This window comes from Citrus sinensis, chromosome 6, assembly GCF_022201045.2.
Source record: "Citrus sinensis cultivar Valencia sweet orange chromosome 6, DVS_A1.0, whole genome shotgun sequence".
Taxonomy (NCBI): domain Eukaryota; kingdom Viridiplantae; phylum Streptophyta; class Magnoliopsida; order Sapindales; family Rutaceae; genus Citrus; species Citrus sinensis.
Window position 1 is genome coordinate 25,199,608 of NC_068561.1, and position 67,092 is coordinate 25,266,699.

Sequence of the window (67,092 nt, forward strand, 5' to 3'; positions counted from 1 at the left end):
TTAAATTTACTTAGTACTGACAAAACCATGCAACAAAATTGAAAATCTGTATGCGCATCAACTGAAGCAAAGATATATATACAGCCTCTAAATAAATGCGACATGAACATAAATATTAAATAACAGTAGAGCTAAAATCTCTCTAATGGCTTTTTATTTATTTACTTTGTTGTTCTTATTGTTCATTCACAACTCTTGCGCTGAACTGATAAAAGCTTTACCAGGGCAACCCTCAAATGTTTCATTTAATCAATATTCAGGGTACATTGTAACAGATGCTGAACATGGCAGAGCTTTGTTTTATTACTTTGCCGAAGCTCAATCACCTGATCATCTTTCACTTCCCCTGACCTTGTGGCTAAACGGAGGTTCATATTCACATATATTTCCAATTAATAAACTTTTTTTCTTATATGTATCATAAGATATTTAATTATTATATGGTATACAAGTTTTGATTATGTTATATATAAAATTGTAATTTGCAAGTAACACTTTGCTTGCTAGGTCCCGGATGTTCCTCAATTGGTTTTGGTGTATTCATGGAGCATGGTCCTTTCCAGCCAAGAGAAAATGGAAAGCTTCTCAAGAATGAATATTCATGGAACTTGGGTAACATTTTTTTTATTTGGTTGCTTTATTTTATAATATTTATTTACAAATATGTTGATTGGTTTGAATATTTTTAATTTGTAGAATCCAATATGTTATATGTTGATTCACCGATTGGAGTTGGATATTCATACTCAAACACAAGCTCAGATTACAAATTATGGAATGATGCTGCAACCGGTAATTAAGATCTTTAATTCTTTATTAATTAACAATGGATTAATGTTTAATTAATATAACCAATTAATTTATTAGTTTCCATGCATAACGGAGTTTATTTTTGACTGTTTCATGCAGCTGAGGATAATTTGAGATTTATTGTGAATTGGTTTAAAGAATTTCCCCAGTACAAAGATTCTGAATTCTTTCTTGCTGGAGACAGCTATGCAGGTGGATTACTCTTTAAGTTGACTAATTTTTATTCATCTGATATAACTTGATGTACATGTTCGATAAGAAAGACATTTAAGTTCAGTATTGATTTATTTCAGGCCATTATGTTCCGCAGCTAGCAACACTGATAATGAAGTACAACAAGCAGCCTAATATTAGACCAATTAAGCTCAGAGGCATAGCTGTAATGTTACTAGCTAATTGGTTAAACTTATGCAGATTATATTTCTTTCCTACTAATTAATTTCCACATTTTTTACAAATGTTATTGCTTGTTGCTTCAATTCGATTTAATTTGTATATATATGATCTGTGAATTTGTAGCTTGGGAATCCACTACTAGACCTTGACATAAGTGTGCTGGGAGGAGAGTATTTGTGGTCACATGGTGCAATATCTGATGAAACACTGATGCTGGAGAGGACTGTATGCAATGACTCAAAGTATCTTAGGGAATTCGTTCATGGTAACAATCACTCTCAGGGATGCAACCAAGTGTTTGATCGAATTTCAGAAGAAGTTGGCGCTGATATTGATCGCCAAGACTTGCTCTCGCCCTTCTGCGTACCAATATCAACCTCCACAGAGCAGTTTAAACCCATAGACAAGCATGGCAAGATACATAAAACGGTACATAAATTAAAATTAATATATGCATATCATGTGCAGAATGTAACGGTAGTCAATTGCTAATTGAATCTAGATGACATTTATCATAGCGTAGTTAATTATATTAATTTCTGATTATTGTAGATGGCTAGGAGAGGAGCTAGCACAGGTGATCCTTGCATTTATGGGAGAATATTTACTTATCTCAATAAGCCAAAAGTTCAAAAGGCACTTCATGCCAACACAACTCATTTGCCTTTCCACTGGGACTTTTGTGATGGGTTTGAAACTAAACTCCTCTCTGTTTCTCATCTAATCAGGATTTTCTTTTTAATTGGTTAATTTATCCTTTCTGATGGCATATAACACTTTTGCAGACCTCTTGTGTATCAATTTGAAGATTTTGAATTGAACATCATACCCCTAGTTTCAGAGCTTCTCAAAGAAGGCATTCCCATTCTGCTTTACAGGTTTTTCAATTGTCATATTGATCAGGATTTTTTTTTTTTTTTTTGGTTATTACATCTATATATTAAATTTCTGGCGTTACAATTTTGAACCAATTATGCATGTGTTGTATATTTGCAACTCTAAATTCTTCTTGTAAAATCAAACAGTGGAGATCAAGATACAAAAATCCCTCTCACTCAAACAAGGCTAATTGCTAACAGTTTAGCCAAGGACTTGAAGCTGCTCCCAGTTACAATTTATGGTCCCTGGTATAATGATAAGCAGGTATGCCAAACACTAGGCAGTTTTATGTTTCTAGTGAGAACGTTCCGCTTCATAATTCAATAAATGCATGGGTTTTTCTAGATGATCGTTAATTAATCCGAACGTCAACTACAGACTATTACTGTATTTTTGGCTCAGCACAAAATTATATCAGTACTATATATGCATGTTTTAATATAAGAAAAGAGGTCTTGATTGACACTCGAATTGCAGGTGGGCGGCTGGTCACAGTCATTCGGTGCATTTAGAGATGGAAAGAACGTGACAAATTTGACATTTGCAACTGTCAGAGGTGGTGCTCATGAGGTTCCCTTCACATCTCCTTCAGAGGCTCTCACATTGTTCCGATCATTGCTTACCAGATCCCCTCTACCTAGACCTCATAATTGATTAATTAATCTCGTTTCTAATAAGAGTCTATATATATATATATATTTTTAAAAAAAAACTTGTCTCTAAATTGTAAAATTTCCAAATAATGAGCCTTTCATGGACTGATGATCATGAGAGAGTCATATATATAATTTGAATTTGTGTGTTCCAATATATTCAAATGATCAAAGCAGAAGTTTCGTATACTTGACCATCCTTAATTAATTTTATTTAGACTTTGTAAAGAAATTGAACCGTGTGGCCGACGTTTCATGTCTTAATCAAGAGCAAAAAATTTAAATTAATTGTAATCATCCAAAAAAAAAAGTGATCCTAATTACTTTGAACAGCAAATACCTTCTTAACTAATTTGCGTAGGCGTATTCTTCAATGAAATTTGGAAAATATTGCTCTTGATTGGCCACTTATATATCTAAGTTTTATAAATCATGAAATAAATAAACAACATGAATCTCGCATTCAAATATTGAATCCAAATTCCAATCTAAACCATTGACGCAGTTGAATAGAGTAATCACAACTTGCCTTAAAAAGTCTTTTTCCGTGGCAACTAGAAGGAAGACCTAAATTTATTTTTTGTCAAAGTCTTCACAAATCACAACCCAGTATATATGGACCACAATGCCCCCACCCTCTTATCTTCAATGTTTTTTTTTTTTAATCAATTGATTATTTTTTAAATGCTAGTAACATATAATAATAGTTCAATCTTGCCTTTGGAACATCGGATTTTACAGATTGGAAAAAGCTTAGGTCAACATCTTTGATTTTAATACTACAGGAAGTGCAAAGACATGCGTGCTGACCCTTTCTTTTCTCTAGTCTCATCAATATCTAGGCTTGTTATTATTAATATAGAATACTATGTATTATCTCAGACACATGATATTAAAGAAATTAAAATATAACTTGTTATGAAGAACTTAAGCTAACTCTTTTAATTAGATTCCTTTCTTGATTGAAATTCATCTCTTGCTACATGAAATCACTGTTATTAATTATAATATTGAGTTGCAGGTAATATCTTTTGCCTTTTTTTTTTATTTTACTAATAATCTAGCATTAGTTTAATCTCTACACAAAATAATTTAAATTCAAATCACAAGAAGATCATTGACATAGACCTTTATTAACTTGAAAGAGTAATTTAGCGGCCTCTCATTCTTTATTTCTGTTTATTGGCTTAGTCAAGATAAATCTAAGTCCATGAGGTCATTAATCAATCAGTACAATAAAAGAATACGCTCATTAATTAAAAAGATTGGTGCACCATGTTTGTGACGTGAGTGTTAATTAATTACTATGCAATATGAACTCCAAATTATATTTGTGATAAAATATAGATTGAGTGAGATATGCTGACGCATTTACTAATAAATATTCATAATTTCAACAGTCATATTGAATCCATAGTGAGTTTAATAATCCAAGCAGTCGTTTCATGGACATTAAAACAACATTAATTTCGTTCAACTCAAGTTAATTTCAAATGGGTGATGCAAGTTGACGAGAGATATATGAAGCTCAGATCCCTATATCTATAATTGGTGCCACAATTGATGAATCTAAACTTAAAAAGTTAATTAACAGAATCATCTATTGGAAGATAATATGTAGATATTAATCTATCAAAAAAGAAGAAGGGTTATGTCCTCAATGAACGTGTCGCAAAAAGTTTAGCGATAAGACATGAGTAAACAGTGTTAGCGTCCTTGGGAACGTGATTAGTTACCAGAAAATATACTATACAGAAATGTCTAGATGTTTAAGGAAATTACCATAATGCAGGATCTGAATAGTTGTTCAATATATTAATTTTAAAAAAAATAAGTTAAGCTAATTATTAGCTTATATGTTCACAAATATAATGTGATTCTTGATAATCATAGTGTGCAACAATAGCTAATTAACATCATGACACTTAAAAGCAATATTCATTGTTTTGCCATCAGCTTGTATCACTCAGAAAGTTGACTACAATTAGTTAATGTGATTACTTGCTTTATACATCTTGTCTAAGGGTCCTACATTACGGATCATATCTTTAGTTTCCTTTATTTTTTTCCTAAATAAGACTGTAAATGTTCATCACTTGTTAATTAATGAGAATAGTATCTAAAGTTGGAGAAAGTCTATTAAATATGATCACCACTTGCTTAATATTATTTTTTAAAATAAATGAATATATAACGTAATATCATTTTTTTGTTGTACAATTGATGTGGTACTTCTAATGTATTAAAAAGTTTCTCCTAAAGTTGACATATTATATTTTAGTATTTGGTCTTATCATCTTACAAGTAAAGTATTTAATGTAGTTCTATATAAAATATTTGAGGAAACTTTTTGTTTCATTAAAAACCAAAAAAAATTTACTACTTCAATGCCTAAAAAATTACAATATTGTTGTGGGGTCTTGTATATGTAACTTATGGCAAACACAAAACTAGTTACTCATGATCTCCGACATCTTTCACATGTTACCATAATTTAGAATTGATTAACCATTTTTGAGTTGTTGTAAGTTATATGTAATTTATTAGCTGCCGTTGTTGTGATGATTTCATGGCAAATTCACTTCGAAATTTTCCAGTTGTGGGACATAGTACATTTTATCATAATAATAATTATGTGATTGATTTGTTGGTTTAGTTTCTTAAATCACTTTGACCTAAAAACTGAAGTGGCGGAAAAATGGCACATAGGATTTGAACACAATACCTAGTTTTGCTCTAATGCCATGTTTTTTTTTTTAAAAAAAAATTGATTTATGATAGTTTAAATTGAAGAAAGTAATCAAGTACAACTTGGTTAGAGTATCTCAAAACACTTTTCAAATAAAATTTTACTACTTATTTGGAAAGCGACATCCGCATTTAAGCCCCAAAAAATACTTTAATTAAGATTTTTTAAATAAGAAATGAGTTTCTCTCTTCAATTTTATAGAGTTGTTTTCTTCATCTTCAATTTATATTTTATTATTTTTTATTGGAGAGAGAGAGAAGTACTTCAATTACTATTTATTTTTCCATTGAAAAATATTTATTTGATTAAAATAATATTAACTTATTTATATTTGAAGAATCTTTTGAAGAATAACACATTTTTTCATTCTTAAAGAGGTAGTCTTGAAAAACACTCTAATATTAAATCATACGCATGAATGAATATGATGGCCGAGTTAGCTAACCTAGCTAGCTAACAACTAATGCAAGTGATGGAAGTAGAAAAAATAATTCACAAAAACAAACGAAATTAATCAAGGTCAACGAATATGGACAACATTGCATTGCCTCATGTCTTAACATGGATACCGTGTTAAGCTAAGAGGCGTATTGACCGGAAAATTGACAACTAATTAAACAAGGGCAATGCTTGACTGTGGCCACCGTCCACCACCACCGCCGTGGCTTAATAAGTCATCTCTCATACATAAAATTTGACTGTTAGCCCATGTGACGTCGTATTAGTACGAAGCTTCAACGATAGTACTATAATAACATTAATCAATTAATAAGCTTGCCGCAAATTCAGCTCTCTCTCTCTTGACTGTGAAAGTTGAAGTTGAATTAATCCTTTTTATACTCCTTGTTTTATTAATTATTTAATATATATCAAATAGCTGTGGAGATAGTTGACATTTTGTTTGTGTGTGTCTGCGTAATTGTGAGCTATGAGTTAATGAGATTTTTTGAATAGGTTAATTAATTTAATATTTTAAAATGTACAAAAGACTTCTGGGGTCTTGTAATAGTATAATTGGAAGAGAAGTTCAATGGAGATTATTATGTTCAAGTTTTATATATAAGTATTAAGAATATTAAGGGCTGGCAGAAGGAAAGAGAGATATTTGATCCTTCAAATTAAGCTGCAGCAATTTAAATGGAGGTTTTATTGAAAATGCCTTGTGTTGTTAAGGAAGAAAAGAGTGCTGAATCTATCAACCATGAACATATTTGCAGCCAAGAAGCTAGAAAGGTACAAATACATATCTATACTATCATCAAATCCCCTTGTGTGTCGATGACTTTTTTTTTTTTTTTTAAATAAAGAGTTGATCATGTTTTAGATGTCGGATTTAATTATGAGAATTTACGTTTCGATCTTCATGAATTGGATTTAGATGGAGGAGTTCTACCATTTGATGATATAGCAAGTGAAAGTCACTCAGTTTCTTTGAATCTTGAATTTGTAGAAGCTGTCATCATTCTTTTTTTTCTTCCTTTTGAGTTTCATGAAGTACTGAAATAACCAAGGAAAAATAAACCAATTATTAATATATGACTGTTGTTCTTCTATTTCAGGTGGGAATTGGAGGACAAATATATGAGGTCAGTGGTCTGAAATCATCTTCACCCAGCAGGCATGAGAAATTAGCAGCCGACGGGAAAGAGGTACCTAACAAAATTTACGACTCCTTCCCCCAACCCCCCCACCCCCCGCCATGGAGTATATTTATTGAACTTACATCAAAATTACATCAAAGATTACAACTAATATACAGAACTAATATTTTGGCAAGCTAAATTGTTTGTTCATTTAAATAAACAAAATTACATCAAAGATTACAACTATATACAGAACCAATATTTTGGCAAGCTAAATTGTTTGTTCATTTATATATCATCTCTTTCTCTCTATCATACACATGCATACATATACAAACACTTGCATCCACAAACTTTCAATTTGGCATTCTTTTGCTATTAGCGAGATGTTTCATATGTAGACATAGCTCATGTGCATTATGCATGAATAATAAATTAATTATATAATATATGTATGTTCGTCGAGAAGAATTCTAATTGTTGTGGCGAATAACTTCATCACTTTTGTTTGCTGCATATGTGCGCGCAATCTTGGGCGCGTTAGGTAGATCTGAATGTTCATGATTTCTATTCCCAATTAATCTCCAAATTAATCATAAGATAATTAAATATACTTTTCTTAGGGACCTTATTTTGGTTAATTTGTTACAAATATTATAAGATGGATGGGGGGATATTAATTTGTTATTGATTTTTTTTTTCCAATTGATCTTAGGAGGATGAGCTTGAATCTGCCAAAGCTGAGATGGGTGAAGTGAGAGAAGAAAACGAAAGATTAAAGAAGATGCTAGAGCAAATCGAAAAGGATTACAAGTCTCTCCAATTGCGCTTCTTTGATATCTTGCAAAAAGCTGACCCCGCCAAGAAATCTACAAATTCAACTCAATACTGTTCCCACGATGGTCAAATCATGGAGTCTGAACTTGTGTCACTTTGTCTTGGAAGAAGCAGCAGCCCGGGAGAGGCTAAAAAGGAAGAAAGAACAAGCAATAATGCAAGCAAAAGTAGCAGGAAAAATGGTGATGATGAAGAGTTGAAGGCCAGTCTAAATCTTGCGCTGGACCCAAAAATTCAACCGTCTCTGGAGCTTGGTGTGTCGAATCTAAGCCCCGAGAATAGTTCAGAAGAGACAAAGGAAGAGGAAGCAGGAGAGGCATGGCCACCAAGTAAGGTTTTGAAGACCATGAGAGGTAATGGAGATGATGAAGTTTCACCACACAGCAATGTGAAGAGAGCTAGGGTTTCTGTGAGAGCAAGATGTGATGCCCCTACGGTTAGTCTATCTTTCTTTAATTTTCATTGCAGTAAATATGTCTAGATCATTTTGAGAATTTTGGCTAAAAGAATTTTTCATCCTTTATACAGTTGAACGATGGATGTCAATGGAGGAAATATGGGCAAAAAATCGCAAAAGGAAACCCATGTCCACGAGCTTATTATCGTTGTACGGTTGCACCAGGATGTCCTGTAAGAAAACAGGTATACTTTGTTATTTCTCGAAAATTATTATAAAAATGTAAATAAAATTTCTTATTGTTCCTAATTAATTAACGTGAGTATGTAGATTTTAAACCTTAAACATCTTACACTAACTTATGATTTTCTTTATCAGTTAAGCTAACTCGTTACGCTACCATAATTTTTTTAGGTACAAAGGTGTGCCGAAGACATGTCTATATTAATCACAACCTATGAAGGAACACACAGCCACCCACTTCCAGTTTCAGCCACTGCCATGGCTTCCACTACCTCAGCTGCTGCTTCCATGCTATTATCTGGCTCTTCGACATCTCAGCCAGGCCTCAGCTCCACAGCCCCAACTACTACTGCTGCCACAGCACCCAATGGATTAAACTTCAATATTTATGATACTTCAAGAACAAAGCCATTCTACTCCTCAAATAGTACCTCAGCTTTGTTCCCAACAATTACCCTGGATCTTACCAATCCATCCAGTTCCTTTTCTCACTTCAACAGGTTCTCTTCAAGTTTTGCTTCAAACCCAAGATTCCCTTCAACAAATCTCAACTTTTCTTGTTCCTCAGAATCCACTTTGTTACCCACACTTTGGGGCAATGGGTTCCAAGCTTATGGTCCTTACAATCAAACTCCAAATGGGTCCTTGTCAAATCTTGGAAAAAATTCCCAAGAACAGTTTTATCAATCTTTCATGGATAAAAATCAGAACCAACAAGCTGCAGCTGCTTCTGCTTCTCAACAAGCTTTGACAGAAACCCTAACCAAAGCTATGACATCGGACCCTAACTTTCGGTCAGTTATAGCTGCCGCGATTTCAACAATGGTTGGAGGCAATGCAACAAATAATGGGGATCAAGAAAATTTTGGTCAGAATCTGATGCAGAATAATACTCCTCCTAACAATTCAATACTGAGCCAAAATGGGAAAGCTTGCGCATCAGGCTACTTCAATGGACTCTCAACTTTGAATTCTCAGACGGGAAGCAGTAGTTTGCTTCAATCTTCATTGCCATTTCCTATCTTCAAGAGCAGCCCTACCCCGACGAATGATAATAATAACAAGGATCAAAGCAGTTGATGGGGTTGATAATTGACTTTTTGGATGTGACCGAAGTTTGGGAATAAGTAATAAATAATATTGAGAATGATCAAAGTGTATATAGTTACTTAATGTTTATGTATGGAATTGATACAGTCCTGTTCACATTGTCCGCAAATGCAACCAGTCGAATCTGAGCTTGTAGATTTCTTGCTAATACAAACCATTGATTCTGTATTATACATATTCAGCGTGCAGTTAAGGTCTAAGTCAACTTTAAAGGAGAGTAGTTCATATATAAAATGAGCTGACGGTCTTAAATTAGGGTTTCAAGTGCAAGTACCCACTGACTCGTTACAATCAAGTAGTCCTGTAATATGACCTACAGCTGAGATAGGATCTCGTCACATATTTGCGGGTTGTTAGTTAGTTTCACTTGGTAAGATCTCTAGTGTTAAAAAATAAAGGGAGAATTCAACTCTGCACGCATGATTGGTGAGCTTCCAATCATGTGATGTTTTAAAAAATAAAAGTATAAAAATTAGGGGTCGAATGCACTAAATAAATTTCTGGAACTGGATTGATAATTTCATCATCTAATTTCCTGGAACTGGATTGATAGTTTCATCGTCTGCAGAGCACTTGACGGACATGAAAAAATAAAAAAATAAAAAAAATAACAATAATAATGAAAAATAAAAATTAGGATTACTTATTGATAAAATGTAAGTCAATTGACATCGGAACATTTTATTGCAATGGTTTATTACTATTATATTAGTATTATTACTTTTGCCAAAAATGTTAATTTACTATTTTACATTACGTTACAATATAAAACGTTAAAGATGTAAGCAACTGACTAACAATAACGAGGACGCGCACCAAAATGACCTCAATTGCACTATATAGTCTACTTGTTTTCCAATTAGAGACAACAGAAAACTCCTGTGATATATTTTATTTATCTAATTATTCAACAATACATTAGGGAACTCCAAAAAATAATATTGAATAATGAGACTGAGTCTATTGCATGATTTATGCAGAAAATTGTAACTCAATACTCTTTGATATATAGCACAATTGTTTACACAAGACAGCTCCCTACAAAAACAATGGGCTCTGTTCATCCAACCTCCTGCACTAACCGGTAACATCCCCAAAATAAATCTTTATGAGAACCTTTTTGCGGCCAAAGTCCTTAAACATGAAAAAATAACGGCTAGGCGGGCCGGCAGTCAGTAGCAATCATGAAGAATAGAGTTTCATATGATTCATACACCGCTGCAACAAAAATCATAAAGTTTAAATGCCAATATGTAATAGATCAAAAAGTTTACTCTCACGTCAATTATCAACACATAATCTACGAGCATATCACCTTGCCAGTACTGTTGAAAATGTTGCTCCATCTTCGAGACATCTTTCTTCATGAAACTCTCAATAGTTGATGAAAAGCCTCCTGAGGTATATCAACAGAACCAACGCGCTTCATTCGCTTCTTTCCTTCTTTTTGCTTCTCCAATAGCTTCCTTTTCCTTGTAACATCTCCACCATAGCACTTTGCAAGAACATTCTTTCTCATAGCCGAAATCCTATGAACAGAACATCAAGGGTTAGCTAACAGTTTGGAAGAAAGAATTATCAAAATTTTAGAAAAAAAATGACAAAAAACAATGACAATCTCTTGCTTTACGAATGCCAATGAAAATTGCAAGAACCGCTATCTAAAGAAAATGGTCACATATCAAAACTGATATAGTGACATCACTCAAATAGAAAAGACCAGTATGAAAAGGTTTCCATGACTTACGTCTCCCTCGCAATAACCTTTGATCCAATTGCAGCTTGAATGGTTATCTCAAACATTTGCCTGCTCAGATTCAAATCACCTGAGGCTACTACATAAACAAGCAAATAGACTATGAAAACTAATATATTAAATGAAAAGACCTGTCTATGAATTTCTTCAGCTTCTCCACCAGTTCACGACCAACACGTTGAGCCTTTAAATTGTGCACAATTGTTGCCATTGCATCAACAGGTTGACCATTCAAGAGGATATCGAGTTTCACCATATCAGCTTGTTGATATCTGTTAATGAGACCCGTCATGTGTGAAATGTGGAGAAATCATATCCAAATATCCCATCCAATCAGATGATGTATAAATGCTTTCCACATAAATAAAAGGAAGTACAAAAGAGAGAGAGATTACTCTGAATCCTCATAATCGAATGATGCATAACCTGAAGTCAAACTCTTCAATTCATTATAAAAATCCACAACAATTTCCCTCAAAGGTAGACAATACTTCATAAATGCCCGCTGGCTGCATATATGAAAATCAAATGATCAGTACTTCAACTGTGAATCAGTTCAAGGAAGGGTACATAAAGCTTGCAAATTAAATCGCATACGTAACAAATGCAGAAACTGACAGTACAATTTAGTAATGTAGGGTATATATATATTTCAACTACAAGTTTTATGATTAGATCAGATATATGTTCTATGGATACCAAGAATTTAAATACAAAGTTTAATTTATTTTCATGCTAAAATCATCATGATCCAGGAGTCAAAATTACCTGTCAATAAACAAGTACTCCAACTGCTGTCCTCTTCGCTCGGAGCAAAGTGTAATCACAGATCCCACGTACCTTAGGGCAGAAAAATTTCATTCTGGATGAATAAATACACTGATGCAAAAGAACTTACCCAGTAAGGGAGTTGAGGGCTTACTCACTAGGAATGATAATTGTCGCTACCACAGTAGGTTCCCAGCAGGCTGTAACCCGTTTTTTAGGATTGGAGGGCAATGAGGCAGGATTCTGTACTTCTGCTTTACTAAAGAATGGGTCCATGTATCATTAGGTAAAGCACTTCTTAAACAATCTTAAAAGCGATATACAAGACATACCTCCCATCAGAATACTCAAATATATAAGGCACAGTGGGGACTGTTGAAATGACATGAGCTCCATACTCCTATCATATATATTAACAGAGGGGTTCATGAGAATAAGCAATACTTCCAATATTATTAAGCCAAATACAAGTGTCCAAGTAAAATTCTAGACAAACATGGTAAGATATGTCGGCAAAATAAGCATAATAACTGATATTTTATTAGTTTTATCTAACTTTATTATTTTTTAAATGTGATCCATCAACAACAATGAAAAGACACGGTGAAGAAAATTCCTTAACTACATAAAGGCATATTAATGTCCACGATATTAGGTCCATATGTACATTAAGAAGCTTGTATGAGTGCTAGAAGAAAACCTAATTTAGATGCTGCTGCTAGAAAATTTGGTGTTGGCTTGGAAAGAAAGGTAAAAAGTTCATACAGCTGGACCCAACCAATATGAAAGCAAAGTTCGTTTATCTATTATAAAGAAACTCCCTCCAAATGGGAAAAAGATGAACATTTCAAAATGCAAATAGGCTGTGTTGGTACTGCATCTTCATATTGTATTTGAGGACTATGTCAACTGCAAACACAAAAAAGGGGAAAACACCTGTTCAAGTCGTTGATGAAAAACGTCCATGTGAAGTAAGCCTAAGAAACCACACCTGTAGTACAACATGTTAATTGTTACCAAAAAATAGAAAACAGGATACTTAGTCACAAGTTTGATTTTCACTGTAGTGAGATGAATCACTCAGTGGCTGAGGCCAGACCTAAAACCCAGTCCAAGTGCTGTGCTAGTCTCTTTAGTAACAGAGACACTGGCATCATTGCACGTGAGTCTCTCTATTGCATGGTTGAGCACTTCAAAATCAGATCCATCAGCAGGATAAAGACCAGAGAACACCATATGTTTGGCAGGCTTAAAACCTACATTTTTGGGGCATATAAGAAACCATGTCAAAGGGAAGGTATAAGGACCAGTGAATTCAGAACTACTTAAATCAAGTAGAAAATGAAAGGCAAGGACGATAACATAACATGTAGAGCCCTTACAGCTACAACACCGGCATATATTGCACTTTGAAGAAAATACAGCAGAACAACCAAAATACTCACCTTTCTACAAACAGAATTACAAAAACAGAGAAAGAAAACAACCAAATAGTAAGCCTGCCTCAAACAAATACTCCAACTATTAAGGTAGAGATAATATGTTTATGACTGGCAAGATCTGCGTGAAAAGGCTAACAGAATGAAGATAATGTTCTGTAGCAGGAAAAAAAGATGAATATATACCTGGAAGTGGCTCAACAATGCTTTTATTGTGATAGAGAGTATCACCAATGCGTGCCTCTTTCGTTGAACGCATGCCAGTCACAACATAACCCACTTGTCCAGTAAGAAGAACCCCAGTAGGAGTGAGTTCAGGATGCATGATTCCAACATCCACAATTTCATAAGCTTGGCCAGTTGCAGCCGATGAGATCTTATCTCCTTTGCGCAAAGTTCCATCAACAACTGCAACATGGCATATTACTCCTTTGTACTCATCATAATATGAATCCAACAAAAGCATACGCAAAGATGAATTTATAATCCCACGAGGAGGAGGTATCCGCTCTATGACTGCAGGAAGGACATGCTCAAGACCCTGCCCTGTTTTTGCAGATGTTAAAAGGGCTTCACTAGGGTCAAGATCAAACATTGATTTCAGCTGAGCTTTGACACGATCAGGATCAGCAGTAGGCTGATCAATTTTGTTTATGACAGGTATTATCGTCAGTTCAGATTCAAAAGCAAGATAAAAGTTAGCAACAGTTTGTGCCTGAACACCTTGGGCAGCATCCACAACCAAAAGAGCACCCTGGCAAGCTGCTAGGGATCTCGACACCTCATAGCTGAAATCTACATGACCAGGTGTGTCGATAAGATTTAGTAGAAAACTTGAGGGATAATGAGCTTCACTAGTGCCAGGGCCATTCAACTCGTTTCTGTAAAACATAGTAGCTGTCTGTGCTTTAACGGTTATTCCCCTTTCTCTCTCCACCTAAAAATATCCCCACTTCATCACATTTACAACAGACAGTAAATAAATACCTTCAATATATATTTTCCCGGACATAAATATATGCTATCATTTTGAGAAGTGTGAAACTAATGTGAAATAAAACAAACAGGTTTAGAAAAAGAATGTGGATGAAGTATACATAGAGGCCATCATCTCAAGCTTATTTAGCGAAGCTTTCTAGTCTTCATATTTCCGAGACAATAACAATTTCAAACGACAACGATATCAAAGAAGCATACTCTGACAAACTAAAATGACAAAAACCACATTGAATTTACAAAACAAATCCATAAACCTAATGTAAAATCCAAAAAACACCCACTTTAAATTGCATGTTAAATAATCTAATAAAAAAAATGAAAAATTCATCATTATACCTGCAATTTATCAAGATACTGAGGCTGCCCATGCCCTCTTTTGATAGTGCCAGTGAGTTCCAAAAGCCTGTCAGCGAGCGTTGATTTTCCATGGTCAACATGGGCAATTATAGAAAAGTTTCTGATTCTCTCAGGTGGGTACTGGGTCAAGTCTACATTTGTATTATCTCTGTTGTCATGTTGGCGAGAATTTGAAGAAAATGAACGAGTTGAGTCAAGCAAACAACGGTGGTTTTGGCAGTGGCTGAATCTAAAATTTATTGGATTGGTTTTAGCGATTGAGGAGAGTATAAAGTGAGATTTTTTAAGGGTTTTAGAGGCTCCGTATATAGACCCCATTTGAAGGGTTTTAGCAGAAGATGTGCTGCCGTAGCCAAATTGTTTCGAGAAAGCGCTTCAGAAATTAGCGTGCCAATTGCGCCCGGTACACCTCCATACTTCAAAAATTATCTCAATACCCTAAAATTTGTTTTTGCCAAAATTTTCATTGATACCCTTTAAAGACTCATAAAAAATTACTAATCTATCCTCATTTTAAAATATTTCAATTCAACGGACAGCTCCTCTCCCTTCTCTACTGAAGCAAACAAACACTCATCTGCTGCAATTCTCTCCATTATCAAACTCAAACAAACAAACACTGTAATTCCCTCACCGGCATCACCTCTACCGAAAACAAACATTCATTCTCCATACATGGTAAATCAAACTTCAACACGAGCAAACTAAGCCTGAGAAGGGGAAGCTGCCACAACTAAGAAAGTGAAGCATAGTTCGTCACTACATAATCGCCGGAGAGAGTTGAACATTTACTGTAAAATTATCAGATTGTAACTAGTTGAGACAAGTAATTCCATGTAATTAGTTTTCTTGTTAATATTCAAGGGAAAAAAACAAAAAGTTAGGGTTTTATATTGAAAAAATAGATTAATTAGTTGTGGGTCTCTCATAACATGTTTGAAAACAAATTTCTAGTTGTTTTGCTGCATGCAAATTGTGAAAAATTAATGGATTGTGCTGATTATAATTTTGTTATGTAACACAAGATTTGGTCGTGTAAGGTTATGTAAGATTCAAGGTTGTGTATTACACGATCTTCATGTATTGCACGATTACACGATCTTCATGTATTGCACGATTACACGACCTTTATGTATTACACGTTTACACGACCTTCATGTATTGCATGTTTATACGACCTTCATGTATTATACAATTACACGATCTTCTTGTATTACACAATTACACGACCTTAAATTCCACATTTTATTTTTTGTCAATAGAATCTACACATTACATTTAGTTTAATTAGGCTCACAATAAATTGGAATGGTGCATATACATTTATCTGGTGAAATGTCATTAGTTAGAGAGATTCTTAATTTCCAATTATAAGCCATGTTAAGTCATGATATGTCTAGTTATGAGTGGAAATATTTTATCATTGCGAATGGTGTTCTTATGTGTATAACATTACATTAATTTCCTATAGTTGATATTTTTTTTTGTTAATTGATTTCATGGATTAATTATATGCAGGCATTCCTCATGTATGCTTGTATGCTTGGCCAGAGGAAGAAAGCACTTTGAAGATAAAAAAAAAAAAAAAAAACTTTTTAAATGGCTGTAATATGTTTAATTACGACTTTAAAATTACACTAATTTTTCCATTAATCATTAGATTAATTTAGTTCTTTAAAAACTTAATTTGTGCTAAGAATTTATATTTGCTGCTATGCAAAAAATGTCAATGAAAATTATTAAAAAAAAGAAGTGAAATTAAATTGGAATCTAAAAAAATTCTACATCATCATTGGTTTGAATTGTAACTGGTGGCATAGGATCAGATGTCTTAAGTTTGAACTTCATTGTGATTTCGAATTCCGAAGTATCTATATCAATAACTTCAGCTATCTTCTCCACCAATTCGGCATATGTTGTCGATCGTGGTATCATTATCCCTTTAGCCTTTGAACCTTTGAACTTATACTCGTCATTTTACTCAATCCATTCACCATTGAAGATAATATGCACACGTACCAAAACCATATCTGATGATACAATAAAAACAATAATATTAAATTTCATATACAAGTAACTACACGACCTACATGACCTACACGACTATATTACTTACACGACTTACACGACTATATTTCTTACATGACCTACACGACTATATTTCTTACATGACCTACATGACTATATTTCTTACGTGACCTACACGACCTACACGACTTACACGACCTACACGACTTACACGACTATATTACTTACACGACCTACATGACTAACTATATGACGTACACGGTATCAAAAGAATGCACGACTCGAAATATTTTGGCCATAAATAAGTTATATTGCTGAAAAAAATAATTAAACAACCTACATCGCATATATTTCTATGTATAAGAAAAAATGGTGAAAATAAAACATTGTAATGTGAGGAAAATTTCTAAATTTTCCTAAAAATTAACAAATTTAAAACCCAACAACATTAACATACCTTATTGGGTTGTTTAATAAGCAATGCACCTTTAAAGAAAGAGTGGGTGTTAAAAAAATGAATACATAATTGTATTTGTGTAAGAAGTTATGAGAGATTTTGAGAGATTCTAAGAGATTTTAAAAGAATCGACAGCAAAAATAGATTTTGGTGAAAGAAATGAGGAAAAAAATATGAAGACAATTCATTGAGTGAATTTGATGCATTCATTAAGGGTATTTCCGACTTTGCTCACATTTGTTAGGGTATCCATGAAAACAAAAAAGAGAGGGGGTATTTAAATAATTTTGAAACTATTAAAGGGTATTTAATTAAAAACCCCGAAATTAGCAGCGTTTGGTTTGCTCTTCTTAAACGACATCGTTTACAACTGAATAAAGACTTATGTCGAAATTACCAAAGATAACCCCGTAATGTTAAATAATACTAAATATGCGCATAACGTTTACAAAATCTCTCAAATTCATCCTTCTCATGGCATCATAAATCAGGTAACTGATAGTACACACATCTCGAGGATGAGGCCTTGAGGGTACGAAAAAACCTTTGTTGTCGATTGTCAGATGCTGGGACCAGCCATTAGCGCAATTTCAAGTTCTACACAAAAGGACAAGAATGAAAAAGAAGCAGAGCAATCGTAGTACGATGAGAAATGACGTGACTCCACTACAATACATGCAATACAGAGCCAACTTGAAGCTTCAGTTTCTCTTCCCACTCTCTTTCCAATTTCCTGTCTCTGGCACTTAGCTGTTTCTTCTCAGCTGGTGATTGCTTAACAGATCCAGTAAGTTACTTAAACTTCTGTCGAGAACAATTTTGTATATGGGACCAAACATTGTGTGTTTTATTCTCTAGTTCTCGTTCGAAGTGACAAAAAAAGTTCAAAAAATCCAACTAGGCTTGCTTGATGCTTGATATAGAGCTAGGAATGAAACTAGTGTTAGATTATCCAGTTGAGTAATAATTTCGTATGGCCAAGCCCAAGAATATGGACGATCTGTTAATTTACCAGATATGTTAATTGATTGTGTATTAGGTATATGGAGGGGTTACCAAAGGTTGTTTTTTTTTTTTAATTAAAAAATCTGTTCTTTTTCATTTTAGAAGTTGCTGTTGGAAGCGCTAGTCCTTGATTTGTTGGAAACGTAAATATTTTAGTTAATGTGACTTGATCATAATTTATAACAATTCTTTTACTAAGCTGGTACTCTGCCGTGATAGTTTGGAAATCTGGACTTCGAATAAGTTGGATCAAGTAATCAACCTTCTTTCAAGTAATCAACCTTCAAATATTTGAAAGAAGATCCTCCCCTCATAATTCAAATGTACCCAGGAGACTTGAACCTCCTATAGCACCCTACTAATGGATGGTTTCTTTACCATAGTCTTTTCCTAGCATATTTTACAACACTTGCTTCACTTAGCAAGCATGAGAATTATTGATTGATGGTTCATTTGCTAGTGTCTCAGTTTTCATTAAATGGGTACCATGAGTGGGTAAAGATTGGTTTTTATATATCATATATTTGAATGGGTGAATCTTGATTGATTTTTCAGTTTGGTTATTCTTAGTGTAGGTGGTGGGCTGAAATGTCAACTACAGCAGTGGATGAGGGATCTCAAGAGGCTTCAACAGGGTGCACCTCCTGGTGATGACGATATTATGCTTTGGAACGCTATTATTGTTGGGTATTTTGCCAATGTTCTATGTTTCCTGCCAACAATGTAGTGGCTCTTGACGTCTTCTCTATTTTCTCTCAAGGCGTGTGTTTCTTTTCTGATTGTCATTTTATAAGAGAATATTTTAGTTTATATTTTCACAATCTCTATTGATTGCTTTCCTTGTTTGTGTTGTAGCCTTGGTGGGACTCTTTTTGACGGAGGTGAGTTTAAAATTCTGAATAAGTGTATGCTAACTTGAGCTGTGCATTACAATTGCCTAATATAATCATTGAGTTTAATCCGGCGCTCCTACAATTACTGTTTCTGACACGCTGAAATGGGTTAAGTTGTAAATGCTGAACTGATGTGTATGTTTAGGCATTTATATCTGCGGATATTGCTATACATACCTATGGCTGCACAGAACTTATTAGAAACCATTCTCTGAAATCATCTTGTTTCAGATGATAATTGCTTATATTTGAAACATATTTGCAAAATAAATGACAGCTATTCTAGAACTTTGTTCCAGGAAAAGAGTTCTATTGCATTTCCTTCTGCCACAAGAAATAGCTAGTACTGCACTTCTAGTGTGATATCATTGCCTAAAAGTTATTAGAATAATAAGCATATTTTACTGTTGCCACTTCTATTGACAATATAGTCATAAATCCCTCTTGAGGTTTTGGCAGGTATATTTAAGTTGACTCTTAAGTTTACTAAGGAATATCCTGTCAAGCCTCCTGTGGTTCCATTTGTTTCCGGAATGTTCCACCGTAACGGTAAGTTGAGCTAAATTCCTGTTAGTTCCTCCTTCTCCTCTTTTTCCCATATGATCTATTTAACCTTCTTATGTGGAAGGAGAGGGAAAAAAAAGAGCAAGCTTTAGGATTCAATTGTATTATTTTTAATTATATGGTTGAATGCTGATCCTCTTATGAATCATATGATGTACAAAATTTGTAGTGTTTTACTGCTTACTTTCCAGAATTAATTTCTCCCTTTTTTTTCTTTTTCAATCACTATATTAGTCAAGTTCCAAGTTTTAATCCATGCATCTTTTGGCATTTATTTATAATGTTCAATGTTTTTTGTTTAAGTTGACTCCATAATCATATTAGATGTTTAAAAATTTAGGATTTGTAAGTGATCTTGCTAAAGTTGCTGTCAGGCTTCTAAAATTCTATGGGAAAATATTATTTGAGGCTTTTATTTTGACATCAATAAGAATCACCTATTCTTCTGTAGCATGTATCTTGGTCTATTTTTATTTTGTTCTGTTCTTTCTGGGAAATGTCATCTTTAAGGAGTTTTGTCCTTTCTGATCTCTTATACTGTTGCGTTGCTCCTTACCAGTTTTTGGAGATGGAAGCATCTGTTTGGATATAACATATAAGACTTGAAGTGGAATCATGATTACAATGTAGTTTCCATTCTTGCAACAATTCAGGTAATCATAGGTCTACTTATAAAATTTTATAAAAAAATTTGCTAACTCTGTTCATCCTGAAGTCAATGGAAATGTCCTTGTACTGTAAGTAATGTCAGGAGTAGCAAAAAACATTTAAATTTGGTAAAAAAGTTCTTGCAGTTGATGCTGGGTGATCCAAACCTGTACTCAGCTGCAAATCAACAGGCTGCAACGATGCTCATTGGCAGAAGAATTGACTATTACAAGAAAACACAGCGAATTGTTGAGTTGAGCTGGAAAGCAATCTGATGATGCATTCTTTGTCTCAGCTGTTATTGGTGGCTCTTCAGCCAAACTGAGTCACAGGCTAACTCTTTCTCCAAATAACATGTTGGCCCAACTGTGTGACAGGTTGATGGCTTTGATTATGTAACTAAGATCATATTTTCTTTTTAACATCATTATCTAATCGCAATGGTAATATAAACATTATAACTGCATTGTTGAGTTCATGTAAATAATCTCTTGTATGAAATTTGTGTAGAACCTTAGCAACTTCAGGCCTCATTTAGAGGGTTGTTTATATTAAATTATTAATCATAGGCAAGAGTTCTGATCTGTAATATATTTGATTGTGATCCGTAGCATCAGTTATTTTGGTGACCATTTGAACATATTTTAGAGAGCTGACATGTAATTAGTTCTTAACACATTTGATTAGAAGAGACTTAATACCACTGGGAATAATCAGAACATTTGAACAAGGAATTAATTACTTACGATGTGAGGGACCAGAAATCATCAGCCTTATTTTCATATGTATTATTGATTATGTTATTGCCGACTGGAATCAAAATGTAATTAGTGCTTGTGTGTCTAAAATTCGAGGTGGTTTTTTAGACACAGAAAGCATATAGTGAGGTTCCAGAAGTGAAGTTCTTGTTACCAAATCCGACAGTAACCTTGTACCCATTACCCATATAGATGCATCCATTGCTTACTGAAGCACCACCATAAATCGTTGCTCCAGTATGATACGACCACAAGATTTTTCCTGTCTTGACATCCATTGCATAGATTGGTCCTTGTCGGTATGTAGATCCGCCAAACAGGACACCATTGGCGACAGTAACTGGTCCGGGGGCAGTACCATTGCTAGGATCAGCTGTAGACCATAGGACATTTCCATTGCTAGCATCCATCGCCACCCATCCACCAGCAATAGTGGAGTTCTTGGATGGCTTGAGAGTGAAGTTTTTGTGTTGGCTGTTGGCAATGTTGGAGTAGATTCTTCTCTCATCTGTGGCCGCACCCCACATTGCCCCGCCACCTAGGCCTCCCGGTCCAGCCTCCTACAGTTGTAAGTCTTTTGTTTAGGCAAAAAAAAAAAATTGCAATACACAAACGCAAGACCTCATATCAAAACCGTTCTTCAAAGTGAGTCTGAACTTACAATAGACCAAATGAGGCTGCCATTATCACGATCTAGAGCCCAAGCAAAGCCGCTTTTCTGAACAGCAACAACAATATCATGCTTCACTTTATTTAGATACATGCTCAACATCATTGGCGCCTCTCCAAAATCAGCATCAGGGCTAGGTCCAGGTGGGCAATTTGGATTCAATTGCCAGTTACAGGCACCAAACCACACATCATATCCCCCCAACTGCTTATACCACACAATTTTTCCAGTGTCTAAATCAAGTGCCAGGAGAGAATTTGAGTGATTTTCAGGTTCGATACACTTGTCTGGACTTGTTGGTGTTGTTTGATTGTTTTCTTCTTGGCATTGGCGTATATGCAGTGGAACTGAATAGAGGTTCCCTGTGGCAATGTAAACATGGTTTCTAATGGGGTCAATTGACGGACTGCTTCCCCAAATGGCTGCTCCAGCATATTCGTTAAGCTTGCCAAAATTGTCCGGCAGCATGAAGGTTTGCCACAGGATCCTGCCGGTCTTGGCATCTAATTTGGCTAGACTGCCCTGGAAAGTGCAGCATAGCTCGAAGGTTAGGCCTTCTTCTATTGATGATGTTCCAACATAGTAAGCCCTGAGGCAAAGCCAGTAAATGCGAAATAATTAAAACCAAAATCTTGTACTTCATTGAATTTCTATTTTTGTCTTGAATCAATAATTTGTACATTCACGTGAATGTCTACACATTTTAAAATGTAGATTTGGACTATGTGGTGGGAACTAGCTATAATTTAATATTAAAATATATCTAAAATTCGTATCTTTAAACATTAATTTTGTATTTTGGATACAGCTGGACATGGAAATCAGGAACAATTCTGTATAGTTGAAGTTATCTTTGCATTGGCAAGACAACATGTAAGACAAAACACAATTTGAAGACCGATAATGTCCAGATCTAATAATCATATAAATATTACATATTAAAAGTCATGTTGTCCACAGGCCTGACAATTTCTATTAATATAAAGAATTTAGCTAATAAATCTTGAGACAAACAAAGACTGACATTATGTAATTGGCACAAGTTAAATATAATAAAATTTCCTGGGTCTGCTATCTGTGAACCACAAGATTTTACTTAGAAGTTATAAACTTCTTAAAAGGTTAACAATCTTTTAGACAAATGAACCACTTAACTTGAGACAGAAAATTTTCCTGGATATTTTCTCAAAGAAAGTTTGCTTTCTAAAATAGAGTATAGGTTGAGTGGCTGTATGTATGCAATGACTTCTAACTGCAACTGCGGAATCAAATCACTAAGCAAAAGTTAGTTCAGTTTCTGGGCTTTCATAGTTAAGCTGAAGCTTCGAATTGTTAATGAGGTATCTCTATGCTAAACATTAAAGGACAAACATTAAGAGTAAGCGAAAATGGCAAAAACTAACTCTTTGTAATAAGTTCCAGACATGGTTATAAAACTTCGTGCATGATCATCGAGCATGGTCTTCCAAACAAGCTTCCCATTTGATCTTCTCACAGCAACTACAACGGCAGGTCCCCAGAGTCCAAAAATAAGCAAATTTCCAGCAACTGTTGGTGTTGATCTTGACACTGTTGAGTTGACATTGAGAGTGAAACCAGGGTTGCTAATCCCTGTCAAGTTTTGTAAGTTCTGCTTCCAAATAAGAGATCCATCAGCTGCTTTAACTGCATAGAGGTAGCCATTCCAGCTTGGAAAGTAAAGGGTGTTGTTGAAAATTGCTGGAGTTACACTAATGTCACATCCTGCATAGAACTTCCACTTTAAATTTAGCTTGGAGACAGTTGCTGGACTGATCTTTTTCTCCTTGTTTGCATATCTCCTGTTGTATAAATCTCCTCCATGATTTACCCAATTTTGTTCAGTATTTTGTGTGTTGCCCTGCAAATATAGAGTCAAACATCAAAATTTATCCATGTTAATTGTGTCATGTGTAGTGAGTGTGCATGAGGGAGAGAATTTACAGCAGAATCTGTGGAAGTTGTGAAGGAGAGTAAACAGAAGATGCTTAGAGGAACGATAATATTATTGTTCTGGCGTTTAGGAAGCGCCATTGAAATGGGTCCTTGAAAATGCTTATTGCTGTAGGAGGCTTCTGTCAAGATGCTTAAAAAAAAATTTCATTTGGAGGGATTTAGTGGCTTTTTAACTTACTATTAATTTGACAGGCTACCACCTCCACGCAAGACAAACAAATTAATTTTTATTTATTAGAAGTAAATATGTATACCTTGATTAAATCAATACTGAATTTGTCTAAAAACAAAGCATATTCAATTGTCAACCGTTTGAAGATCTCTTAAAAATACTAGTAAGACGAGAAGGCATTTTAAACTTGTGAGCGTCTGCACCTACAAATGCGAATTTATCTATCTATAATTCAATACCAACACAGCTCATTAAATGTAACTTTTTTGCGCATTCTTTCATTCAAGGAGTTTCTATGTTGGTACATCATCTCTAGAAGAAGGCCTAAGCATTGCACTTTGTGCGGCCGCCTCTTGAAATTACATGTCAAATCTGATGCAGTCTTGCGGCAAACTTACATGCTGCCTGATAACAAAGGCAAGAGAGGAGCATACGCTGGAGCAGCAATCTGGGGAAGCAGCCCATCAATTGATACTCGCAGAAATCACATTTACATTGCCACTGGCAACTTATACTAGGCTCCTCACACGACAGAATGCCAGGAAAAACAAAATCATCAAACAGTATCCACTAGTCCTACTAATGAATGTGTAGAGCTTGAGAATCGTTCAGATTCAATCCTGGCATTGGACGTGGACACGGGCAAGATCCAATGGTACCATTAAGTTGGCGGCTACGGTGTATTCTTTATTGAATGTTTCAATCTTTCAACCCCTGGTTGCCCTCCTGGCCCTAACCCTCATGTTAATGGAACTTGGAAAGATATTATTGTTGCTGTGCCAAAAAGTGGATTTGCTTGGGCTCTTGATCGTGATAAAGGCAGTCTCATTTGAAATATATATATAGTCCTTATATTTTGAACTTGCTTCACTTGAATTAAATTTTTGACTACGTACCTGTTGCATCTGTACAAGCAAACAGGGAATAACTCCTACAATTTATATATACATCATCTTATTGAATTTGTAGGAGGCTGGAACTAGCGGCCCTGGCGGAAAGGGTATTTGGGGCGCAGTTACTGATGAAAAAAGGATCTATATCAATATTGCCAACTTTGAAGAAAAGAATTTCGTTCTCACCCAATCCAAGAAGAACACAAGCCGGTGGCTGAGTGTGCAATCGATGCTCGCGACGGCAAAATCCTATAGTCCGTACCAAATCCAAGTACTTTTACAGTTTATGGGCCTGTCGGTGTGGCTAATGATGTGGTTTTTGCTGGATCAACACATCCTGAAGGACCAATATATGCAATGGATGCCAAAACTGGTAAAAACCTGTGGTTATATGAAACTAGAGCTGCAGTTTATGGTGGGATGTCCGTGAGTGGTGGATGCATATATCTTAGTAATGGATATACAGTTAGTCTTTCATGCTGCCAGTCCTTCATCCACTGCTGGAACCTCACTCTTTTCGTTTTGTGTGTGACTGCTATGTCATATTTACAAACACAAAACGAATTGTGATCCACTGCCTTATAACATAGAACAATAAAGATATGCGTAAGTGTACTGTATGTTATTCGTGATGGCATTTTACTTGTTATTCGTGATGACATTTTACTTATTACTGAGAATAAATTTACATTATAAATTTGACTATCATGTGATAGCGTGTGGTCATTAATTAGCTGCCCTTGATGGTCCGTGTACGTTAGGCTTATAGAAATTTATATTAATTGTTACATGGGCTGTAACAAAAAACAGTCTTATATATCAAGTTACAATATAATATATGGGATCCATAAATTTAAACCAAAGAACTTTAATTTCACAGAAATTGCCTTCAACCAATTCAAAAGCAAATAAGGCAAAACCGTCAAAAGACCAAAGACTTGTCCGAAAAAGACCAAACTGTTTACATGTTCAATTTAACCCACAATTCTCTCTTTTTCTATATTTATAATCCCATATATATATATATATATATTCAGCAATCAAGTTCAAAGTAGCGTATATTTGTATGCTTGCTTATGTGATAAGTTTATAGACAGATCTGTCGCTGAATACTTGTTGGTTTTAGTTGTAGATTATTTTATTTATCAACATTTGAACGCCAATTCGTGTTAAGTTTTAAAGCTTAACAGATGTGTTTTTCTCTTTACTACACTCATTAGGCCTCTTAAACAAATAGTCTGGGCCTTACAGACCTCCAAGGCCCATATCTTCATCTTTAACAATTTTTACTCAATTCTACAATTCCAGAATCCTGAGTTCCAAAATCGACCTAAAATCTTTTGACCTTGATTAGTTTATGCTTTGTGTGTAAAAGTGTTGTTTTGAATAAGAATGATGGATTAAAAATGTATGGATGTTACTCATATGCCTTCACAGCATTATTATCTATTGAATTGAAAATTATATTAAAAAATGATAAATAAATGACAAATTAAGGGGATGACAACATTTATTATATACCTCGATAAATAAATAATTCTTGTTTGTTAAGTTTATGGATTGCAAATAGAAACCAAAAAAGACAAAAAAAAAATGGGGTTATTGATTGTTACAAAGGCTCACATGTTTCATTTACCAAGATTTATTGAGATTTAAAGATTTTTATAAATAACTATACAAAACTTCGCCTTGAGCAAGTCAAAAGCACTATAAGACATGTCCGAAAAAGACCAAGCAGTTCAGAAATCATATCTTTATTGGATAAACTCGTCATCATTTTCAATGGACGCCCATAATTCTCTTATTTACTATTTTTGTATTGCTGTATTCAGCAACCCTTATAAATAAATCCACCGCGACATGTTCCTATAGAGGCATCTGTTTCTGCAATAAAAATGGCGAGACTCTATTTGTCTTTGTGTTTTGTCGCTTTAGTTGCTATCGGGTTCATTGTTAATGGCTCTGTAGCTGATGAGGATAAGAAGAATGAATGTGACAAAAACAATTCTGAGGAGGTTAAATTTTATGAACTCAAGAAAGGAGATTTCTCCGTTAAGTTTACCAACTGGGGTGCCACTATTGTTTCTGTTTTTCTCCCTGACAAGGATGGTATGATTTGTTTCATTGTTTAATTTGTGGGGGGTTTTTGTCCATTTTTTTTAATTGATTGTCAAGTTTTGTTTTGGATTTTTACATTTTCTGAGTTTGTTTTATTTTTGTTGTTTTTCAGGTAAGGTAGATGACGTTGTACTTGGATATGATTCAGTCGATGATTACAAGGTAATTTTCTTTTCCCCCTCATTTTGGAGATACTTTTGAAAATCAGAAATTTTGCATTGGAGAGCCTATGGCCATAGCCCATATGTGACAAAAGAGTCTATAGCTAATTTTTCCTGTGTTATTTGTCCTATGCATCCATCATATATATATATTTTTATAGGGTAGTGATAACCTCCACTTTTAGTTTAATTTATTTTAATTACAGGATTATCTTTATTAAAAAATAATTATTTATCATTTTATCTTCTCTCACATCTCTCTCTCAAACATCAGCATCCCCGTCACCTATTTCTATTACCACCAAATTCACCATCACCGTCAATTAGAGGTTGTTCTTATGAATCTAAAGTGCTGTAATTGCATTAAGATAATGTATTCCATAACTGAAGAAACTTAACTTCAGTATCTTTGAATCAATAAAGAATGTAATCTGACTAATTTTTATTTTTATTTCTGTTCTCTGTTGGTTATAGCCATGAGATTAATTGATCATTGTAATTCACTTCACTTTTTCTCACTTATGCTTCTATTGCATCTCTCAGTTGAGTCTGAATCCCTCAATGCACCTTCTCAAGATCCTTACTAATGAGTATTTTACTTTAATTGATGCTATTTGAATCCAATTAGATGAACATTTTGGATATTAACTTTTTGACTTTGGATCGTGGGGTTATGGTTTTGCAATATCTAGATAACTGGGTAGTAGTTTTAATTATTATTGTTAGTAGATGTGATTTTTCTGGATCTAATTATTTTGTAATCTTAAATTGATTGTTTGATTTTTTTTTAATTAAAAACGTTGTGTTTTGTAATTTTAACTTGGTGGTAATGGTGATCACGAACTTAGAGCTAATGAAGATAAATGGTGGGGATGAAGATTATGCTTGACAGAGAAAATAATAATTATTTCTAATGAGGGTAATTTAAGAAATTAGTTAAGTAAATTGTAAAGTGAATGTTGATGAGATAAAATGAGTTTGATCAATTATCACTACTCTTTTTTAAAAGATATGATCAGCTGGGGACCTGAGCTTTTGGGCTTATCAACTTATTGTTTTATTCGAATGGTTTCTAATTCTTAATAATTTTCTCCTTGTAGACTTGTAAAGTCAGACTTTTCTTTGACGTTTGCATTATTGACTGTGATGCACTTGATTCTCAGTTTCCTTAAATAATGTATTAATTTTCTTCAATAGTCTGGTTGGGACTAAGACCATTTTGTTTGAATCTTTAAAGTCTAATGAAAGGACCATCCATCCTTCTCCTTTTGTGCTGCTTTTGCAATTTCCTACATTTTGATTCAGAGCTCCCCATAATTCCACGATTTTATGGTCTTAATATTTGTAACGATGAATTATCTTTTTGATCATTTTCTATTGGGAATATTTTGCAGAATGATACAACCTATTTCGGTTCTGTTGTTGGACGGGTTGCTAACAGAATCGGAGGCGCTCAATTTACTTTAGATGGAACCCATTATAAACTGGTTGCTAATGAAAAGTCAAACATGCTTCATGGTACGTTTCTTGTGTTCACTTGCATTATCTGGATTTTTTCCTGGTAAAAAAGAAAAATGAAGTTGCTTATTCTGTATTTTTAAGAGACAACTTATATTTCTTTAGTGATTTCTTATAGGTGGCCCGAAAGGCTTTAGTGATGTAATCTGGAAAGTAAAGACCTACGAGAATGAAGGTCCTACTCCTAAGATTGTCTTCTCCTATCATAGCACTGATGGTGAAGAAGGTCAGTGTAATTTAATTTTGATTTTTATCAGTGTAATTTAATTTTGATTTTGATTTTTTCAAATTTTTGCTCTAAAATACGTTATGAATGTGGTAGAATGATATGTTTTCATTTGGGTTGGGTGACTTTTGAACATTCATATATCTGCAACTTTTTGTAGGATTCCCTGGTGATCTCGATGTCACTGTGAGTTACTCTCTCACCGGCGAGAAGGAACTAAGTGTAAAAATGAAAGCCAAGGCTAGAAACAAGGCTACTCCAGTAAATCTGGCTCAACACTCATACTGGAACCTAGGTGGTCACAACAGTGGCGATATCCTTTCTCAAGAAGTCCAGATTTTTGCTTCCAGCTATACACCTGTTGATGACCAGCTAATTCCCACCGGGAAGATTGAGACCGTTGAAGGAACTCCCTATGATTTCCTCCAGCCTCACGCAATTGGCAGTAGCATCGACAAGCTTCCTGTTGGCTATGACATTAACTATGTGCTTGATAAGGATGATTCCAGCAAAAAAATGAGGAAGGTAGCAATCGTGCACGATAAGAAGTCAGGAAGAGTGATGGAGCTGTTGGCAGATCAACCTGGTGTGCAATATTACACTGGTGGCCAAATTAAGGAAGTGAGGGGGAAAGGTGGCTTCGTGTATAAGAAACATGCAGGGCTGTGTCTGGAGACTCAAGCCTTCCCCGATTCAGTAAATCACCCTAATTTTCCTAATACCATTGTGTATCCTGGAGAGAAATACAAGCATCATATGCTGTATAAATTTTCCACCAAGTCATAGATGATGTTTCATAATCAAGCCTTTCATTGCCAAACCGGGATGTCACCTGTTTTGTGTTGCTATCCACAATAGGTTAATACTTTATTCTTAATGGTCTACAATTTCAGATTCTGTAAAAAGACAAAATCAAGCTCCAAATTAAAATAATCAATAAATTTATGGCAAGGGATTCTAAGCTCTTGTTGCCATCAACATTTGTTCTAGTTTCCTTTTACCATATCATTCACTCGTTTTCTGTCCTTCCTGAGCTCTCTTTCCTGAATTTTCCAGCTGTAACCTTACAGCGCACCAAATTTTTCGTCACCTGAAACGAAAAAGTAGCTGTATTATATAAGACTGAGCGCATTTTTCCAAAACAGATTCTTTCAATTTGTAGGTGCACGATGCTAATTGCATGCAATACTTAATATAAGTCATTACTTTCATGGTTGAATCGAGAGGAAAAAGAAAAAGTCAACTGATCCCGTAATCATATTTGCCTGCCTAACACGATCAATAATAATTCTGTCCTGTCATATGAATGGAAGTTTGACCATGTGACCACTTGACATAAGCTTTGGACGGTCGATTTTATCGATAATCCTTATGAGTTTTACATATTCTCATAATCCAATCAAGTTGCATACATAAAACAATTGTAGATTCCATATTAAAACAGCACGAGGGTCCATGAAATGGACAAGGAGGAACCTTGACATAATGCGCTGCCTTTATCAAGTCTTAACAATCGATCGGCTAAAAGCATAATAAAATGTCTAGAAAAAGACTAAATTGCCGCATGTGCAATGATTTTTAGGCAACTCTCTTTCTCTCTCTCTCCCCAAAAGTCTTTCCTTTGCTATATATACAAGATCGTAGTCAGCAGCCCATGTGAGAAGACCAAAGTGGTTTCATCTTTTTGTGTAAGGAAAATAAAAAATGAGGAGTTCTCTGGTGCTGTGTTTTGTCGTGTTAGTTGCTTTTGGGTTTGTTGTTCATGGTTCTGTAGCTAGTAATGCCGTTGGAGTTTATGATCTCAAGAAGGGAAATTTCTCTGTGAAGCTCACTAACTGGGGTGCCACTCTTATTTCTGTTGTTCTTCCCGACAAGAATGGTATGTCTCTTCACTGTCTCTCTGTTTTTGACATTTAAATTCTGATGAATTATTTGCTTTTGGCTGTGAATCTTGTCTTATCCATTGCTTTTGTATTGATCATTCAGGAAAGCTGATTGATGTTGCCCTTGGATATGATTCAGTCAATGACTACAAGGTGATTTTTTCTCTTTTAAGTTTGTTTTTTTTTCTTCGTTGTTTTTGTTGCTTGTGAAAGGAAATAAATATTGCCTGCTCTCTTTCTTACTTCTTTCTCACACACAAAAAGCTGCTGGTATACAATACTCCACCCGTGTAATTGTAATCTCCAGGCAGCCACACAACATATCAAACAGGTCCCATCAGCTATTGTAGCTGAGCATTGGGTTTATCAACCTATTGTTTTATTCAAATAGTGTTCTGAACTCTGCATTTGTATCTTCTACAGTAGAAGTTCTACTGTTTTTTTGGGGGTAAGATTGATTTGGGTTTTTTTTGTATCTGCTGTGTTTCAGCATAATTTTGAGAGCACAACAGCTGAAGTGTGACACCGTTAGTAATAAAAAGTTGCATCACATCAATCTCAAAACAAAACCTCAATTAGATGATATGGCAGAATCAACATTAGTAAAAGTCGGATTTTTAATTTTTAACATGGTGTTTTTATTTTTTAATTTTTAAATAAAAGACAGGTTGTTGGGGAAACCCAATTAGCAATTACGGATGTGTTTAGAAGTGAGGTGCTGTAATTTTTAAACTGTAGTTGCTGTGTAATAAAAACTACAGTTGTAGAGTTAAAGTTAAGAAAAAAAATTTGTTAAATTATCAAAACTCAACTACAAGTATTACCAAATACCTTAATAACTGAGCTTTAACAGTTCAGCTACCTCACCACACTCCCAAACAGGCTATAAATCATATAATATACTTCGTTAAAAGGCTCTTTTATTTATGTGAACCGGCTCCATATAAAGCTTTTTTCAAAGGTAGAATGGTAGTTCTGAGGGCAAGTACAGCTAAGAAAAGGGGAAAAAAAGCTAATTTTATTAACTTTTCTGTGAAGACTTTCAAAAATGTAGCACAGTCTTTTAGGCCGACAATTAGTAATAGTTGGTCAATTGTATTAGCCAAAGTCCTTAGTTTTGGAATTAGTGATTCAATTGCTTGAAGATATACATGTGGCTTACAAGTTGGCCATTTAAAAACTGATTGATCACGATAGGCAATAAGCTGAAGAGATGGTGATCTAGAGCCTTGTGTTGCCTTTTACATTTCTTCTCATTGACTTGAAATGTCAAATGTTGGCTTTGAAATTTTCAATTATTTAATGCGATATATGATTCATCATAACCTTAAACTTTCTTAATATAATATATGAATGCCACGTGATATGGAAACGCTTACCTGTTTGAATCTTTCTTAATGTCACTCAGAGACAGCTGGCTATCGTGAAAAATATTGCATTATTGACTAACAAATGGTCTACATTGGCTGGCTAGTTCAGTGAAATGTTCTCCTATCTCTTGCTTTATGGTTAAGTTTATTCTTAGAAAATTTTACCTATCAATCCAAGAGAAGATAGAGTTTTCTTCATCTCCTGGTTTTATTGGGACTAAGACCATGGCTGCTGTCAAATTGTTTGATTAAAAAGGTTCATCCGTCAGATGTGGCATCTGTTGTTCCTGCACATTGTCTAGCACTTGACTTTGCAGCATACAAGAAGTTTTACTATCTTTTCAATGTTTTACAAAGAAAATTTTGCACGTTCATGTAGAATGATTCATCTTACATTGGAGCAACTGTTGGACGGGTTGCTAATAGAATCGGAGGTGCCCAATTTACCTTGGACGGAATCCATTATAAGCTAGTTGCCAATGAAGGCAAAAACATGCTTCACGGTACAATTCTGCTTCTTTCAAGTATTTTCTCATTAAAAAATGACAAAATTGGAAAAAAAAAATCATTCAATTGAATTCCTCATATGAATATTAGGTGGCAAAATAGGCTTTAGTGATGTTGTTTGGAAAGTCGAGAAGTATCAGAATGAAGGCCATGCTCCTCACATTATCTTTGCCTACCGCAGCTATGATGGCGAACAAGGTTGGTATACGTATATTTTTTTCATTTCTTTTATCATTACCTTTCATCTTGGTGTATGATTTGTTGTTAACGTTCATATTTCTCCAATCTTTCACAGGATTCCCTGGGGATCTCTCTGTCACTGTGGGCTACACTCTTGTTGGAGACAAGCAGCTGAGAGTAACAATGAAAGCCAAAGCTCTAAACAAAGCTACTCCGGTAAATCTAGCACAACACACATACTGGAATCTAGGTGGACACAACAGTGGTGATATCCTGTCCGAAGAAATCCAGATTTTTGCTTCTTACTTCACTCCAGTAGATAGCCAATTGATTCCCACCGGACACATTGTGTCTGTGAAAGGAACTCCCTATGATTTCCTCAAGCCTCACATCGTTGGCAGCAGAATCGACAAGCTTCCTCATGGTTATGACATTAACTATGTGCTTGAAGCCGGCTCTGGAAACAAAATGAAGAAGGTAGCAGTTGTACACGATAAGAAATCCGGAATAGTGATGAAGCTGACGACGAATCAACCTGGTGTGCAGTTTTACACGGCTAACTCTTTGAAGAATGTGAAGGGAAAAGGTGGTTTTGTGTATCAACCTCATGCGGCACTTTGCCTTGAGACTCAAGCTTTCCCTGATTCAGTGAATCACCCCAACTTTCCTTCAACTATAGTAAATCCAGGGGAGACTTACAAGCATCATATGGTGTTTAAGTTTTCAACTTCTGCTCCACATTATTAGTCGTTGAAGATGTTTCAGTAGCAAGTCTTGTTATGACAAATAAAAGGTGTACCATTGACAGTATGAGGGACAACAGTTCTTCAATGTTCGTTATTTGAACAAGGCTTGAACAATAAAAATAAATTTACAGATGGGAAAATTGAGCACCTATAACATTATTATTGTTCATATCTGTTCTGTTTTCTCTTTGCAGTAATCCATCATAGGCTGCTTTCCAAGTTGGTCATTTTCGCTTTTGTTAGAACATTTGCATTGGTTATTAGTCGATCATCACTATTTCATTTCACCCTGTTAAACAAATTCACAAGCTGATTAGGTTGATCCATATCAATTGGTTCTTACCACGTCCACCCAGTTGATAGTTTGTGATTGTTTGGGGTTTAGATTACCCAAGTACTGCAGAGTTTTAAGTGGATCCAAATATTTGTAGCCCAACCGTGACAAATATATAATACTAAGTACATCCACCAAATCCAATCTTCGTACGAATTGATGGACAAGACCAAAAATTTAACGAAGCCCACTTGAGAGGATCCCAAATCCAAATCTTTCCACAATTACATCGACAGCAAGTTGCAGAAGTCAAAGACATGGCTCTGCTGCTGTCGTCTTCATTTGTAAGCTCCACACAGCTTCCTTTCTCCACTTTCAACACAGGTTCTTTCAATTTATACACGCACGTATGTCCCTTTTACAATAATGCCCACCCGCCGTGCACAGTAAAATTATAAACTTGCAATACTGATTCTTGTTACTGATTTTGCAGATAAATGGAATACTGGCAGAGTTAACAAAAACAGTTACTGTTTTACAATGTGTTCTGTTTCTAACTCATCATCTTCTAAACCGAAGAGGGTGTGGATATGGACGGAGAGCAAGCAAGTGATGACTGCTGCAGTTGAGAGAGGATGGAACACTTTTGTTTTCTTGTCTGAAAATCAACAACTTGCAATAGATTGGTCAAGTTAAGTGAATTCCCATTTTAGAATTTGTTCTAATTAATAAAAAAACAAACGAAAGTTTTAATTTTTAATTTTTTAAATGTGGAATTTGTGTGCTTATACAGCAATTGCGTTGTTAGATCCTCTGTTCATTAAAGAGGGTGAGGTTTATGATAGTGGAGACAGAAGGGTTGGCTCCATTATTGAGGTTTCAACTCCACAAGAGTTACAGCAGCTTCAACCGGCAGATGGGCAAGCCGAAAATATTGTCATTGATTTGCCGGACTGGCAGGTATGCTAATTTTCTTGTTTGTTTTGTATTGGTTAAATCAATTTGATGTGAGACAATTAGATTTTAGATTATGATATTGAGGTTGGATGAGGAGTGTTGACAATGAGATCACTATGCATTACATCACTGGGATTTAGGCCCTTTTGTAGAGGTTTCCTGCTCAGTTGGGACCTGGTTTTGTGCTTGTTAGGTTATACCTGCTGAAAATATTGTTGCATCATTTCAAGGCAGTGGCAAAACAGTGTTTGCCATCTCAAAGACTCCTTCTGAAGCACAAATTTTTCTTGAGGTACCTCTTTATAATCTCCATTCAACCAGAAAATGAAATTTTGGTTTCAAACTCAATAGTTTTTTAATTCATCAATCATTTGTGTATCCAGGCCTTGGAGCAAGGTCTGGGTGGAATCGTTCTGAAAGTTGAGGATGTTAAAGCTGTTCTTGCGCTCAAGGTAATTTGTTTTTGGGCTGGACTTCCTGGGCAGTGAGGCATTGGCCCTTACCCTTTTTACAATTATCAGGAATATTTTGATGGAAGAAATGAAGTAAGCAATCTCCTTAGCTTGATGAAAGCCACTGTAACTCGAGTTGATGTAGCTGGAATGGGTGACCGAGTTTGTGTGGACCTTTGTAGCCTTATGAGACCTGGTGAAGGACTCCTAGTACACTTCTAGCCTCTCTTCTGCAATTCTGTGGCTGTTGTTGTCTATTCTTTATCTGATTGTACAAGTATTGTTTTATAGGTTGGATCCTTTGCTAGAGGACTATTCCTCGTTCATTCAGAATGCTTGGAGTCAAATTACATTGCCAGCAGGCCTTTTCGAGTTAATGCGGTTAGTTTTAATGCTCTTAGTTTTGCATAATTATTGTGACAGATGAATGGTCATCTCATGCTACTTACAGTAATTGTATTGGTAGTTTTCAATTTTCCCTTTTTTATTCGGGAAGTGGAGACATATGACGGTACACAAGCAGCTTTTTATATTAGGAGAATATATAGGAATACTTTTCTTCTATATGAATAATAAGAAGCATCTTTTGAGGGGAAAAAGAAAAACTTATTGTTTTTACATGAACACTATGGTAGTTTCTGTGACCAGTGGTTTTTGTTATTCTGTGCTACATTTATCCAACTTTTATCACCTATTTACTTTGGTAATTGGCAGGGGCCAGTGCATGCCTATGTACTTGTCCCAGGAGGAAAGACTTGCTATCTTTCAGAGTTGAAATCAGGCAAAGAGGTGATTGTGGTTGATCAAAAAGGGCGGCAGCGAACGGCAGTAGTTGGCCGTGTGAAGATAGAGTCTAGACCTCTTATACTTGTAGAGGCAAAGGTTTGTCTTGCATACCATTGTTAAATAAGTTTTAGTAAGGTCTTAAGCAAATTTATCTGTGGGTCAAGTTCTAAGTGTGCAATCAGTTATCACACCGAACTTTTTCAATTTGACAAATCCATTGAAATCTCTAATAGGCACTTGCTCTAGCGGGGCATAGCGAGCCATCTCTTTTTCTCTGGTTTCTAGTCTGCACGAGCTCATCTCTAATTCCTTCCAGCATTGCAGTCAATGGATAAATTTTTATTTTTATTTTTTTAATATCACGGAATAATTCTGCTGATGCAGACTAATTCAGGTGATCAAACTCTTTACGGCATCATCCTACAGAATGCAGAAACAGTAGCCTTGGTTAGTCCCTGCAAAGGTATACCATTTATTCTAGTTGTCATTTTTGGCTTCTGGAAGTTCTGGGTTTAGTCTTTGTTTCCTTCATCTCATGAACCTTGCTGACTTATCTTCTACAGGAACTGGAGAGCAGGAAAAAGCAATCCCTGTGACATCACTGAAAGTTGGCGATGAAGTATTGCTAAGAGTACAAGGAGCAGCCCGGCATACTGGAATAGAAATTCAAGAATTCATTGTTGAGAATTGAAGGAGAAAGATGACATATTTCTGCAGCGAAATTTGTTCCAGACATTTTTGAATATGATGGAAAAGAAGATTGTTGTCACTTTCAAAGCCTTGAATCTGCATCTGAAGGTTACAAACAAATGGATGATTGGATGTTATCATGCAAATGCAACTGTGAGGACTTTACTTCATATTAAGTGAAATGTGTCTCCAATCAATTTTCTACCATTACTTTTTTATTCCTTGAAATGACTTGTGTACCTTGCCCAAGAATTCGTCTATATTGAAGAATACATTGGGACTTATTTGTTCCCTAGAAATGAGAAAAAAGCTAACTGTTCATCTTATTATACAACAAATAACCGCAATGAATTCGGCACCATTTAACAAATTAAACATCATATTATACGGCCATACGACATCCGAAATTGTTTCAAGAAAACCAATCTTAAAAGACTCGTATTCTTGAGAAAAAATCTTATTTTCTCCGTTTATTTTCTGATCTTATCAGTTGGAAAATCATAAACAATACGGGTTATTTCCCTTTTGCACGAAACAGTATAATGTGATCGCATGATCTCATTATTAAACTCTTATATTGACTATTTGTTTCATTGGCCGCACTCTTAATCATTGATCGATTGATTAGTACATCTTATTGAGTCTTGATCCTGGATTATTCTTGTGTTAATATTATAATGGATTGAAATAAAATCTTTTCATTTGTTTAACAAAGTCTTGAAGCCTCATGGGCCATGATTTAATTTCATTCTCTGTTGATCATTATGCTCAACAAGATAGTTGAATATAGTGGTGTTGACTTGACTTACAAGTCTTCTCAAAGGGGGAAAAAGGAGGAAAAAAAAAAAGGACTTGACTCACAAGTTGAGATTGACGAAGATGGCAAGATGGTGCTAGGAAATTTAATGAAGATAGAAAATATTAAAATCAATAAAAACCTTAGGCTCTCCCTGGGGAACCCCAATTGATTTGGCTCTTGGGTTTAAGTCTTTGTAAAAACCTGCTGCAGTTAAATCACATTCAGCCAAAACATATTAAACATGGTACTGGGATTCTCTGTTGCTCGAGTGCTGTTCATTTGGGCTACAGTTTTTATATGCCAAGTTGATGTTATTACTGATACATTTGTCACAGCATCTATAGTACCCATACGGTTAGAAAGGGAAGCCCTTCTTAACACTGGTTGGTGGAACAACAGCAGGGAGAAGGCCAGCAATCATTCAGATCATTGCAAGTGGGCTGGCATCGTTTGCAATTTAAATGGAAGCATAATCAGGATAAGCTTATCCGGCGTTAATGGCATCAGAGGAAAGCTTGACCAATTCAACTTCTCCTGCTTTCCGAACCTGGAAAGTTTCAGAATTTGGTACTCTAATATTTCTGGAAACATTCCATCAGAAATTGGTGCTCTATCAAAACTCCAAATCCTTGACTTGTCTCACAATAATCTTACAGGTAAGCTTCCAAATTTTGCTACAGATTGCCAGGGAATCTTTCTTATTGATACCGATCCTTATTCATTGTACACATCACAGGTACTATCCCTTCAAAACTTGGGAATTTGAATAACCTTGTTGAGCTGTATCTTAGCCGTAGCAACCTCAATGGACCTATCCCTTCAACTCTTGGTCATTTGACCAGGTTGAGTATTTTGGATTTGTCTTCTAACAGCCTTGTAGGTCCGATCCCTTTCACTCTAGGTCATTTAACCCAGCTTACTACTTTGAAATTGTTCTCAAACCAAATCAATGGATGCATTCCATTAGATTTCGGGAATTTGAGGCATCTCAAAGAAGTAGACCTGTCTGGGAACAAACTTAATGGTCCAATTGCATCAACAATAGGTGATTTAACCAACTTGAATTCTCTGGACCTTTCTTCAAACCAACTTAGTGGTCCGCTGCCTCAAGAAATTGGATATCTCGAGAATCTTGTATATTTGTCTTTGAACGTGAACAATCTAACCGGTCCCATCCCATCAACTCTTGGTCGTTTAACCAGTTTGAGTGACTTGGACTTGTCTCACAACAGTCTTTTTGGTCCAATCCCTCCCACTCTAAGTCATTTAACAAGGCTTACAACGTTGAAATTGTTCTCAAACCAAATCAATGGCTCTATTCCATTAGGAATCGGGAATTTGGAGAATCTTGAACGTGTTGACATGTCCAGCAACAAACTTGAAGGTCCAATTCCACTAACCATTGGAGATTTAACCAACTTGATATATCTGGACCTTTCCTTGAATCAACTCTCGGGACCTATTCCTTCAACATTCGGTCATTTGACCCTGCTGAAATTTTTGAATCTTAATTCTAACAAACTCAATGGCTCCATCCCTTCAGAACTCATGAATTGCTTTAGCTTGCAGAGCTTGATATTGAGCAACAACAGTTTAACTGGAAGAATTCCATCAGAGATACGCAACCTTAGTTATCTGCATGAACTTGATTTAAGCCTTAACTTCATTAGTGGCATGACACCTCCCCAACATTTTAAACAGAAGCACTCCATCAGAGATCGGTTGGTTACAGTTGTTCTTCCTATTATTGCATTCCTCACCTTAATTTTTGGCATCTTGTTTCTTATTAGACAAAAGGGCATGAAATCTAAGCCAGAGACAAAACAAAGCAGGCGCGGTGATGAGTTCTCCATATGGAATTTTGATGGTAGAATTGTATTTGAAGACATAATTAAGGCAACAGAAGATTTTGACATGAAATATTGCATTGGAACCGGAGGTTTTAGCACCATTTACAGACAAAACTGCCTAGTGGAAAAGTAGTTGCTTTAAAGAAGCTTCATCATTTAGTATCTGAGCAGTCAGCTTTCCTCGAGACTTTCCAAAATGAAGCTCGTATATTATCTGGAATAAAACATCGAAATATTGTGAAGCTTTATGGTTTTTGTCTGCACAAAAAGTGCATGTTTTTTATTTATGAGTACATGAAGAGGGGAAGCTTATTCCGCATTCTACGCAACAACGAGAAAGCTGTACAGTTGGATTGGAATAAGCGGGTGAATATAGTGAAGAGTGTGGCACAAGCTTTTTCGTACTTGCATAATGACTGCGGACCATCCATTATTCATCGAGACATATCAAGCAACAATATTCTACTCAACTCAGAACTTGAAGCATTTGTTGCTGACTTTGGCATTGCTAGACTTATGTATTCTGACTCATCCAATCAAACTCTATTAGCAGGCACGTATGGGTACATTGCTCCAGGTGAACCATAACTTGTCCTTCTCATGATTCCTTGTAATTGTTACTTGAATTGCAGTTATAACCAATAACACAAATCTTGAATGGCTAGCAAATTTAGAGAAACATGGTCAAATGTTCTTATTATGTATGTGTGCAAAGCTAAATTACAAAGGCTTCTAATTTCTTGTAGAACTTGCATACACCATGGAGGTGACAGAGAAATGCGACGTCTATAGCTTCGGAGTGGTGGCACTAGAAGTACTAATGGGAAGGCATCCAGGAGACCTCCTTTCATTGTCATCATCACCTGATCAAAATATAAAGCTAATTGATGTTTTAGACCCTCGTCTCCCACCTCCAGTAGATCAAATGGTTATGCACGATATCATTCTTGTTTCAACAGTAGCATTTGCATGCTTGTGTTCCGAACCAAAGTCTCGACCTACAATGAAAGTCGTGTCTAAAGAATTTGCTGCTTGCAAGACACTAAAGTGGACACCTTTTCATGAAATTTCAATTTCGGAACTTCGGAACTAAGAAATGGTTTTGGTTGAAGAATGTGATAGCTAATTACGTATCGTTTTTCAATTGTGGCTTTGTTTTGTTCTGAATTATGCAAAAGCTAATTAATAAATGGCCCTGAGTCTTGCAATCAAATTGTGTGTATGCAGTGTTATTGATCAGATCTATATTGTCGTTTGATTATATCCTTGGTTTGAGCTATGGCTGCTTCTTGCTTGAAATTCTTATGTGGCATTCGCATATTAAACAATTATTTGACGAATTGTCTCAGTTAGTATTAACTGCCTTAATGCAATCCCTTCATACATTGTGGTTGTATACAAACAGAGCTGCAAACTGCATCATTGATCTCCAGCAGAAGTTGTGCTCTCAGAGAGTTCACTGTACTATATCGGAACCCTCGTTCATTTAAATTGAGAATCCCACTTAGTCCGTGTACCATTTAGTCAAATACGCGTAATATGCCCCAAAATTTTGTGAACACGTTGGTTACGTCGTTGGATGAACTTCAAAAAGAAGAAATGGCCGGAGACCTTGACTTTGACCTTATAATTACGTGGCACTGAATGACTGCACAGCTGGCCATGATGATTAATCTGTGATTTTACAGGTTATTTTTCCTGGAAACCGCACGAGGAGTAGTAGTGTTTCCTACTAATGATATATAAACTTCATTATAAATGCTTAGCAAGTTGCTAAAGATAGCTGATTCAGCTAGAATATGGAGTTGCTATCCTCCAATTTAAAGACAAAAGTGACATGTGCAACCCTTTTCAAATAATCATTGTTGCAGAATCTGTATTATCACCCATGGAGTTAGAAAGAGAAGCTCTTCTCAACAGCGGTTTGTGGCGCAATACAATTGCCAACAATAGTTCCGAATCTGATCACTGCAAGTGGGATGATGTAATTTTCAATACTAAAGGAGCATCACTTAGATATACGTAATTAATAAGAAAATAAGTGGGGAGCTAAGCCGACTCAACTTTTCTTTCTTTCCTAACCTGGAAATTCTCAATCTTGGCTACGGCTGTCTCACAGGTGAGCTATACCAATAATAACTTCATTGGCTATCCATTGGATCCCTTAATTAAAAAGATAGCTATTTTTAAATTTTTTTGAAATCTTTTTCTTCGATTTCGATACAATACGTACAATTCCTTCAGACATTGGGAGTTTCCCTGAAGGAGCTGAATCTTGCAGCGAACAAGCTCGATGGTTCAATCCCTTCAACAACAGGTACATTAAACAACCTAATACGCCTATATCTTTATCAGAACAAGCTTAGTGGTCAACTACCTCAGGAAATTTGTAATGCGAAGAATTTGATTGGAATTAGATATGGGGCATAACAACCTTACTGGACCTATTCATTCCACTCCTTTTCTTTTAACCAAGCTGACGTACGTAAACCATCAATTTAATCGACTTTCTGGCCAAATACCAATGACGATTGGAGGCCTTTCCAAACTTAGTGGTTCAGTTCCATCAGAGATAGGCAATTGCTCCGGGTTGCTGAATGTAACCTTGAGCAACAACAGTTTAGACGGAACCATTCCTCTAGAGATGGGTAAGATTATATTCTTAGAATACTTGGATCTTTCCTATAATAACATTCCTGGTACAGTCCCTGAATTTATTAATAGAATAATGCCCGCAGACTTAGTACATAATAATTTGGAGGAAGAAACTCCTACTACTTTTGGATATTCATCCCCTGCGCCTGCACCTGTCACTGTCCAAGGTACCGATGATTAATTTCAGTATTTCTCCTACACCATCACCTGCATCTCCACAACAGGAACCCAATAAGGTAATGATCCTCTTGATTTCAATTATTTTTCCAATCGCGGCATTTGTCGCCTTCTTAGCTCATGGAACCTTGTTTCTTCTTAGACGTAAGAACAAAAGAGCTGAGCTCACGTCAGGAGAAATCAAGAGTCAAGACAGAGATGCTTTCTCAATATGGAATTGTGATGGTAGAATTGCATTTGAAGAAATAATTAGAGCAACAGAGGATTTGATATCAGATATTGCATTGGAGCTGGATGTTACGGCAGCGTTTACAAAGCACGGCTGCCTAGTGGCAGAATATGGTTCAGAACAGGGGAGATCTGCTTTCTTCAAAAGTTTCCAGAATGAAGCGCATGTATTGTTTTTGTTTGCACAAAAGATACATGTTTTTGATTTGTCAGTACATGGAGTGGGGAAGCTTGTTTTGTGTTTTGCTCAATGATGATTAAGCTATGGAGTTGGATTGGACTACGTGGGTGAATATCCTCAGGCGTGTGGCACACGCTTTGGCTTACTTCCATCATGACTGCTGACCATCAATTGTCCACCGTGACATTTCAAGTAACAACATTTTGTTAAACTCAGAATTTGAGGCATTTTTTGGTAATTTTGGCGTGGCTAGGCTTCTGAATTCCGACTCATCCAATAGAACTCTAATAGCAGGCACTTACAGATACATTGCTCCAGGTGAACTAGTTCTTGTTATATCTTTCTTGTTTTCTTCATTTTCAACGACACCTACAATAATTAAACTTATATATATTTCTTTAAACTTTTGTTTTGATGTTGAACATGCCTACACCATGGTTATGACAGAGAAATGTGATGTTTACAGCTTTGGTGCGGTGACACTTGAATACTAATAGCAAAGCATCCCCAAGAAATCCTCTCTTTGTTTTCATCAACATCTGATCCACATATAACGTTAACCTATATATTAGACCAACGTATATCACCTCCAAAGAAGCAAAAGATTGTTCAGGATATTGCTCTTGCTTCAATAGTTGCTCTTGCGTGCTTGCAGTCCAAACCCAAGTCTGTACCTACAATGCAACGTGTGTCTCAAGAATTTCTTGTCCGGAAAACACCATTGGAACGACCTGCTCTTGAAGAAATTTCCATATCTGGACTTAGAAACCAGGGGATGTATTTGATTGATCACATCGATGGATTTAATCAAGGAACAAAATGAGTCTTTCTCCTCAATAAAAACACGTTGCAATAGTATAATATAAAATTTTATTGCTTTTTATATTATTTTCAGCAAATCTCCACTTGAGAACAAGAACAAAAAATAAAAACAGTACAACAGTGCAAGAGGACGTAGCTACTAGCTGCCCACAAATCAAGCATTTATTATTGTAGAAATAAGTGACAACATATGTGTTGGTGGTAAATTTTGTGGGGAATGACAAATGTAGAGAAATACAACAATAATGGTGAAACTTTATTATGTAAAATAATGTGTTTACAACTAACTCTGTATGTAGGAAGAAACTGCAGAAATTTTGTGTGCTTTAAGGCACGTTACAAATGTCGCTTTCCTTAAGACGTTATTTGCCCCCACCAATTGAGTGATGCACATGGGTTAAGCAAATACGCCTCCAGGATACAATGAAGCACTTGTTTGTTTGCTTGCGTTGTGCATCGACGAAAGCAAACTAGAATACTCTTGAATGTTGCAAGCCTACCAAGAAATAATATATTGTTCCTGCAGAAAACAATATATTGGAATGTGAATGCACAAAAGAAATGGGTGTTTTGTGTTGAGATTCGTACTAGAAAGGAATGTTAAGAAAAGAGTGGTGTAGGATCATTCATTTCATGTTTAAATGGCTTAAACATGACCCCTATTTATAGATATACTTGTGCCCCCTCATTTGGGTTATCATCTTTCATGATACCCCTTCATTCATGGCCATTGGATCTAGATTTGATTTTAATCAATGGTCCAAATTGAACCATCACCATTTCAAATGAAATGTCACCATGAAATGATGCATCTCTAAGTGAAATGTTGCCATGAAAAGTTATATCATTTAGTAAAAGGATATATTTTCTACAAGACACAATTAAATGGACATGTCCTTACAACAAGACATCATTTAATTAGACAAGTCTTTAGTGAAAGGTACCTTTTCTATAAGGCACAATTAATAGGACATGTCTTTACCATAAGACACAATTATTTTGAAAATTTCCAACAATATGTCTATAATTTATTGAACTATTTATAGAACTCCATGACCCAGGAGTTACAGACAAAGCATAGGAATCTAATGCCACTAAATCCAGCTGCAGTTGCCAGGTTGATGAATTCATGTTTGGTTCGCACCTTTCCTCTGGGAGAATGAGTTAACATAAACACATCAATTTGGGAATTTGCTTTTGATGTAGCGCTATTCTCTGGCAATTCTGGAAGTACTGCCTCCACAACAATTAATTTACCGTCTTCCTTACTAATACTTTCGTAGCAATTCTTCAGCAACTTCAAGCAATGTTCATCGCTCCAAGCGTGTAGGATCGACTGCAAATTAAATACGAGTTTACAGCATTGGTATTATATTCAAGAACAGTTTCATTAATTACTGTATGCAAATTAAATTTGAATCATCTCACCTTCATAAAAATGGCATCACCTTTCGGAACACTTTGGAACATATCTCCCCCTATATGTTCCACCCCTGCAAGAAATTACATAGAATTTCTGCCAGGTGAGAGCCAAGCAATAACGTTTAACAAAATGTAGCATATATTTAAGGTTATTTAAATTAAGCTTCTCTACAACATATCGATGAATATATATCATAATTAATACCAGGATCGTTTTGGGCATGTTGTACAACATGAGGCAAGTCGAAATTGATGCCCATAATATGGGGATATTTGGATATGATAGACTTGAGAGTAATGCCAAGATTGCCACCAACGTCGACTAGCTGCTTGATGTGATCGAAACCCTTGTAAGCCTCTAGGATTTTTTTTATATCTAGACAGGTTTTACTATTATTTGCTGTGTTGAAAACTTCATTGAACCTGGGGTCAACTTTCGGGTATTCAAATGCGTTCATTCCATGAACTCGATCAAATGGAACTCCCCCTTCAACGATAGCATCTTTCAGTTGATACCTAAACGATCATGTCAATCAATGTAACATCGATTACTAATATATTCCAGAATAAGGTAGGCTCCATTTGGTGACAGCAAGGCTGCCGCATGGTAATACGAAATCGACTAACCGAGCCTTAATTAATTTTCAATTAACAAACAAAAAATTGAAAAAAGAAAAGAAAAAGAAAAAGAATTGAACTGACCAGGAATCCAAGAAAACCTTGTCATTCATGAAGGCTGCCAAGGCATTCAATGGCGCCACACCATCTTGATTAGGCACGAAGTATTTGGATACCAGAGCGAGGCTGTAAACCAGCACTCCACAAAAAACAGAGCAATCAAGCACAGAGTGGGTGGCAAGAACCCTCAGGATTCTGTCAAGCATCACGGGGGCATCTTGGTTTTTGGACTGGATTCGGGCAGCAATCTCTGAAGCGGAAAGTTTGGCTCCTTCACCGGCTTTGGCTATAACCTCAAAAATGCCAAGCTCTATTGCTCCTCGGATGCTCATTGGTAGCGCTATGCTTGTTGTCAGTTGCATGGCTTTTGCATATGCCTCTTCTTCTGTATTCATTTTGGGTGAGGTTTCGGTTTCCGTTAAAGAAGCCATTCTCTTCTTGCTTCTGTAACATTTTCTGTCAGTTTAATCGCCTATTTATAGAACGAGAGCCAATCATTAAATATTTTATTTTCTGACTAGTCTTTTTAGATGTTTGTTGAAGTTTGTTCCTCTGTCCAATCGAGTTATTTACATGAAGGAGAAACTCCAATATTTAGCGAGCGATAGCCGGTGCAGTAAAAAGATCAACGTTATATTCAATACACGTGTATACGTTATCGCCCCACACACGCCCCATGCTTTCTCTCACACATACACACTCACACACACGAACGCAACATACGCACACGCGCACAATTTTTTTTATTGATTATTTCAAGCGAGAATGAACTAAAAGACAAAGTTATATTCAATACACGTAACACGTGTATGTTATCTTCTGTACATGAAAATTTGATTTTTTTTAATTTATATAAAAAATAGTTTTTCATTTTCTCTCAAGTATGTCTCTACATCAATTTCCGCTAAAAATATTATTTTATAGTTAAGTTACTCTTATATCGATACCTTTAAAATCTGATATTAAATCAGTAATTCATTATTTTAATTAGAGTTAGGTATCGTTTGTTTTTTTGTCTGAAATCTGAATAAACTTAAATTAGTCTTAATTCTGAAAAGATCTGAATGTCTGAATCTGAATAATATGTTTATTTTTTTGTCTGAATCTCGAAAAATAAATATTAAGTTGTTTATTTTTTTCAACTTAAAAAGATGAAAATATATACTTTTACATTTGTATCCTTATTAAATTTGAATGTCAAATAAATAATATATTAAATACCACAATATTTTAACATTTATAAGTAAAATTATATTCAAGTGAATACATAATTATTTTAGAATTTTAATATATAAAATACCATAAATTTTAAATTTTATCGTATTTAATATAAGAAAGAAAAAACATGGATATTTTTATGTGGGGTAAATATCTATGGGTGAGTTTTGAGATAGACATGAAAAATAAATTATAAAGTAAGGATATTTTTTACATTAGTAAGTAATTGACTTAATTCATATTTCTCCATTAAATAAAAAGCTAAAAAAATTGATTTATTTTATTAAGTCAAAATTATCTAAAAAGTCTCATTAAGTTATAAAAACAAACACCTCTAATTAACTTAAGCCACTTTAAATTATTAAGTTAAAAAACAAACGCCACCTTAGTATCTTATTTTATTAAGTATATGTATTTTATTTAGAGAGAGATTCTTAACAGCACATTACTTGATGTATATACACTTTTACTCAAAATATATGTAATAAGTTTATAAATTAGTCTGGGGTAATCAAAGATCCTGAAAGGATTATATCAGCTAACAAGGTAATGAAGCCGGTGAGGTTGATACAACTCTTGCTTTGCTCATTGCGGTGATAAGTTGCCTGCTTTCGCGCGTAATGGAACAAGAATCGAATCGCGCACACCTTGTATAATATTTACATGTTTTACCCTTAATTATATATTTATTATTTGATTATTATTTTATTTATTATTTTTATTTAATTGAATTATTTTATTAAGTAGAAAAATAATTGGAGATCATGAATAAAAAATACGTGAAAAAATTCAATTTGGAAAGCATGAAAGATTAATTGAATTTGAAAGCAATTAGGCATACATATATGTGGAATTCAAGTTGAGGAAAACCGAAGCCAATAAATTAATTCATCCATGCACATGCAGACAAAGAAGCTCATAGCCATCAGGTGGAGATTAAAGTAGAAATTGAATTTAACTCAATTTGGCGGCTTCACCTTTTTGCATCGTAACAACTGGAATAAAAAATCTTAAAGGATTTAACTATAGAGGCGGCTGCTTGCCTTACAAGAATTACAATTCAATTTTGACAAGAATTCGGCCAAGTAGCATTACATAAATAGAAGCCAAAGAGGTAGATCGCGGAAGACAGAGAGGGAGAGCAGTGGCAGCAGCAATCCAATTTTCCTGTGGCTGATCTTATTTTATTTATTTTTTATTGCTCCTTATTTAAGTATATCTAACTAATTTTTTTATATGAGACTAAGGATGAAAACCCATTCAATAAAATAATTATTTACTAAGTTTCCCATTCTGTAATGAACAAAGAGACATTTTGATTTTGTAAACTAAGTTACAAAATTGACCCTGATGGTAACAATCAAAGCAAAGTTTGTTTAAGTCTAGGGGTGGTTAGTGTGATTTTGAATAGAAAATCCATCTAAGTGTGGGTTGGACATAGTTGAAGGTAAGATAGTGAAAATCACCCTTTTGATGACATATCCCAAAACTCGTGGTCATTGCACTTACCAGTAAAGGGGAAAAAAAATAACTTCAATGGATAAATAAAAGTCTTTGCTGATCCAAATTAAACCAATTCTCGTTGATTATTTCAAGCGAAAATGAAGTTACATTCAATATCGTTAAGAATTTTTTTTTAAAAATAAATGACGATGCTAATGAATCTAGAGTGAACATAGGATTAATTATATCAAGTTGACAAGGTCATGAAACCTGTGAGTTTGATACAAATTAATGAAGTTAACAATGTACTCCTGCCGAATTTGCTTATTGGGTTTCAGTCACTTGCTCTTGCATAATTGAACTCACAGCTAGCTTAGTAAATATATGAATGAGCACTTGCAACTTTATACTTAATAAAGGCTAATTTGAACTTAATTAGAAAACTTAAGCCTAGCTATGTTTCTATTAATAGGCTTAGGATGAAGAAGTGAATCCAAAGTTCTTTTTCAAGTTTAAGTTTCAGATATATAAAGATTCCCCTTTCAAAAAAAAAAAAAAAAGATATGTAAAGATTCCAATTAAAGCAATAATAAAATTAACTTAGGATTTTTGCACCATCTTATACTCTACGGAGGTATTTGGCACCCCTCATTAATTCTCATTGCATTAGCTAAACATGGGTTGCATTACAATCCCATATTTGGCTGAGGCAAGTGGCTGCATTAGCCAAAACCAACTGTGAGTAGGGCAATTGGGTTTAGCTAACGCGGCCACAGTCGCATTAGTTAGTTTCTCTCTCTTTTTTTTTTTTTACACTTTATAATAATTATAAATAAATATAATTTTTAAATATAATATAATATTAATTTTTATTATATTAAAAATATAACTAAATAATGTATTATTTAATTATATTATAATAATTAATATATATATATATATAATTGATTAATATTTAATAATTTAATATAATTAATGATAAATATTTATATAAAAATATAATATAAAATAATTAATTTTATATAATTGAATATAACTAATAATAAAAATGTAAATATGAATAATATTAATTTAAAATTAATTATTAGAGAGGATGATATAAAATATTATTATATACTACAAAACTCTCTTTTGGATTATTTAGCACAATTCATTTTGCTAGTGAATATGTTACAACAATTGTATCACTTTATTATTTGTGGTATGTATAAACTTTTATTTTATCATCCTAAAATGACTTTTGAACTAATCTTATAGGTTTTAACTATTTATTTATGTTGTTATATTATTCATAGATTATTTGATTAAATTATTTGCTTTGATCTTTATTTCATAGGTTATTATATTTAGAAAATACTGAAAATAAATGTTATACTTTAAAAAATTTGAGGGTATAAGCTTTGATCTTTATGAAGAATTATGATTTTTTTAATATTTATAATAAAAAATATTAAATTTCTAAAATTTAAGACTTCTATGTTTAGTATTTTTCTAAGTACTAATGAATATTATTTTCTAAATATATAATTTAAATTAATCACAAAAAAATTAATATAATACATTGCAAAACCAAACATAGTATAATTAAAAATTAATATAATGCAATATAGTACCAAATATTGTATGATATTTTTATAATACAGTGCTAATAGAATACAATATATTATAATACAGTGTGTCAAACACGTCATATATATATAATAATAATTCTCTAATGCATGTACTCTTTTTTTTTTTTTTTATGCGGACACATTATATATTTTATCTTTTTACATAAGTCCTCAAGCTAGTAAATTATTGAAATACGTTGAATGCCGTACACAAATAAATAAAATAGTTAACTTTTTTCAAACGAGCCTCTAACTATGGTCCATGACAACTCAGTGGTATATATAATATGAGGGGAGAGCTTTCGTTCCAAAATTAGTTAGGTTTTGGTCCCTTATTACAGAATAAAAAATAATTTCACCATTAAACATCACTATATATATTAGACGTATATATGACGCTGTAACTCAAGAGTGGTGGAAATAAGTAGGACACATTAAATGCTAGCTGTCATATCACATACGGTATAATGTATTAATACAGTAAAAATAATTTTTGGCGCATTTTGAAATGCTGTTATAAATACTCTGTACAACTGTTAATTATCAATTTTTTGTGTTAATTAAATTAGAAAAAAAAAAGCTCATATTTTAAAATAACTGAATATTTCCTAATTCTATCGGGAAACATGAGTCCCGTACTCCTATTTCCTAATTCCTATTCCTTTTCAAGCAAAGTAATCCCGAACTGCCCTTGTTCGGTTTCCTTATACTAGAAGGTTTCCATATCCGAAACAAATAAGACTGGCTCTCTGATCTATATAAAGAGTGGAAGCAAATCAAACTCACAATCTCAAATCAAAACATAAAGACAAAAGCAACAAGTTTCCCATTCGCTGAAGAAAATCAAGATCCCAATCAATGGCTGCTGATTCTAAGAAAGATTACTCTACTGCTATTCTGGAGAGCAAGAAGAAGTCTCCCAACCGTCTTGTCATTGATGAAGCAATCAATGATGATAACTCTGTTATCGCAATGCATCCTAACACGATGGACAAGCTTCAGTTTTTCCAAGGCGACACCGTTTTAGTAAAGGGGAAGAAGCGAAAGGACACCGTTTGCATTGTTCTTGGTGATGAACAATGCGAAGAGTCGAAAGTCGGAATGAACAAAGTTGTACGATCTAATCTCAGAGTTCGCCTTGGAGATGTAGTGTCTGTCCATGCGTGCCCTGATGTGAAATACGGAACGCGTGTTCACATTCTTCCTATTGATGATACAATCGAGGGTGTTACTGGAAACTTATTTGATGCATACTTGAAGTCCTACTTCACGGGATCTTACCGGCCTGTTCGGAAAGGTGACCTTTTCCTAGTCAGGGGAGGAATGCGGAGTATTGAGTTTAAAGTAATTGAGACAGACCCTGGTGAATACTGCATCGTTGCACCGGATACTGAGATCTTCTGTGAGGGCGAGCCTGTCAAACGTGAGGATGAGGAGGAGAGATTGAACGAAGTAGGCTATGATGACGTTGGTGGTGTTAGAAAGCAAATGGCTCAAATCCGCGAGCTTGTAGAACTTCCTCTCAGACACCCTCAGCTCTTCAAATCAATTGGTGTGAAGCCCCCTAAGGGTATCTTGCTTTATGGGCCACCTGGGACGGGAAAAACCCTGATTGCAAGAGCCGTTGCTAATGAGACTGGCGCATTCTTCTTTTTGATTAATGGCCCGGAAATTATGTCGAAGTTAGCTGGTGAGAGTGAAAGCAATCTAAGGAAGGCATTCGAGGAAGCTGAAAAGAATGCCCCATCTATAATATTTATTGATGAAATAGATTCCATTGCTCCAAAGAGGGAGAAGACAAATGGTGAAGTGGAGAGGCGTATAGTATCCCAACTTCTAACTTTGATGGATGGCCTCAAGTCCCGGGCACATGTGGTTGTTATGGGAGCTACTAATAGGCCGAACAGCATTGACCCTGCTCTCAGGAGATTCGGACGATTTGATCGAGAGATTGACATTGGTGTACCAGATGAAGTTGGAAGGTTGGAAGTTTTTAGGATCCACACAAAAAACATGAAACTTGCTGAAGATGTTGATCTTGAAAGAGTTGCAAGAGATACACATGGTTATGTTGGTGCAGATCTTGCTGCTCTCTGTACAGAGGCTGCACTCCAGTGTATCAGGGAGAAAATGGATGTCATCGACTTGGAGGATGAGACTATTGATGCTGAGGTGTTGAATTCAATGGCTGTGACTAATGAGCACTTCCGAACTGCATTGGAGACGTCAAATCCTTCGGCCTTGCGTGAAACTGTTGTGGAGGTTCCTAATGTCTCATGGGAGGATATTGGTGGGTTGGAAACCGTTAAGAGAGAGCTTCAAGAGACTGTTCAATACCCAGTGGAGCATCCTGAAAAGTTTGAGAAATTTGGCTTGTCACCTTCTAAAGGTGTTCTCTTCTATGGACCTCCTGGCTGTGGTAAAACCCTTCTTGCAAAAGCTATTGCTAATGAGTGTCAGGCAAACTTTGTAAGTGTCAAAGGACCTGAGCTGCTGACAATGTGGTTTGGAGAGAGTGAGGCAAACGTGAGAGAAATCTTTGACAAGGCTCGACAGTCAGCTCCATGTGTGCTATTCTTCGATGAACTTGATTCGATTGCTACTCAGCGTGGCGCTTCTGTTGGAGATGCTGGCGGTGCCGCAGATAGAGTGTTGAATCAACTTTTAACTGAAATGGATGGTATGAATGCCAAGAAAACAGTTTTCATCATAGGCGCTACCAACAGACCTGACGTCATTGACCCAGCATTGTTGAGGCCAGGGCGTCTGGACCAATTGATTTATATACCCCTGCCAGATGAGGCTTCCCGTCTTCAGATATTTAAAGCTTGTTTACGGAAGTCACCCATCTCTCCTGATGTTGACCTATCAGCTCTTGCACGGTATGCTCATGGTTTCAGTGGCGCCGATATTACTGAGATATGTCAGCGTGCCTGCAAATATGCTATTCGAGAGAACATTGAGAAGGACATTGAGAGGGAGAGAAGCGGGAAGAGGAAGAGGGAGAATCCTGAAGCAATGGAAGTAGATGACGTCGATGAGATTACGGCAGCACACTTTGAGGAATCAATGAAATATGCCCGCAGGAGTGTCAGTGATGCAGACATCCGAAAATACCAGCTCTTTGCACAGACTTTGCAACAATCTCGTGGATTTGGATCCGATTTCCGGTTCCCAGATCGAACCGAGAGTGCCACCGCAGGGGCTGCTGACTTGTTCTCTTCTGCCATTGCTGATGATGATGATCTATACAACTGAATTAGAACCGATGAAAGTTGAAGATACTGCAATTTGTTTTATGGAACATACTTTTAAATAGTCAAGTGTCATGATAATGCCTAGGAACAGTAGTAGTAGGATTTAGTTTTATGTTGACTCACTTCATGCTTTGTTATGTGTAATTTCATAGTTTTAACTTTAATATAATCTCTCATTAATTGATGTTGAGTTCTTTTATTGCCACTTTCTCTTCTGACGTTTTTGTGGACAATCTTTATAAAAATTAAACACCATCACAAATTTTATAAAATTCCATAATCCATGTTAACGTCAAAATTTGGACAGAAGAATCTTCCCAACCATAGGACAATTGCTTTTTTTTTTGTTTTGTTTTTGTTTAAACTACTACTGAAGTAATGATATATAATAAAACTGCAAGAATAAGTGGTAAAGGCCTTTTTTTCAGGAAGCAAAATGGCAATCTTCCATATTTGCATTATCTCTCATCCTTAAGTCCTCACATCTTCTTCAGCAAAGTTAGACCGAGCACATGATATATTGAAATGCAACGAACCTGATAACTTATAGTTGAAATATCTGTTATTGGCTTGTTGCCAATATTACTATTGCAACTATTAATTAAGTTGTCAATTTCCCCACGCCAGATGATGGTCCATTGAGCTCGACTCATTTAGTTGTCATTTTTCCAGAGACTAGTTTAGCTAAAGGATTGCGTAAGTTTCGATCGTACGGTGGTCTCGGAATTTCTGGGGCGAAAGTACTATATTGCCCAGGCATGTTATAAAAATTAAAATTATCCTACATCCAATAGCATTGATGTTTGTTAGACGTAATCTTAGCTGATAATGTGAAAAATATCTTTATGTAAAGAGTCGAAAGTGATGTGCTAATTCTCACAAAGAGAGCGGCTCTCAATCTTGATTATCAGAATTTCCCTAAGAAGCCTACATGGTTGGTTGAGTTGACTGTTTATGATTTGATTGGTCTTCCATTAAAGTCTTCCTTTTAAGTTAACAAGATCATAAATAGTCAACACAGATATGCTCTTCCGGTGTTGTTGACCATTCTAGTAGATAAATGTAGAGGGACAGTCACCAGTGTTCCTAGCGATTCTCCAGATGATTATATGGCGTTACATGTTTTGAAAGCAGCCACTCGCTGCTACCATATAGAAGCTCACGGATCTAACTCAACACAAAAGTTAATTCAAGAATTCAAGAGTTGAGGGTTATAGTTATCACTCTAATTTGCCCTCATTATGCAGAGCATGTCTTGAGGAGATTCTGAAGAAGGATGGCTTTGCAGTGAAAGGAGGCTGGCCAACAGCTGGGAATCATGATCTGACCTCAAGAGTGCCAATAAGTATTTGCAGGATTCAATTGTTTCGATAAGGAATCTGCTCCGGACGCAAAATTCTGGGATCAAAGAAGGCCAACAAGAAAGAGGCTCCAGTTACAACGCTGAGTGACGACAAATTGAAGGGATTGGTATATGTGAATGAGAAATTTGATGGATTGGAAGCAGAGTGCTTGAGGAAACTGCAGAGCAAATTTGGTGATAGTATCATCAAATTTGCTCCAGAAAAGGAGGTGTTGAAGGCAATGCAGAATATATCTGTTGGTCAGGCTGCAAACTTTAGACAGGCTCAAAAGCGTTTTATGCCTTTCTTGAAGTCCAAGATGGATGAGGCCAAAAAAATGGGGCCTTAGGCCTTGGATTTAAAGCTCCCATTTCGGGAGATTGAGGTCCCTCAGGGGAACTTGGGATTTTTAATTAAATACCCTTTAATAGTTTTAAAATTATTTAAATATTTCTTCCTTTTTTTTATTTTTATGGATACCCTAACAAATGTGAGCAAAGTCGGAAATACCCTTAATGAATGCATCAAATTTACTCAATGAATTGTCTTCATATTTCTTTCCTCATTTCTTTCACCAAAATCTATTTTTGCTGCCGATTCTTTCAAAATCTCTTAGAATCTCTCAAAATCTCTCATAACTTCTTACACAAATACAATTATGTATTCATTTCTTTAACACCCACTCTTTCTTTAAAGGTGCATTGCTTATTAAACAACCCAATAAGGTATGTTAATGTTGTTGGGTTTTAAATTTTTTTAATTTTTAGGAAAATTTAGAAATTTTCCTCACATTACAATGTTTTATTTTCACCATTTTTTCTTATACATAGAAATATATGCGATGTATGTTGTTTAATTATTTTTTTCAGCAATATAACTTATTTATGGCGAAAATATTTCAAGTCGTGCATTCTTTTGATACCGTGTACGTCATATAGTTAGTCATGTAGGTCGTGTAAGTAATATAGTCGTGTAAGTCGTGTAGGTCACGTAAGAAATATAGTCATGTAGGTCATGTAAGAAATATAGTCGTGTAGGTCATGTAAAAAATATAGTCGTGTAAGTCGTGTAAGTAATATAGTCGTGTAAGTAATATAGTCGTGTAAGTCGTGTAAGTAATATAGTCGTGTAAGTCGTGTAAGTAATATAGTCGTGTAGGTCATGTAGGTCGTGTAGTTACTTGTATATGAAATTTAATATTATTATTTTTATTGTATCATCAGATATGGTTTTGGTACGTGTGCATATTATCTTCAATGGTGAATGGATTGAGTAAAATGACGAGTATAAGTTCAAAGGTTCAAAGGCTAAAGGGATAATGATACCACGATCGACAACATATGCCGAATTGGTGGAGAAGATAGCTGAAGTTATTGATATAGATACTTCGGAATTCGAAATCACAATGAAGTTCAAACTTAAGACATCTGATCTTATGTCACCAGTTACAATTCAAACCAATGATGATGTAGAATTTTTTTAGATTCCAATTTAATTTCACTTCTTTTTTTTAATAATTTTTATTGACATTTTTTGCTTAGCAGCAAATATAAATTCTTAGCACAAATTAAGTCTTTAAAGAACTAAATTAATCTAATGATTAATGGAAAAATTAGTATAATTTTAAAGTCGTAATTAAACATATTATAGCCATTTAAAAAGTTTTTTTTTTTTATCTTCAAAGTGCTTTCTTCCTCTGGCCAAGCATACAAGCATACATGAGGAATGCTTGCATATAATTAATCCATGAAATCAATTAACAAAAAAAAATATCAACTATAGGAAATTAATGTAATGTTATACACATAAGAACACCATTCGTAATGATAAAATATTTCCACTCATAACTAGACATATCATGACTTAACATGGCTTATAATTGGAAATTAAGAATCTCTCTAACTAATGACATTTCACCAGGTAAATGTATATGCACCATTCCAATTTATTGTGAGCCTAATTAAACTAAATGTAATGTGTAGATTCTATTGACAAAAAACAAAATGTGGAATTTAAGGTCGTGTAATTGTGTAATACAAGAAGATCGTGTAATTGTATAATACATGAAGGTCGTATAAACATGCAATACATGAAGGTCGTGTAATCGTGCAATACATGAAGATCGTGTAATACACAACCTTGAATCTTACATAACCTTACACGACCAAATCTTGTGTTACATAATAAAATTATAATCAGCACAATCCATTAATTTTTCACAATTTGCATGCAGCAAAACAACTAGAAATTTGTTTTCAAACATGTTATGAGAGACCCACAACTAATTAATCTATTTTTTCAATATAAAACCCTAACTTTTTGTTTTTTTCCCTTGAATATTAACAAGAAGACTAATTACATGGAATTACTTGTCTCAACTAGTTACATTCTGACAATTTTACAGTAAATGTTCAACTCTCTCCGGCGATTATGTAGTGACGAACTATGCTTCACTTTCTTAGTTGTGGCAGCTTCCCCTTCTCAGGCTTAGTTTGCTCGTGTTGAAGTTTGATTTACCATGTATGGAAAATGAATGTTTGTTTTCGGTAGAGGTGATGCCGGTGAGGGAATTGCAGTGTTTGTTTGTTTGTTGATAATGGAGGGAATTGCAGCAGATGAGTGTTTGTTTGCTTCAGTAGAGAAGGGAGAGGAGCTGTCCGTTGAGTTGAAATGTTTTAAAATGAGGATAGCTTAGTAATTTTCTATCAGTCTTTAAATGGTATCGATGAAAATTTTGGCAAAAACAAATTTTAGGGTATTGAGATAATTTTTGAAGTATGGAGGTGTACCGGGCGCAATTGGCACGGGGAACTTTGGTCTTGGAGAAGTTGAAATATTGTCTGTCTCTGATCCTGATGCTCTTGCCAAAGCTGGGTCTTAATCTTGTCTGCTAAATCAGAATCCTCTTTCCCCTGGAAACCCAAAAGCTATTTTCTTGAGGTGAGGCTTTATTGTTTGTTGCAGGCATGTCGTGTGTTGCTTGTTTTGGGGCACTGACGTGTAATTGACTTTTTATAACGCCGTATCTTTATGTCCAAATTGTGTTGAGATCAGATGATAAGTGTTTCTTTTTACTTTCAGCTTCCCTTGATGGTTCAGTTCTTTTCTGTATATGCAATAGAAAATAAACAAAATTAGCCAAGCTGTACCAAATGCTTGATATATATTCGATTTTTCACTCTCCTCATAATTTAGAGGATTAAGATAGAATTTGAGAATATATATTCTTTTTTCACTTCTCCTTGTTAGGTAGATGTGATCATGATCTACTTCAGCAGCATTCTACATTGCCCAGCCATGATACATTTTGCTTCATACACTTCGCCAGGTACTAGCCCTTTTAAGTTCACTTATATTATGTCATTTGGGTTCGATTGTATGTTCTTAATGATCATTTTCTAGGTAAGTATGTATATATATATATATATCTGTCTGTTTCTCATTCAGCAGATTTCCCTAGTCAACTGGGTATGATCCGTTTTCATAAATCATGCCATGTGTATTGTTTTATTCTGATTCTTTTGCACTTGGATTATCTCAAAAACGTTTAAGACATTGTATGAGTCCTATCCAATATTATATTGGATTAACACATGCTTAGAAAAAATCAGCTTAACAGCTAAATTTGTAATTAATGAAAAACATACAAAAGTATGGCAAAAAGAACATAGCACTTTTTTCTTATACAGGCACAAATTTAATCAATTACCCATGATAGATGGTAGCTACTTCATCTAAGTTCCAAAATACTAATGGCCTTTCTAACTTTCAATTAGGTCCAATAGTTAATGGTTTCTTCCAAATTCCTTTTAACTCTTGTCGTGTATGACAAATGACTCACTAAAAATAACCCTAATCGGGTAATTTTTAGGGACCTCCCCTGAGGTTTACCGTATTGACACATAGAGAGAATGTATCTATGTAATTACAACCACCTCCCCTCCCGTTAGTATCCGGTTAGTTTGACTGTTAGTTGGCTGTTGAAATTACTAAATTACCCTTCCCGCTATTATTTCCCCTCTTAAAGCAGCATATCCTCACTAGTTAATAAATACTCACAGACCTTGTTTGTGGGTCCACTAATTTTGACCAAAAGTCAAATCTGAGGCCTCCTAGTACAAATATACCATTTTCTTTAAATTCTTTTGTCATTTTTCATGGAAGTAATTTCAGTTTGCGAACCTGCAGAATGAAGGCTATGAAGGCTATAGAAGAAACGCAAAAGCCACACCCGCGAGTATTTAAATATCACACTCGCTTTTCACAATTTGTATGCTTTTACATCTTTCGCATCAAACATGCCCACATGAGGTGTCTTCGTCAGGGGCCGTGAGTTGAATTCACACGCGCAGGTACGAACAAAAGAATCTTATCTACACCGTGGCATCATCGTAATTTTCAATAAAACGAGTGTCGTTTTTCAAAGAGTCCATTACCGATCTCTTTGGTAAGACCTTTATCAGAGAGAGAGAGGGAAAGGGAGAGTGAGAGAGAATGAGAGAGACTTCAAAACGAGAGATAAGGACACATGCATGATGCCCCCCTGCTGAACGGTCAAGATTCTCTCAATCTTTTCATCAAAGCAATGCTGACCGTCAGATCTGTAACCCAGTTAATACTCTTAACCACGGTTGAAAACTAACCCTGGTTAATTACCTAAACTCAGAAAAGAGTTTCTTTTTTCCCCTCAAGTCAGAGAGAGAGCTTCACTGAGTTACAAACACAAGCTCTTGCATTGTGTTCTTGTAGGCGCCATCTCTCTTGATCCTTTGGCCTCTCTAGATATGTTGTCTGTTCTTAAATTGTCCTCCAATTTATTAACTCTCAATTCAACTTCTTTGCTTCAACTTCCATTTGGTTTGAAACAGCTTGAGTTTTCTTCAGCTGGTCTTTAAATTGTAATAAATGAGGATTACCTCTTTTTTGCACCAATTCCAGTCGCGATTGAAGGCGTTCGTCGCCGGTACTCACTTCGTTGCACACTTGGGCCACCACCAGAACTCATCTCGTTACCTCTTTTTCGCACTAAATCCTTCAGGCAAATGAAGCTCTCCTTCACAGCTACATAAAGATGAAGATGTTGTTGGGTGTTGTTTACGTGAAAGAGAAGGCTAAGTGTAATATTCATTTCGTGAAAATTTTTATTTGCTTTTGTCCACTGGTTAGTGCAGAGCACTGGTTAATGGAGTAAACTCTTACAATTTTCTCAGACGTCAATCCTCACAAATCTGCACTTTTGATTTCTTTTGAATTTTAAAGGGTAATTTTACATATTTACCCTCATATACTGATGGCATAAGTAACCGGATACTAACGGGAGGGGAGGTGGTTGTAATTACGTGGATACATTCTCTCTATGTGTCAATACTGTAAACCTCAGGGGAGGTCACTAAAAATTACCCTAATCCATAATGTCGACTCGCAAAAGAAACGCAAGCGTCCTTCAACACCATAGTATTCACAACTCCTTGAATAGTCTAGATACGGCATTGATTTCTTCGGGAAGACCTCATCACTCACGTCAAACAAAAGGATGAAATCATGGGCGTTTGCATCTAAATCACCCCCTGCCAACCAATAACAAGCTCCATTGATGCATCCGCGCTGATGATCATCAAAGATAATGGTGGTGGGCTAAAATGTTAGTTTCATTAAACTGTTATTTTATACCAACAAGGAGTGATATAAAATTTGATAAATAGCCGAAAATGTCGGCTCTAACTACGGGGATGATAATTTTTTACGATTTCCAAAATTCAATGGCAAACATCTGAAGTTGGATTCCTCTACTAAACATGAAAACATTAAACATTTAGGTAACCAAGAAGATAAGGAGATTGTTAAAACTACAACAGTTATTTTCATTACATTATAAGAAAGGGCTAGTAGTAGTATCTATTGACATAACCTTTCTTATAATGTAATGAAAATAACTGAATATTCAGCTGAAACTTTGTAGGCATAGGTTCCTAAGTCAAACTGTGATTCCCTAAGTCAAGCTTATTTCCTGCTCGGACTGAAACCAGGCTGCTCAAGTAATTTACAGCAGAATATTTTCTAAGACGCCTGCGAACAGGAAGATCTTTAATTTCCCCTGTACGAAGGTTGTAGCGGCAAAACTTTCCAGTCTTATCTTCCATGACAAGCTCATCACTTTTCCAAAATACTAATGGCTTTTGAAGTCTGGAATTGCCTTCAATAGTTAATAGTTTTTTCCATTTTGCTTTAACACCAACTTCGTCCATGATCCATATCTCCATTGAACTTTGAACAGCGGAGGTATCATGCAAAACAAATGCAAGAGATTCATTCAACACAATAAGCTCCCGAGAATCTTTACGTGCATTAAGGGAAGAACTTGGTCCTGCTATCTTTTTGAAGGTCTCATCCCTGATGTCAAACGAAAGGATGAAACTGTCACTCTCATGAAAATCACCCCATGCCATCCAATGAAAAGCTCTATTGAAGTATAGAGATTCAAGCCTCTGAAGGAAACAGATCCCAGCTGCAAAAAGGTTAATGTTGACTTTTCTCCAGGAATCTGTACTCAATGTGTACATCTCAACCTTGATAGGAGACTCACAACCCGGATTATCTATAAAGTACAGGATCCGGACAACTTTGTAATCATTGGTCTTAGGATCATAACCAAAGCCAAAACCAAGCGGCAAACACACCACTTCTTCCGAGCCTGGGGAAGGATGGAAACAGGATACAGGGAGTTCCCTGAATTCCCTCGTGGCTGGGTTACATAAAATGACTTTTACATAACGCAAAGAGATACATACAATGCCGTGGCAATGACCAAAGAATGGATAAAGCAGCCTATCCTTGTAAAAAGGAAAATGGATAACCTCATCAACAGCATAAATATGATCCTCACCATGTAGCATTTCTGTATTTTTATCAAAAGAGAGGAAGGACAAAATGCTTTCTTCATTACCACAATCATTGAAGAGCCTGCACTTGAGAAGTAGACCACTCTTGTTATATATCTGGTTGCAGAGTTGCTTAATGACGAATTTGGGTTTCGCAATAAGAGAATACCAAGATTTCTGAACACATTTAAATCGCATCAGTGAGTCCGCAGGCAGATATGCCAGAATCTCAACCACTAATTCTTCAGGTAGATCACTGAACCTCGCCATCAATTTCTGCCTTTTCTTCGAATATATCTGATTCAAGAAGATTACAAGTCAACACGGTATACCTTTCATCAAATATACGCTTGATAACATAATGCCATTCATTGAAAATGAAGCAGACACGTGTGCATTTCATCCTTACAATATATCCATGTTATATTATTAAAGAATTGACATAACAGAAAAATAAACAATGCTGATAATGGTCCTAAGCTCCATGCACCCTAGGATTATTATTATCTGTGTTTTAGCCAGAAATTTATTAATTTTTTCTCCTTTCAAGTTGACACGTCATGAAGCTTGTCAGCTGAAAATAAATTAAAAAGCTCTTAATTGTTTTTGGTTTCAAAATTTAACTTGGTCTTCAGGCTTCAGCTTCGCGGTTACTTTCAACTGTTGGTTTCCTCTATGGAGTTCAAAAATTATGAAGCAGATAAGTGATTTTAAACAATTACTGACTGTGCTGTCTTTTCATAATATATGGAAACCCAATAGCTCAGTGAAATAGTGGATCTACACAAGGGCATAAAGCAAGCTTAATTACATTTAACATTTTGCCAGTTCCAAAATCTTCTATTTTCTCAAAATCAAGTGATCAAAGCATAAAAATATCCCACAAAAATTCAAGTATTAAATAGACTAAACTCTAATTCCAAACAGTAAAGTTATTATTTTTGGATCACAATTACCTGAAAGATCAGAGCTAGTTTGATGTGTTCTTAAACGAAAATGGATGAAACCCAGAACTTGGAAGCTAAATTCATCTGCAATTCAGTTGGATCCGAGGGTTCAGACATCCCAGAGACACAGAGAGAGAGAGAGAGAGAGAGAGAGAGAGAGAGGGTGTGTAGAAGTAGAACAATGAGACTGACGAGCAAAGAGAGAGAAAGCCCGCTGCCAACGGGATAAAATACCTAGCGGACGGTAGTTTTGTAATTTTATTAATATGAATGGCATTTCTGTCATTGTGTATTATTCCCAAGTTATGGAACCATGTACGACTCCGGTAGTCCAAGATACATTCATGACAATCAAGAAATTTTGACCGTTGAACTTTGCATGTACATTGGAGTTGTTACTTGTTAGGCTGTAGTAATTCATATAAGATCACATAAATTATTTAATGAGCAACTTAGCACACTTAGTACTGAGATGACTTGTTATGGTACCATTTTATATCATCTGATGAACGCTGTTGATATTGAGTAAATTAATTAGATATCATTACACTCGCTCACATAAAATGTCAATATCGTCCACTAAATCATTACTATGTAAGTTAAAGTTGATTTTAAAAGCTTGTAAGGTATAAGAATTCTAAGTTTTTCTTGTTATGTTCAAATTAAATACAACATTACAGTTTCTTGGCACCAAGTTGAACTAATAAAGGGACAAAGATGAGAGGATGAAGAAGTAGCAGCAGAGAGAAACTAACAAATACTGGAAATAATTAGCTTTAGGGTATAATTGAAATAGATGAAATATGTACAATAGCATTGCAAACAGAACCAGACATATTTCTGCTACTAGCTTCAATGTAATCAACCAATTACGCATACAATAAGGCAGCAACTTGTTCTGTATGCAAATAACATCAAGTGTAGCAATTGTTTGTGGAATATGTAGTAGACATTTCACTAGTACAAGGCGGTGAATCCCATGGCAAATTAGACTTCCAAGCATCAGGCATATTCAACGGCAAGCTGAAAGGAAATCCGACTGATCGGATAGTTCCCCAGTTGTTGTTATCATTTGGGTTCTTTCTTGAGCCTGCTGTCTCATCTTCTTCCATTGTGATATTGCCTTGCATATCTTGGGGCACACTGATTGAGAATCCCCTTGATTGCTGCTGTTGACCTTCAACTTCTATATTGTTCTCGGAGCCTTTGATTATGTTTTCAAAAATGGCGGTGTTCGGAAGCATGGAAGGAGCATCGTTTGTACACTCGTTTGGTCCTGAGAATTCAGGTGGCAAAAACATAAAGTTGTTTCTAAGGTCTCCGGTGGAAGCAGGAGGTAGAGATGGTTTGTATAAGGGAGGATAGAGAGGCTTATACGTAGGGATGTCGAAAGCTGAGAAACTAGTAGTAGAGGCTTGCTGTAAGTCATTGTTTCCACATAGTTGGATGACTGAACCAATTTCAGTTGTGCAAGAAACATTTTCTGAGCTGAATTGAGTACAGCGTGCACCTTGGTTCAGTATATCAGAAGCTGCAGTTTCCGGAAATGGGGAAATCCAAGAATGAGACAGAGCTCTCTGTGCCATGGAGTTTGTTTTCTTGAATATCCTACATATTGCCCATGCATCCTGTTTAAAAATGAAAAACCTTTGATGTCAGAAAGATATGAATCCAAAATGAAAATAGCAAGTTGGGAAAAAAAAAATACAACTAGGACTACTGTTATTACATTTGGAGGAATGGTTTTGTCTAAGAGCTTCTTCTGTGGTGCTGAGTACGTGAGAGAAGGAAGGCGAAACTCGTGCATCATCCAGTCGGTTTTCATCCCCTTAGCAGCTCTGCCTCTGTAGAAAACTAAAGACTTCTTCAAACCAATACACTTGGTACCATCAGAGGAGTAAATAGGCCTATCAGTACCAGTTGCCTTCCAAAACCCAGCTCCTGTTACTCGGTTTGGCCTTGCACTGTTTCTGTATTTGCGGTCCCTTGGACAGTAGAAGTACCACTCTTTCTCTCCTGCTGTCGCAAGCTCTTCTAGTACAAAAAAAAACCAAAAATGAGCTATTAACAACCAAGTTTAGTACTAGAAGCAATTATTGTAAGCATGCCAGAAAGAGTTGTCGAAATTAGTTTTAACAAAGGACTGCAAGTTTTAAGCTTATGCTCAAAGTTCTAGTTGAGTATTGGAGACATAAGATTAAGCAAAGGCGAAAGCATATATGTGTAGACAAATCAAAGCAGAAGAATGTTTAGACAATAATAATGATGTTAAGCTTTTGCAAACATTGTGCGTTTGTTTATGAAAAATGAGTCTGCTAAAAGTTCTAGTGTGAACACCTTGACAATTATTGCATACAATTAATATTCAGTAAAAGCAAATGGACCAAGCAAACTGTGAAAGTCATGCAGCAAAGATATGCAGTCTTACTTGGAAGATCCCAGGGATCATATTTGTATATATCAACTTGCTTAATGAGCTCTATGGGCAGAGGTCTATGCTGAATCTTTCTCTTGAGGTAAAATCCAACAAGCTCCTCATCCGTCGGATGGAACCGGAACCCAGGCAACATCACATCATCAATCTTGTCAATTTCATTCTTGTCATCCATTTTTCTCTTCCTCTTCTCTAAACCCTTTTTGAACTCCTAAATTTAGAGAGAGCTGGAGGTGAAAGATGAACTTGAATGAACTGAAACTTGGAAGCAGGTTTTCTTCCAGAAGAGCTCTAGCTGTGAAGCAATATCCTTGAACATCAAGAAATAGTTCAAAAGTACAGTTCACTTATTTCAAAGCCATTATATGCTTCCTGAGAAGGGGTCTGCCTCCGAAGCTTCGGCCGCCCTTTCAGGGTGTGGCTCTAATGGAGAGATTGTGTGTTTATGCAAATATCAAGATGACACTGTACGAATAAGAAGTTTAAGCTAAGTTAGCAAGGGATGAATGAACCTAAGTTAGAAATGAGAGTTTTAAATGGAGCTCGCTTCCATTTCTGAACCCCAAATGAGCATTGTTTAAATCCAATTTGAGGATCTAAATAAGACCACAAAATAACTTTCAAACCCAAAATGTTTCACACTCTGTCAAGGAAACCTCTCCCTTATGTGTTAAAATAAAATAATAATAATAATAATAATAATGATAATCAAATACAAAATGACAAAGAAATCTTCCATGTCATATTTTATTAATTTCCATGTTTAAAAGAATGCTTGATTGCATTGTTTTTTTTTATAAGCCACATTACATAATGTTGCTGGACCAAATCCCAATACAAAAGGTTGAAATTTATAGTCAATCAATCAGATACTGTGGAAAATTCCCCTCAGGCTCCTATTAAGATAAACATCAATTTGGACATTTTTGGTATGTCCTTGGATCAGAAAAAGCCATTTCTGTTCCATTCTCATTATAGTTTCTATCCTGATTCTCGTTGTCACATATGAACACACGTGACCTCTAGATTGGATATATAATTCTGATCCAGAAATTAATTAACTCTAATAATATATCAAAGGGGACCCCATACCCTTTAAAGCACAAGAAATAACCATTTGACCCTTCAAAGGGCACTTTCTGATTCTCTTTTCTAAGGCAGCTGGAATCTACCCACCCCTACTTCTTTGTTGTGTTTGGCTTTTAGAGTGCTTCTACATAATGACCTTTTTCTAATTTATTTAATGTGTCATGTAAAGAAAATACAGAAATTACAGAAGAAAAAGAATTGTCAAAAAAGGATGAAAGCAAAAACATTGCAAAGCTCTCTCTCTCTATATATATATTTTCAAGTGCAAGGGTTCTTATTTTTTTAATATTGACACATTATTAAGTTATGTGACTTAATATAGTTTATTTTTAATATACTATAAAGTCATGCAGTTCAATAGCATTAAAATTTAACTCTAATAAATTTCATGATTTAAAAGTATGTCTGCATGAAAAAAAATAAGGGTGTTCGCTTTTCTGATGAGAATATGTTGACTTTATTAAAGTAAGGATTTCAGTAAAATATTAAAAAAGAAAATTAAATTTCAATATATTAGAGACTATGTTTTTTAATATATTAGTATATTAAATTGGTATTCTCATTTTAACAAAATCTGGACTAAAGAAGGAATATATATACAAGTACAAGCAGCAGGACGTTTTCACTGAAATTGAGAAAAAAAAAATTGCGTATATTTTTTCAGCTATCCGAAGCTAAGCAAGAGGGCTTGTGATTAACTCTAGAACACCCTATGTTTTACTGTCTTCATGTGACTGATCATTGAATTTTCTGTTGTGTATGTGCACGTGTTTGTTTATGCAGTATAAGGAAAAATGAAAAAAGAAAACTAAAATTTGGATTAGATATTTTATATTCTGTATTATATCTTCTCATTCATCTAGAAAGCACTTGAGACTAATGAGTTAAGCATGTATGGTAGAAGATGATCAATGCATGTTAGGCAAACAGTCAGTTGTGGGCTAAATATGCTTTAAAATATGGCACAAGGCGAAAACTGAACAGGTGACCAAACTGTAAGAGATGAGCAGCTCAACTACTAAGAGTTTTTCGTTGACCAGTGATGCCATTTCATCTGACATCATGATTCATAATTTCCTTGCATAATATCAGCAAAATATATATGTTAGGTTTCCAGTTATAGGAACTGCTTAAAAATGGAAAAAAATTCGTAAA

The 67,092-nt window shown here is 35.3% G+C and overlaps 12 protein-coding genes and 1 pseudogene across 20 annotated transcripts; 8 read left to right on the forward strand and 5 right to left on the reverse strand.

Moving 5' to 3' along the window:
• Window positions 1-142: 142 nt before the first annotated feature.
• On the forward strand, window positions 143-2,925 carry LOC102611009 (serine carboxypeptidase-like 46). Its single transcript, XM_006482609.3, has 10 exons — window positions 143-368; window positions 508-612; window positions 697-792; window positions 910-1,002; window positions 1,104-1,189; window positions 1,330-1,635; window positions 1,759-1,895; window positions 1,992-2,084; window positions 2,232-2,349; window positions 2,563-2,925. The coding sequence occupies exons 1-10, from the start codon at window positions 146-148 to the stop codon at window positions 2,737-2,739; spliced, it is 1,434 nt and encodes a 477-aa protein (XP_006482672.1). The 5' UTR covers window positions 143-145; the 3' UTR covers window positions 2,740-2,925.
• Window positions 2,926-6,504: 3,579 nt separating this feature from the next.
• On the forward strand, window positions 6,505-9,839 carry LOC102611301 (probable WRKY transcription factor 72). The gene is made up of 5 exons (XM_006482610.4): window positions 6,505-6,720; window positions 7,047-7,136; window positions 7,786-8,343; window positions 8,436-8,549; window positions 8,719-9,839. The coding sequence occupies exons 1-5, from the start codon at window positions 6,625-6,627 to the stop codon at window positions 9,625-9,627; spliced, it is 1,767 nt and encodes a 588-aa protein (XP_006482673.1). The 5' UTR covers window positions 6,505-6,624; the 3' UTR covers window positions 9,628-9,839.
• Window positions 9,840-10,521: 682 nt separating this feature from the next.
• LOC102624139 (translation factor GUF1 homolog, mitochondrial) lies at window positions 10,522-15,381 on the reverse strand. 3 transcript variants are annotated; one of them, XM_025100140.2, is made up of 12 exons: window positions 14,956-15,381; window positions 13,807-14,557; window positions 13,281-13,437; window positions 13,118-13,172; window positions 12,514-12,581; window positions 12,336-12,440; window positions 12,182-12,253; window positions 11,809-11,922; window positions 11,545-11,685; window positions 11,405-11,464; window positions 10,984-11,186; window positions 10,522-10,875 (listed from the first exon to the last, which is right to left on the reverse strand). In XM_025100140.2, the coding sequence occupies exons 1-11, from the start codon at window positions 15,292-15,294 to the stop codon at window positions 11,021-11,023; spliced, it is 2,028 nt and encodes a 675-aa protein (XP_024955908.1). In that variant the 5' UTR covers window positions 15,295-15,381; the 3' UTR covers window positions 10,522-10,875; window positions 10,984-11,020. The 3 variants fall into 3 exon arrangements, with proteins under 3 accessions (XP_024955908.1, XP_006482550.1, XP_015387097.1); XM_006482487.4 differs by having other exon boundaries at window positions 10,973-11,186; window positions 14,956-15,379; XM_015531611.3 differs by having other exon boundaries at window positions 10,973-11,186; window positions 13,807-14,572; window positions 14,956-15,103.
• A 2,519-nt stretch (window positions 15,382-17,900) lies between these two features.
• On the forward strand, window positions 17,901-21,049 carry LOC102624425 (uncharacterized). 4 transcript variants are annotated; one of them, XM_006482490.4, is made up of 6 exons: window positions 17,901-18,248; window positions 19,022-19,153; window positions 19,322-19,347; window positions 19,819-19,908; window positions 20,483-20,576; window positions 20,709-21,049. In XM_006482490.4, the coding sequence occupies exons 2-5, from the start codon at window positions 19,074-19,076 to the stop codon at window positions 20,527-20,529; spliced, it is 243 nt and encodes an 80-aa protein (XP_006482553.1). In that variant the 5' UTR covers window positions 17,901-18,248; window positions 19,022-19,073; the 3' UTR covers window positions 20,530-20,576; window positions 20,709-21,049. The 4 variants fall into 4 exon arrangements, with proteins under 4 accessions (XP_006482553.1, XP_006482552.1, XP_006482554.1 ...); XM_006482489.4 differs by having other exon boundaries at window positions 17,905-18,248; window positions 19,037-19,153; XM_006482491.4 differs by having other exon boundaries at window positions 17,913-18,248; window positions 19,042-19,153; window positions 20,718-21,049.
• A 242-nt stretch (window positions 21,050-21,291) lies between these two features.
• LOC107177585 (uncharacterized) lies at window positions 21,292-24,089 on the reverse strand. The gene is made up of 4 exons (XM_015531590.3): window positions 23,962-24,089; window positions 23,403-23,878; window positions 21,991-22,588; window positions 21,292-21,889 (listed from the first exon to the last, which is right to left on the reverse strand). The coding sequence occupies exons 1-4, from the start codon at window positions 24,049-24,051 to the stop codon at window positions 21,434-21,436; spliced, it is 1,620 nt and encodes a 539-aa protein (XP_015387076.1). The 5' UTR covers window positions 24,052-24,089; the 3' UTR covers window positions 21,292-21,433.
• A 2,658-nt stretch (window positions 24,090-26,747) lies between these two features.
• Window positions 26,748-30,039, forward strand: LOC102625637 (uncharacterized). The gene is made up of 5 exons (XM_006482492.4): window positions 26,748-27,147; window positions 27,269-27,318; window positions 28,712-28,835; window positions 28,954-29,061; window positions 29,222-30,039. Exons 1-5 carry the CDS (start codon window positions 26,934-26,936, stop codon window positions 29,845-29,847), a joined length of 1,122 nt encoding a protein of 373 aa, XP_006482555.1. The 5' UTR covers window positions 26,748-26,933; the 3' UTR covers window positions 29,848-30,039.
• Window positions 30,040-30,624: 585 nt separating this feature from the next.
• LOC102625926 (uncharacterized) lies at window positions 30,625-33,879 on the forward strand. Its single transcript, XM_006482493.4, has 5 exons — window positions 30,625-30,940; window positions 31,048-31,097; window positions 32,694-32,817; window positions 32,912-33,019; window positions 33,117-33,879. The coding sequence occupies exons 1-5, from the start codon at window positions 30,766-30,768 to the stop codon at window positions 33,746-33,748; spliced, it is 1,089 nt and encodes a 362-aa protein (XP_006482556.1). The 5' UTR covers window positions 30,625-30,765; the 3' UTR covers window positions 33,749-33,879.
• Window positions 33,880-34,232: 353 nt separating this feature from the next.
• Window positions 34,233-37,197, forward strand: LOC102626217 (hypothetical protein). Of its 3 annotated transcripts, none has more exons than XM_052443246.1 (10): window positions 34,233-34,365; window positions 34,515-34,712; window positions 34,815-34,981; window positions 35,172-35,270; window positions 35,362-35,430; window positions 35,500-35,640; window positions 35,722-35,811; window positions 36,145-36,312; window positions 36,601-36,679; window positions 36,780-37,197. In XM_052443246.1, the coding sequence occupies exons 2-10, from the start codon at window positions 34,562-34,564 to the stop codon at window positions 36,905-36,907; spliced, it is 1,092 nt and encodes a 363-aa protein (XP_052299206.1). In that variant the 5' UTR covers window positions 34,233-34,365; window positions 34,515-34,561; the 3' UTR covers window positions 36,908-37,197. The 3 variants fall into 3 exon arrangements, with proteins under 3 accessions (XP_052299206.1, XP_006482557.1, XP_024955675.1); XM_006482494.4 differs by having other exon boundaries at window positions 34,242-34,405; XM_025099907.2 differs by having other exon boundaries at window positions 34,242-34,405; window positions 36,611-36,679.
• A 156-nt stretch (window positions 37,198-37,353) lies between these two features.
• Window positions 37,354-40,914, forward strand: LOC102626906 (MDIS1-interacting receptor like kinase 2-like; annotated as a pseudogene).
• A 2,727-nt stretch (window positions 40,915-43,641) lies between these two features.
• LOC102627175 (anthranilate N-methyltransferase-like) lies at window positions 43,642-46,287 on the reverse strand. The gene is made up of 4 exons (XM_025099547.2): window positions 45,743-46,287; window positions 45,246-45,556; window positions 45,047-45,111; window positions 43,642-44,954 (listed from the first exon to the last, which is right to left on the reverse strand). The coding sequence occupies exons 1-4, from the start codon at window positions 46,147-46,149 to the stop codon at window positions 44,655-44,657; spliced, it is 1,083 nt and encodes a 360-aa protein (XP_024955315.1). The 5' UTR covers window positions 46,150-46,287; the 3' UTR covers window positions 43,642-44,654.
• A 4,486-nt stretch (window positions 46,288-50,773) lies between these two features.
• Window positions 50,774-53,436, forward strand: LOC102611590 (cell division cycle protein 48 homolog). Its single transcript, XM_052443059.1, has one exon. The coding sequence runs from the start codon at window positions 50,848-50,850 to the stop codon at window positions 53,245-53,247; it is 2,400 nt and encodes a 799-aa protein (XP_052299019.1). The 5' UTR covers window positions 50,774-50,847; the 3' UTR covers window positions 53,248-53,436.
• Window positions 53,437-60,344: 6,908 nt separating this feature from the next.
• Window positions 60,345-62,625, reverse strand: LOC102627467 (F-box/kelch-repeat protein At3g23880-like). Of its 2 annotated transcripts, XM_006482499.4 has the most exons (3): window positions 62,424-62,625; window positions 61,637-61,764; window positions 60,345-61,549 (listed from the first exon to the last, which is right to left on the reverse strand). In XM_006482499.4, the coding sequence occupies exons 2-3, from the start codon at window positions 61,735-61,737 to the stop codon at window positions 60,559-60,561; spliced, it is 1,092 nt and encodes a 363-aa protein (XP_006482562.1). In that variant the 5' UTR covers window positions 61,738-61,764; window positions 62,424-62,625; the 3' UTR covers window positions 60,345-60,558. The 2 variants fall into 2 exon arrangements, with proteins under 2 accessions (XP_006482562.1, XP_006482561.1); XM_006482498.4 differs by having other exon boundaries at window positions 60,345-61,764.
• A 484-nt stretch (window positions 62,626-63,109) lies between these two features.
• Window positions 63,110-65,487, reverse strand: LOC102627961 (protein FEZ). The gene is made up of 3 exons (XM_006482500.4): window positions 64,843-65,487; window positions 64,144-64,445; window positions 63,110-64,042 (listed from the first exon to the last, which is right to left on the reverse strand). The coding sequence occupies exons 1-3, from the start codon at window positions 65,021-65,023 to the stop codon at window positions 63,329-63,331; spliced, it is 1,197 nt and encodes a 398-aa protein (XP_006482563.1). The 5' UTR covers window positions 65,024-65,487; the 3' UTR covers window positions 63,110-63,328.
• Window positions 65,488-67,092: the final 1,605 nt, after the last annotated feature.

Bases quoted from the DNA above. Each gene is read 5' to 3' on its own strand.
- LOC102611009 (XM_006482609.3), top strand. From the start codon at position 146: ATGGCTTTTTATTTATTTACTTTGTTGTTCTTATTGTTCATTCACAAC. The intron at 1,636-1,758 runs GTACATAAATTA...TGATTATTGTAG, and splicing joins ATGGCAAGATACATAAAACG to ATGGCTAGGAGAGGAGCTAG. The intron at 2,085-2,231 runs GTTTTTCAATTG...AAAATCAAACAG, and splicing joins ATTCCCATTCTGCTTTACAG to TGGAGATCAAGATACAAAAA.
- LOC102611301 (XM_006482610.4), top strand. From the start codon at position 6,625: ATGGAGGTTTTATTGAAAATGCCTTGTGTTGTTAAGGAAGAAAAGAGT. The intron at 6,721-7,046 runs GTACAAATACAT...CTTCTATTTCAG, and splicing joins GCAGCCAAGAAGCTAGAAAG to GTGGGAATTGGAGGACAAAT. The intron at 7,137-7,785 runs GTACCTAACAAA...AATTGATCTTAG, and splicing joins TAGCAGCCGACGGGAAAGAG to GAGGATGAGCTTGAATCTGC.
- LOC102624139 (XM_025100140.2), bottom strand. From the start codon at position 15,294: ATGGGGTCTATATACGGAGCCTCTAAAACCCTTAAAAAATCTCACTTT. The intron at 14,558-14,955 runs GTATAATGATGA...GGATATTTTTAG, and splicing joins AGTATCTTGATAAATTGCAG to GTGGAGAGAGAAAGGGGAAT. The intron at 11,923-12,181 runs GTAATTTTGACT...TCATATATGCAG, and splicing joins GAGTACTTGTTTATTGACAG to CCAGCGGGCATTTATGAAGT.
- LOC102624425 (XM_006482490.4), top strand. From the start codon at position 19,074: ATGAGGGATCTCAAGAGGCTTCAACAGGGTGCACCTCCTGGTGATGAC. The intron at 19,348-19,818 runs GTGAGTTTAAAA...AGGTTTTGGCAG, and splicing joins TGGGACTCTTTTTGACGGAG to GTATATTTAAGTTGACTCTT. The intron at 19,909-20,482 runs GTAAGTTGAGCT...GCTCCTTACCAG, and splicing joins CGGAATGTTCCACCGTAACG to TTTTTGGAGATGGAAGCATC.
- LOC107177585 (XM_015531590.3), bottom strand. From the start codon at position 24,051: ATGGCGCTTCCTAAACGCCAGAACAATAATATTATCGTTCCTCTAAGC. The intron at 23,879-23,961 runs GTAAATTCTCTC...CTATATTTGCAG, and splicing joins CAACTTCCACAGATTCTGCT to GGCAACACACAAAATACTGA. The intron at 21,890-21,990 runs GTAAGTTCAGAC...TTACAACTGTAG, and splicing joins GCAGCCTCATTTGGTCTATT to GAGGCTGGACCGGGAGGCCT.
- LOC102625637 (XM_006482492.4), top strand. From the start codon at position 26,934: ATGGCGAGACTCTATTTGTCTTTGTGTTTTGTCGCTTTAGTTGCTATC. The intron at 27,319-28,711 runs GTAATTTTCTTT...AATATTTTGCAG, and splicing joins ATTCAGTCGATGATTACAAG to AATGATACAACCTATTTCGG. The intron at 28,836-28,953 runs GTACGTTTCTTG...GATTTCTTATAG, and splicing joins AAAGTCAAACATGCTTCATG to GTGGCCCGAAAGGCTTTAGT.
- LOC102625926 (XM_006482493.4), top strand. From the start codon at position 30,766: ATGAGGAGTTCTCTGGTGCTGTGTTTTGTCGTGTTAGTTGCTTTTGGG. The intron at 31,098-32,693 runs GTGATTTTTTCT...ACGTTCATGTAG, and splicing joins ATTCAGTCAATGACTACAAG to AATGATTCATCTTACATTGG. The intron at 32,818-32,911 runs GTACAATTCTGC...TATGAATATTAG, and splicing joins AGGCAAAAACATGCTTCACG to GTGGCAAAATAGGCTTTAGT.
- LOC102626217 (XM_006482494.4), top strand. From the start codon at position 34,339: ATGGCTCTGCTGCTGTCGTCTTCATTTGTAAGCTCCACACAGCTTCCT. The intron at 34,713-34,814 runs GTTAAGTGAATT...GTGCTTATACAG, and splicing joins ACTTGCAATAGATTGGTCAA to CAATTGCGTTGTTAGATCCT. The intron at 35,812-36,144 runs GTTAGTTTTAAT...GGTAATTGGCAG, and splicing joins GGCCTTTTCGAGTTAATGCG to GGGCCAGTGCATGCCTATGT.
- LOC102627175 (XM_025099547.2), bottom strand. From the start codon at position 46,149: ATGGCTTCTTTAACGGAAACCGAAACCTCACCCAAAATGAATACAGAA. The intron at 45,112-45,245 runs GTATTAATTATG...AATTTCTTGCAG, and splicing joins ACATGCCCAAAACGATCCTG to GGGTGGAACATATAGGGGGA. The intron at 44,955-45,046 runs GTGAGATGATTC...TTTAATTTGCAG, and splicing joins GTGATGCCATTTTTATGAAG to TCGATCCTACACGCTTGGAG.
- LOC102611590 (XM_052443059.1), top strand. From the start codon at position 50,848: ATGGCTGCTGATTCTAAGAAAGATTACTCTACTGCTATTCTGGAGAGC.
- LOC102627467 (XM_006482498.4), bottom strand. From the start codon at position 61,737: ATGGCGAGGTTCAGTGATCTACCTGAAGAATTAGTGGTTGAGATTCTG.
- LOC102627961 (XM_006482500.4), bottom strand. From the start codon at position 65,023: ATGGATGACAAGAATGAAATTGACAAGATTGATGATGTGATGTTGCCT. The intron at 64,446-64,842 runs GTAAGACTGCAT...TTGTACTAGAAG, and splicing joins TGATCCCTGGGATCTTCCAA to AGCTTGCGACAGCAGGAGAG. The intron at 64,043-64,143 runs GTAATAACAGTA...ATTTTTAAACAG, and splicing joins ACAAAACCATTCCTCCAAAT to GATGCATGGGCAATATGTAG.